Raw genomic sequence first — 72089 nt, forward strand, 5'->3', positions numbered from 1 at the left:
AGGAGAACGGGAAAACCGCTGGTTGACATGGAAACATACAAGATGAACTGGCACAGAGAGACAGGAAACACAGGGATAAATACACTGGGGAAAATCAGAGACACCTGTAGGGTGTGGAGACAATCACAAGGACAAGTGAAACAGATGTACTCTATGTACACACATACACAGACACTTTTTTCTCTCACTATTTATTTATTTATTTATTTAACACTTATTTTACCAGGTAAGTTCACTGAGAACACGTTCTCATTTACATCAACAACTTGGGGTATAGTTACAAGGGAGAGGAGTGGGGATGAATGAGCTATAAATAATTGTGTGGGGGCCATTTGAAAGGTTCTTTGTAAATACACTTAGTGCCAGCTCTATAGCATACATGTCAGTCAAGGAAAATCATGACAGGAAAATAGATCCTGTTTTCCAACGACAGGCGCCATAAAATGCACACACCCACGCACGCGCACACACACACACACACACACACACAGCTCGGAAATAACCATCAAACCTCTCCATTTGTGGTGTGTGTGCCCTGATAGAGCCATCAAACATCTCCCATCTCCCTTTCTCATTAACAGGCCTCTCCCTCCACTTGATGGAGTAATTGCTTGGCTGCTAACACGTTACTAAAAGGCTGGGGGCCTTAATCACTTTTGGATATAAATCAGCGTTTCATTCGGCTGCCATTTTGGTGTCATCTGTTCTTACGTTTGTTTTGCAAGCTCTCTGCTGCTTTTTGGGGGATTTGGACGTGGCTTTCAGACTCTCTGTCTGTTTCTCTCTCTCTCTACATCAGAGTCAAATGGTGCTGTTCCTGGGGCTTAAGAGTAGAGTGGACCTGATCAGTAGGGTGGTTATGGGGGGTATAAAGTGTAGCTACATTCTAAGTATGCAATCAAGTAGAACAGGTACTGAAGTCTTTGAATGAGAAGAATTTTTGTGTAAACAGGCAGAATTCTCATGAACCAACAACCTATACAGGTGTCTCTAGAAAAATATATTCAAACAAACGGTCAACTAATGTTCCCCATTCTACATTTATGTTTTAATGATTATTCTTTGAAATGTTCAATGTTCCATAACACAGCTACTGTATGGTTAATGCAATCAACATCACATGCAGCGCCAGTTATCCACGGCGGAAGGTAGCCTAGTGGTTAGAGCATTGGGCCAGTAACTGAAAGGTTGCTAGATTGAATCCCCGAGCTGACAAGCTAAATTTCTGTTGTTCTGCCCCTGAACAAGGCAGTTAACCCACTGTTCCTAGGCTGTCATTGTCACGCCCTGACCTTAGAGAGACGTTGTATTTGTCTATTTGGTTAGGTCAGGGTGTGATTTGGGTGGGCATTCTATGTTTTCTATTTCTTTGTTTTTGGCAGAGTGTTGTTCCCAATCAGAGGCAGCTGTCTATCGTTGTCTCTGATTGGGAATCATACTTAGGCAGCCTTTTTCCCACCTAATGTTGTGGGTAATTATTTTCTTTTCTGTGTGTTTGTGTGCGCCACGGTTGCGTCACGTTTGTTTCTGTTTACCTGTTCTTTTCGTGAAGGTTTCACTACGATTAAAAGAAATGTGGAATTACATGCACGCTGCGCCTTGGCTCATCTATGACAGGGAGTTTGACGACAGTGAACGTGACAGTCATTGCGAATAAGAATTTGTTCTTAACTGACTTGCCTAGTTAAATTAAAAAGTACACAGACATTCTGAGGTGTTATTTTATTAGCCATCCGTTTCCGCCACACTTCACTGATTCAACACTCCTGAGGGACTAGATATTCATTCAGTATTCACTATGGAAAAGCATGTTTAATTTAGTGTCCTTGTAACCGGGCCGCATAGCAATGACCCCGGCGATAGACACCAGCAATTGGAGAGATTAACTGTTTTCTCAAAGTCATTAGTGACCTATCATTAGCGCACCACAGAACTAAATCAGCATAAAAAATTGCGTTAGACACTTTGAATTGGTCTTTGTGGACATCGGACATTTAGTTATGCTCATAAAATATTTTCGCCACAGTTTAATTGTGAGTCAACAAGCTGACATTTACTTTACATTCATTGCGGGTCAATTGGGGTTTTTGAAGAGGGGAGAGTGTACTGGAAAAATGGCCGCCTCGTGTAACGTATTTGTTTACAGTTTGTGTCATCCATATTGCATTGAAATCATTGCCCTTTTGACTAAACAGGACCAACAACGATCGGCACTATGTAATCAAACTTGACAATATGTTACAAGGACGCCCCACATTTAATGCTTTTACCGTTTGTATATCGTTTGTGGTTGGGGGAGCAGGGCATTCTCGGAGACATGATTAAGATGTTCATGAGGGTGATACAAGCTGACAGGGCAAAAGTATTCTCTGGGATTTCAGCTGGTGCCCCAGTTATTGGATGTGAATTTTCAATTCATGCTGTTATGGAGGGGGACTGCTTCTTGTCTGGGTGGTGCCACCCCTTGGCAGAGGAGACCAAGCGTGTCTGACAACGTCAGACCCCTGCAGGAATCTTCACACACACACACACACACACACACACACACACACACACACACACACACACACACACACACACACTCTTAAGCAAGAACATGCAAGCGCACACACACACACGCACGCACACACCAATATTTTTTTTGTTGCATTTTACAAGCATGGCATGAATACAATTTTCTTCTTATATGCTATTCATCCTCTCTCTCTACATTGCCCTCTCGTAGTGCAGTCTTGCTGGGCCGAACCGTCTGCTCACAGTCTTAGGAAGAGGAGAGGGGCCCCGGGGTGGTGGCACCATCTATCAGAGAGAGAGAACCATCAATGGCTCCCCATTAGAGGTCCAGGCCAGTCCTTGGGGCTCTTAAGGGTCAGCCAGGCTAGTGAAGCCAAGCCTGGAGCCTGTACACATGAACCACGGAGGTCAAGTCTAACAACTGGTGTTGGCTTTATTCCTTTCTCCCTCCTGAGTTCCATTTTCCTGATGTACAGTGCCTTGCGCAAGTAGTCACCACCCCTTAGCATTTTGCCTAATTTTTTGCCTTACAACCTGGAATTAAATAGTTACAATTAAATTAAACTGCTTTGATTTATCTTGGCCAGGTCGCAGTTGTAAATGAGAACTTGTTCTTAACTAGCTTACCTGCTTAAGTAAAGGTGAAATAAAAAATAAATAAAAATAAAAATAGATTTTAGGGGATTTGTATTATTTGATTTACACAACATGCCTACCACTTTGAAGTTGAAAAATATTTGTTATTGTTAAACAAATAAGAAATAAGACAAAAAAACAGAACTTGAGCGTGCATAACTATTCACCCCCCCCATCTTGCAATCATCTTGCTGTGAAGTGACTCAAGTCAGGCTTGTCTGTTTGCTTTAAGGTAACATACGTTTGGTGCAAAAGGGAGACACTAACAAGAGACAAGTATGCAAACAAAAAAGCCAGATTCTATTTGGTTTGTAGCATTAGAAAACAAAGCGAATGCTGTGAAAATAGCATTTATCATATAAAACCTCTTCCCCGTGCGCACTTTCAAGTCATCTGTGTCGTGGCGAATGGTAAATAATTAAGGTTAGAGACAAGTCATTCTTTTCCATGTTTTTGTATTTAACAGATTCCAGTGTCAACCTCAGAATTAACGACACAACCCGGAGGTGGTAATGTCAATCGCTAATGGCGCCGTGACCCTCTGGCTGTTATGACATGTATACAAAGACAGTGTTGTCTTCCCAGTATGACTCTTTGTTTGTCTCCTCCACAGACACCATATGTGACCTGGTTAAATCAGAAGCCTACCAATCAGAGGAGAATACGCTGAATCCCATATCAATCCCTTGGCCCTTTCTACCCTCAAGCCTCTCCTGAAGATCCAAGATAACTGGAAGGTTTAAGCAGAATGGTAATAACTTTGTAACAATTTGCCTTCTAATAGGCTGGGAGGACATTTTGCAATACTGCGTGTACGTACAGATGTAGGATCTTAATTTGAGGCAGTTTGATACAGCAGGAAAATAATCCTGGAGCAACATTACAGTGCCTTACGAAAATATTCACTCCATTGGCATTTTTCCTATTTTGTTGTCTTACCACCTGAAATTATAATAGATTTTTGGGGGCGTTTGTATCATTTGAAGTCAATACTTTGTAGAGCCACCTTTTGCAGCAATTACAGCTGCAGGTCTCTTGGGATATGTCTCTATAAGCTTGGCACATCTACCCATTGGGATTTTTGCCCATTCATCAAGGCAAAACTGTTCCAGCTCTTTCAAGTTGGATGGGTTCCTGCTGGTGTACAGCAATCTTGAAGTCATACCACAGATTCTCAATTGGATTTAGGTCTGGGCTTTGACTAGGCCATTCAAAGACATTTCAATGTTTCCCTTAAACCACTTGAGTGTTGCTTTAGCAGTATGTGTCACGCCCTGGCCTTAGTATTCTTTGTTTTCTTTATTATTTTAGTTAGGTCAGGGTGTGACATGGGGTTAGGTTTGTGTTTTTGTATTGTCTTGGGTGGTTTGGAGTGTCTAGGGGGATTTGTTAGAGTGTATGGGTTTGTGTTGAGTGGATGTGTCTAGAATAGTCTATGGTTTAGTGTATGTGTCTATGTAGAACGTTTGTAGCCTGTATGTATGTGCACAACGTTTGTAGCTTCACGGTCGTTTTGTTAGTTTGTATAGAGTTTTGTGTCGTGTTCATCTTCGTGGTGTTAATAAAAGAAGATGGCTTATTTTCCAAATGCTGCGTTTTGGTCCGTCTCTCAACCACACGATCGTGACAGTATGTTTAGTGTCATTGTCCTGCTGGAAGGTGAACCTCCGTCCCAGTCTCAAATCTCTGGAAGACTGAAACAGCTTTCCCTCAAGAATTTCCCTGTATTTAGCGCCATCCATCATTCCTTCAATTCTGACCAGTTTCCCAGTCCCTGCTGATGAAAAACATCCCCACATCATGATGCTACCACCACCATACCACCACCATGGTGTTCTCGGGGTAATGAGAGGTGTTGGGTGTGTGCCAGACATAGCATTGTCCGTGATGTCCAAAAAGCTTAATTTTAGTCTCATCTGACCAGAGTACATTCTTCCATATGTTTGGGGAGCCTTTTGGCGAACACCAAACATGTTTTTTCTTTCTTTCTTTAAGCCATGTTTTTTTTTCTGGCCCCTCTTCCGTAAAGCCCAGCTCTGTGGAGTGTACGGCTTAAAGTGGTCCTATGGACAGATACTCCATTCTCCGCTGGTGAGCTTTGCAGCTCCTTCAGGGTTATCTCTCTTGGTCTGTGACTTTTGGTGGGCGGCCCTCTCTTGGCAGGTTTGTTGTGGTGCCATAGAAAGACTATTTTATAATAATGGATTTATTAGTGTTCCATGGGATGTTCAAAGTTTCTGATATTTTTCTATAACCCAACCCTGATCTGTACTTCTCCACAACTTTGTCCCTGACCTGTTTGGAGAGCTCCTTGGTGCCGCTTGCTTGGTGGTGTTGCAGACTCAGGGGCCTTTCAGAACAGGTGTATATATACTGAGATCATTTGACAGATCATGTGACACTTAGATTGCACACAGGTGGACTTTATTTAATTAATTATGTGGCTTCTGAAGGTAATTGGTTGCACCAGATGTTATTTAGGGGCTTCATAGCAAAGAGAGATAATAGGTATGCACCCATCAATTTTCCGTTTAAATTTTTTTTGAATTGTTTGAAACAAGTAATTTTTTTCATTTCACTTCAACAGTTTGGACTATTTTGTGTATGTCCATTACATGAAATCCAAATAAAAATCTATTTAAATTACAGGTTGTAATGTAACAAAATACCTTCGCAAGGCACTGTACATGTGAATTCTAATGTTTATAAAAAAAATTAAGGGACAATCACGTCTGACATTTCAAAGTGGAAATTAGAAACTTCATAAGCCTTTTTTGAACCTTAAATATACTACAATTTTAACATTTCCTACAGGGTGCCTAGAGAGGAGGTATACAGTGGGGAGAACAAGTATTTGATACACTGCCGATTTTGCAGGTTTTCCTACTTACAAAGCATGTAGAGGTCTGTAATTTTTATCATAGGTACACTTCAACTGTGAGAGACAGAATCTAAAACAAAAATCCAGAAAATCACATTGTATGATTTTTAAGTAATTAATTTGCATTTTATTGCATGACATAAGTATTTGATACATCAGAAAAGCAGAACTTAATATTTGGTACAGAATCCTTTGTTTGCAATTACAGAGATCATACGTTTCCTGTAGTTCTTGACCAGGTTTGCACACACTGCAGCAGGGATTTTGGCCCACTCCTCCATACAGACCTTCTCCAGATCCTTCAGGTTTCGGGGATGTCACTGGGCAATACGGACTTTCAGCTCCCTCCAAAGATGTTCTATTGGGTTCAGGTCTGGAGACTGGCTAGGCCACTCCAGGACCTTGAGATGCTTCTTACGGAGCCACTCCTTAGTTGCCCTGGCTGTGTGTTTCGGGTCGTTGTCATGCTGGAAGACCCAGCCACGACCCATCTTCAATGCTCTTACTGAGGGAAGGAGGTTGTTGGCCAAGATCTCGCGATACATGGCCCCATCCATCCTCCCCTCAATACGGTGCAGTCGTCCTGTCCCCTTTGCAGAAAAGCATCCCAAAAGAATGATGTTTCCACCTCCATGCTTCACGGTTGGGATGGTGTTCTTGGGGTTGTACTCCTCCTTCTTCTTCTTCCAAACACGGCGAGTGGAATTTAGACCAAAAAGCTCTATTTTTGTCTCATCAGACCACATGACCTTCTCCCATTCCTCCTCTGAATCATCCAGATGGTCATTGGCAAACTTCAGACGGGCCTGGACATGAGCTGGCTTGGGCAGGAGACCTTGCGTGCGCTGCAGGATTTTAATCCATGACGGCGTAGTGTGTTACTAATGGTTTTCTTTGAGACTGTGGTCCCAGCTCTCTTCAGGTCATTGACCAGGTCCTGCCGTGTAGTTCTGGGCTGATCCCTCACCTTCCTCATGATCATTGATGCCCCACGAGGTGAGATCTTGCATGGAGCCCCAGACCGAGGGTGATTGACCGTCATCTTGAACTTCTTCCATTTTCTAATAATTGCGCCAACAGTTGTTGCCTTCTCACCAAGCTGCTTGCCTATTGTCCTGTAGCCCATCCCAGCCTTGTGCAGGTCTACAATTCTATCCCTGATGTCCTTACACAGCTCTCTGGTCTTGGCCATTGTGGAGAGGTTGGAGTCTGTTTGATTGAGTGTGTGGACAGGTGTCTTTTATACAGGTAACGAGTTCAAACAGGTGCAGTTAATACAGGTAATGAGTGGAGAACAGGAGGGCTTCTTAAAGAAAAACTAACAGGTCTGTGAGAGCCGTAATTCTTACTGGTTGGTAGGTGATCAAATACTTATGTCATGCAATATAATGCAAATTAATTACTTAAAAATCATACAATGTGATTTTCTGGATTTTTGTTTTAGATTCCGTCTCTCACAGTTGAAGTGTACCTATGATAAAAATTACAGACCTCTACATGCTTTGTAAGTAGGGAAACCTGCAAAATCGGCAGTGTATCAAATACTTGTTCTCCCCACTGTAGGGGTTGATTTGGGATTCAGTGACAGATGTCACCTCAGGCTTCATCGAGTCAAAAAGCCACCGAGTTCTCTGGTCCTCTGTTTTGACCACTGGGTCTCTAGAATATGGTGAGCCATCTTGGTCTGTGATTCACCCGTCACCCTGTTCAGTGGGTTATCAAAGACCCCCTTCCCTCCTCTCTCTCTTTCCCGCTCTAAAAACCGCTCAGATCGAAGCTATCGGAACAGAGAAACTGACTTGTTTGTGGCCCCTCATTCATTATGACATGGCTTTGAAAAGTCTGGCAATGTTCCGTACAATCATCGTAAATGCTAAAGTGCACACGGAAAAAGGGACAAACCATTTATTTCCCTCACTTACTCTGAGTAACTCAATTTTTGTGTGATTTCTCAAATGTTTTGAAAGAGTGGCAGTCTTTAGAGAGGCGTAGAGATACTTTGGCAGAATCCAACTAAAGGGAGATGGATTATTGACTTACCCAAAATGCCAAGGGGCAGGTTAGAACAGATGATGTGTGAAGTCACACCTTTTCACATTACCCCCCAAGGCTTATAGTGAAGAGAAGTGGAACCTTGAATTCTTCCATCCACAAATGAAAGGCAGCAAAACTGGGAGCAGTAAAGATATCCTTTAAATTGTCACAAAAACAGTCTAAACAGACTGATGTTCAAATCAATCTTGATGAAAAAAGGAATTTAAAGAAGAAGTACAAGTAACTGCCAAAATAAAGGAAACACTAGCATAAAGTGTCTTAGCAGGGCATTTGTCCACCACAAGTCTCCAGAACAGCTTCAATGCACTTTGGCATAGATTCTACAAGTGCCTGGAACTCTATTGGAGTGATGCGACACCATTGTTCCACGAGACATGTTGTTGATGATGGTGTGAAAACTCTGTCTCAGGCGCCACTCCACAATCTCCCATAAGTGTTCAATTGAGTTGAGATCTGGTGACTGAGACACACAAACGTGTACGTTTGTTTTACTATCCTTGTGGGTACCAAACTATTGATTCCTATTCAAAATCCTCTTTTCCCTAACCCCTAACCCTAAACATAATCCTTAACCTAAAACTAACCATAGCCTTAACCCTAACCTTAGCCCCAAACCCCTCACCCGGAACCTAACTCCAAACCCCTAAACCTAAATCGAACCCTAATTCTAACCCTAACCTCAAACCTAACCCCTAAGCCTAAAACAGCCTTTTTCCTTGTGAGTAATGGCAAAATGTCCCAATTTGTCCAAATGTTAATTGTTTTACTATCCTTATGAGGACTTATGGTTCCTACAAGGATAGTAAAACCAAACACACACACACACACACACACATACACACTCTCTCTTTAAACCCCCTATGCTCCTTTGAGACCGCTCTTTCAATGTCACTGAGATCTCTTCTTCTAGCCATGATAGTCAAAATAATGGGAAACCGGGCATTTTTATACATGAACCTAGGCATGATGGGATGTTAATTGCTTAATGAACTCAGGAACCACAACTGTGTGGAAGCACCTGCTTTCAATATATTTTGTATCCCTCATTTACTGAAGTGTTTCCATTATTTTGGCAGTTACCTGTGCATTACATAGGAAAATGTAATTTAATCTACTGTATCGTCCATTGTTTTAACTCTGCAACTGATAATTATATCGAACTCTTTAATATACTGTCTACACCCCCAGGCCCAGACACTTTATGGTCAGGATCCTTCCTCACTAGAGAACTCACCTACTTCCTCATGTCTGCTTAAAGTCCACTCCTCTGACCCTTAGGTTTCACTTATCATCAGTAACAACACCCCTGAGCATGGTCTGTACCAGTTCACATTCATACCTTTCGTCCTCATTGCTATGCAGCCGGCAAATGCAATATCCTTAGCTACAGTATGTCATAGTCCAGCGTTAGCCCCCCCCCCCAAGTGCCTCGGCCTCAGCTTCCTCTAGCTCTAAATAATGAATGGGAATCAGTTGTGCTCGTGCCGTAAGCGCCCAGCCAAAGCAAAGATCCGACCTGAAGATTATACCCCAAAGCCTGCTGGTGTGCCCTGACCCGAGCGTGACTCCATCAATTCACACATGACAACCGTAATCCATTGTGAGGAAAGGGCAGAATGCATGTTAGGGTGTTGTCAGAAGAGGTTATGAGGTGACCACATGATGAGTCAACACCTTTGCATTTCAGGTCAGTGCTGATGCTTGGCGATGAGCGTAAAAAAAAAGGCAGATGTCGCTGACTCGTTCGTGGATTTGTCTCGGTGTGACCTAAAAAGCTCTCTTTGCCCTCTTCGAAAAATAATCACGCCTGGAGGGAGAATCTCAAACTTTTATATGTTTATTTAAAGATTTGTTCTGGAAAAGAGCTTTCTGGAATCTAGAGAACATGGGAGAACACGAGGTCAAGCTAAGACGCTTGAAGATGCACAGTCAGGAGTGAAAGAGGAACGTTGGACGTGACAGAGATATCAACGAGACAATATGTGAGGTCATTTAAAAACATCCTCCAAATATCAGCATTTCTTCCGCTATAGTTCTTCAAAGCACTTCAAGAGTGCATTTGTGACTGAAAGCAGTGACACGCATTCATACCATGAAGGCCATGCTTAAAGTACTATGAAAGAATGACTTAGGTCCATAGTGAGATTTAAACTTTCATGTTTCGTAGATGTTTTTCACCATGTTCAGTAGCTTGTCACAAATACCTTATCTAGTGTTCACTCTTGGTTGTGAAAGGAAGCATGGTTTGATGTAATGAAGGCCTTGCCTAAAGTGCCATGGAAGTACGAATTGTGAAATGTCTCATAGTTTCCCCCCTGTGTCCAGTAACTTATGACACATGCTGTATCGTGTGCTCACACTTGGTTGTTAAATGCATACATTTGCATGAAAGTTAAGGTTAGGTACATTGGGAGATTGAAACATTCCTGTCTCATAGGTTTTCTCCTCCGCACTGTGCTCAGTAACACTTAACAAATAATAATAATAATACATTTAGGGGGTGCTTATATTTGTCCTGTTACAAGTGTGTGTTGGAAATGTGTTTCTTGCGTATTCCAACTCCCCCTGAGACACCCGCAGGGAGTGGTGTTACGGGCAGGGTCCCTGTTGCCCCTGGAGCAATTTTGGGTTAGGTGCTTTGCTCAAGGGCCCAGTGACAGATTTTTCACCTTGTCGGCTCCAGGATTCAAACCAGAGACCTTACCCAAAGCTCTAAACCTCGAAGCGACCTGCAGTAGCTATGCAGTACCTACAGTGCTTACTCTTGGTTCTTATCTAACATCGTCATTTCACACAGTGGAAATATTTATTGACTTCCTAGTTTATTATCAAAAAGACTGAGAGCCTAGGTGGTGTAGTGAATCTGTTTGTGCATCAGACACATTTCCCTGTTCCTGCTGTTGTGGTTTTGTTTCATGCGTGGACTGTTTCATATTTGATTTTTCCTATCTCTGTTGCCTGTTTGTCATTTCTCAAGGACACTCCAAGTGTCGAGATAAGGAAGAAAAGCACATCTCCTCTCACCGACCCAGTCTGTAAATGTGAATGTTTTTCCCTCCATTATTCATTCACGCTTGAGTTTCCACCCTCCTACATGTCTCTCACCAATGATCTACTGTACTCTCCCTGCAAACACCTGCAAATATCTTTCCGTACCCTTATTGTGGCAATTCTCCAAAAGTAATTTTCAATTATGCTTCAATAGATTCCGTTATTCGAGGAGAGATTCTGCTGCAGCTAATGTGCCTTAAGGGTGAAAAGTGTGTCTGTGTCTGTGTGTGTGTGTGTGTGTGTGTGTGTGTGTGTGTGTGTGTGTGTGTCTGAATGCCTCTGCGTTGTGTATATGTTCCAACAGATAAACACTATGACAGCTTGTACAATGCTGGTCCCTTTCCTGAGGTAAGGTATGCTGATGGTAGCAGGGATTAAGGTTTCTTAATAACCTTTACTTAATACCCATCCCGGATCCGGGATCCTCCTCATCAATTAACAGCTTCTACCCCCAAGCCATAAGACTCCTGAACATCTAACCAAATGGCTACCCAGACTATTTGCATTGCCCCCCCCCCCCCCCTACACTTACCTAAGACCCAGCACATTGATTCTGTACCGGTACCCCATGTGTATAGCCTCTCTACTGTTATTTTACTGCTGCTCTTGAATTATTTGTTCATTTTATTTTTATTACATTTTTTACTTATCTATTTTTACTTAACACTTATTTTTGGTTAAGGGCTTGTAAGTAAGCATTTCACTGTAAGGTCTACACATGTTGTATTTGGCGCATGTGACAAATAACATTTGATTTGATTATTAAAAACTATATTTGCTGCCTTTGTTCTTTACACCTGCCTCTACTGATACATTCTCTTCATTCTTTTTTCTCCCTCTTCATTTTCTCCTCCCTTTCTTTCTCTCTCTCTGTTTCTCTTTGGCGTGTGAACGCTAGCAGAATGGACTTGCACAGTCATCATAAAACTTTCAGCTCAGCTAATGTCTCTGAACTCAAAATGACGGCAGTTTGCTAATGGGAGGCTCTTGTGATTTATCCCGGAGATGTGATTGTTAATGGTGTATATTAAGGGTTTAGATTAGCCTGAGACAATGTGCTATCACATTCCCTTTTACTGTAAGCCTTATTATCGGTTTACTGTTTCTTTATGGGCCCCCAACTCTATAGGACATTTTTTACCACATTCTCTGTGTTGATAGCATTTCTCTAAGTTGTTTTTCAAGAGGGTAGAGATGGTTTTCTTCGAAACACTTTTTGAAACACTTTTTATTCCAGCATCTCTCATGTGATCTGCTATAAGTCAGCTTTTTCCCCTCAATTATTCACCTATTTCCCTTTCAGTTGGTAATTGCATGACCTTTTCACATGAACTCTTTTCATCTGTCTCTTTTTAAGATCTCTGGCCCAACAGTCTCTCTGCTTTCCAGTACCATCTATCATAGCGATGATGGGGCATAACCCAATTCATGCTCATTGCGGTTTGCCTCTGCCAACCAAATCTCAGTCGCTAAGTTCTCATCTCTCATTGTCCTGTGTCGTCCAGAGGTCTCAGCATCGATTCAGACAGTCGATTCATCGGGTCTAGGATCTGGTGTTTGGACCCATATTGCATCCGTCATTCCCTTGAGGTCTGACTAAGAACAAAAATGACTAATATTAACGCAAACGATAGCTGTAGAAATGTTTCACAGTGGATTCAGACGTTGTGTTCAGACCCCTTTAAGACTGGATGCCTGGGCTTCATTCAGAATAATGTTTAAGCATATCAATCAGAGGAAAGATCATGTTTGAAGGCCTGAAGGCTTGATCTTGCCTCAGGGTCTTCAGCTAAGAACTTAACTGTTTTCTCTCATCTCTCTCTCACAGTTGCAATGTCAGGTAAAGTTGTTCCTTTTTGTTAATCCCACTTCTGTCACCAACAACCTGACCATGTTAAATTTTTGACAAGGTTTTCCCATTTTTCTCCCTGGCTAGTCTGTTAGGTGTCTTTGATATTCAATCGCGCAGCTAATATCTCTTTGGTGTGGTCCGCGGCCAGCCGAGTCAGCTTCAAGAGACAGAGAGAGACCTCCGTCTGTGAGCTAGCTATGTAAGATAGATCACCAACCTTTCATTTCGCTGCTGGAACAATACAGGAATAGGACCTCTGAGTCAGTTGCGCCCCAGGCTTTTTCTCTTCTGTTTTGTGTATTACGACAGACTGAGGTGATTTGGTTAGGAGTTTGGTCTCACTCTCGGCTTTGAAGCGCTGGGGTTTTTCCTCTCTCCCCAGAGCCTGGTCTCCACACAGTGCCTCTGTACACCAACCACTTATTTGTTTTGCTTTACAAGGAGCCATCTGGCAAAGCCTCACAACAATGCCTAATGCGATTTCTGGTCACTGACTTTTTTTTTTACTGTTAATTTGATGTTCATGGAGGAACATGCACATTGTTTCCCCCTCCCTGTCGCACCTCTCTGAAATTGATTTAGTTGTAAAAAAAAAGCTACTCGCTTTATGTCAGTGCAGATGGAACTTGGTCAAAACGCTGGGGGGGTTTGAATTCTGAGAAGAAAACATTATGTATTCTGGTATTTCCCTAGACTGCTACATATACACAACCGGTCAAAAGTTTTAGAACATCTACTCATTCAAGGGTTTTTCTTTATTTTTACTATTTTCTACATTGTATAATAATAATGAAGACATGAAAACTATGAAATAACACATATGGAATCATGTTGTAACCAAACAAGTGTTAAACAAATAAAAATATATTTTATAATTGAGATTCTTCAAATAGCCACCCTTTGCCTTGATGACAGCTTTGCACACGTTTGACATTCTCTCAACAAGCTTCATGAGGTAGTCACCTGGAATGCATTTCAATGAACAGGTGTGCCTTCTTAAAAGTTAATTTGTGGAATTTCTTTCCTTCTCAATGCATTTGAGCCAATCAGTTGTGTTGTGACAAGGTAGGGGGGTAAACAGAAGATAGCCCTATTTGGTAAAAGACCAAGTCCATTATTATGGCAAGAACAGCTCAAATAAACAAAGAGAATCGACAGTCCATCATTACTTTAAGACATGAAGGTCAGTCAAAATGGACAATTTCAAGAACTTTGAAAGTTTCTTCAAGTGCGGTCGCAACAACCATCAAGCACTATGATGAAACTGGCTCTCATGAGGACCGCCACAGGAATGGAGACCCAGAGTTACCTCTGCTGCAGAGGAGAAGTTCATTAGAGTTACCAGCCTCAGAAATTGCAGCCCAAATAAATGCTTCACAGAGTTCAAGAAACATACACATCTCAACATCAACTGTTCAGAGGAGACTGTGTGAATCAGGCCTTCATGGTCGAGTTGCTGCAAAGAAACCACTACTAAAGGACACCAATAAGAGAAGAGACTTTCTTGGCCCAAGAAAAGGAAATTAGACTGGTGGAAATTTGTCCTTTGGTCTGGAGTCCAAAATGGAAATTTTGTGGTTCCAACCGCCATGTCTTTGTGAGACGTGGTGTGGGTGAGCGGATGATCTCAGCATGTGTATTTCTCACCGTAAAGCATGGAGGAGGAGGTGTTACGGTGTGGGGTGCTTTGCTGATGACACTGTCTGTGATTTATTTGACTTCCCTATTTAAATACAGTTTCAATAAAAACTTTTAATATTTCATTATTTAGAATTCAAGGCGCACTTAACCAACATGGCTGCCACAGCATTCTGCAGCGATACACCCTCCCATCTGGTTTGGGCTTAGTGGGACTACCATTGGTTTTTCAACAGGACAATGAACCAGCACATCTCCAGGCTGTATAAGGGCTATTTTACCAAGAAGGAGAGTGATGTAGTGCTGCATCAGATGACCTGGCTTCCACAATCCCCCGACCTCAACCAAGTTGAGATGGTTTGACATGAGTCGGACCGCAGAGTGAAGGAAAAGCAGCCAACAAGTGCTCAGCATATGTGGGAACTCTTACAAGAATGCTGGAAAAGCATTCCAGGTAAAGCTGGTCGAGAGAATGCCAAGAGTGTGCAAAGCTGTCATTAAGTCAAAGGGTGGCTATTTGCAGAATCTCAAATATAAAATATGTTTTGATTTGATTAACACTTTTTGGTTGCTACATGATTCCATATGTTTTGAATAGTAAAAATAAAGAAAAACCATTGAATGAGTAGGTGTTCTAAAACTTTTGATCGGTAGTGTACATGTTACATATTAGGCAATCTGCAGTATGAGGTACATGGCTTTAGTGTTTATGAATAATCTCTACATGAATCTTCAAACAAGATTTGGCCTCACTCTGTCTTTCCTTTTTACTGTATATTACCCCTCAGTGTAAACTATAACACAACAATATTACTTAGTACTTAGATACTAATCTCTTTCACTGTAGGTGTATTGTATTCTGAAGTAACTGTCTTTCATTGCTTGGAAAATAAAGTTCTTGGATTGAAACTCCTAGTAAATGAGAGTTTAACTCTAGGATATGACGGTTTGCTCTTGCTCTTGCCTCAAACTGTGTACAATTGGAATGGTTGATTAAACGCCATCAAGCAGTCTTATTTACCTTGAAGAACTAACGTCTTTACTATGGTGAAAGCATTTCATCAATAATATCCACACTACCTCAGGGTTTCTTCCTCAATGCAGGCAGACACAACAACAGCAGACAGTGTACCTACTGCAGTACCTAACCCCCTCTGATAGTCAAGGAATATTTCACACTGCTGCCATCTTCCAACAGCAAGCCAAAACCCCATTAGTTTCAGGTGCCTGGGAAGCGTTGTTATATTTCATAAACTGCTTCTCCAACAACAAGAGTGAGTATTACCGCTCTACTGTGCTGCTGAAGAAACTTCAATTACGTTTTGTCTTTTTCTCCGACTCTCCGTTGACTTGCAACAGTGCCTCTGGCTCTCTCTGTCTCATAACCTCATAACATTTTCTCCAGACCAGAAGATAGACATAAACACCTAAAGACCAACCACCGGATAAACAACTATCTCGGTGGACAGGTGCTGATGAGGAAATTACTGAATAAAAAATAAGGAAGGAAGAGAAGCACCTATTGTATGGTGGTGTAGCCAGGTTTAAACACTGCAATTGCATGCTAATTATGAGTACAGCATCCTTCCCCGCAGACACTCATGAATATGTAGTCATTCTAGGTTTTGGAATAAAAAAAAAGGTGCCTCAGTAATCAGACTAACTGTAGGAGGTATATGCGTTATGGTTTGGAGTTTTGATTGTCTGTGACACTCTCACACCAGAGCTTTAGTACTTGAGGATAGAACTAACCGGTGAACAGTAAAATGGATACATAGCCTACATAAAATACCACACAGCAGCTAGCTATCTCTTCAATTTAAACTTGACAAGCCACTCAGGCAGGCAGCATTCTGTGTCTGGGCTGTAATGAGGACTGCCACAGGAATGGAAGACCCAGAGAAGACTTTAACAATATAACATGGCCCTTGGGATCTCCCTAGTGCTCGGAGGCCCGTTCCACATGATATTCTCCTCTCCAATCAGTCATCCCCCCGTTCAATTTCCCAACTCTCTTTTAATATCCTGTAGACGCTATCAGCACGCCCTCATGCAGTGTCTGTCTCTCTCGTTATTCTACTTTATATTCATCGTGACCGTCTCTCCCCGGCACTCAGGAAAGAACTGGAATGAAAAAAGATCTTATTGTAATTTCACCTGAATCTCTATTAGTGGCAGAGCGGCACTACTCTCTGCCGACTACGCCATCAGGAGAAAATAAACCTGAAGAGCCATGAAATAATAATCTGTACCCGTTTGTCTTTGCTCACTAATACTGTAAATTGCACCACACATCCGAAGGGAGTTACTGTCTTCAGCCAGAAATAATTTGGTAATCACAGGAACATGGCAGCTATTCTTCGGCTCACGTGAACATGCACACACAATCAGTGTGAAAATGTAGCCTGTAATTACAACCATAAAAGTGATACATTTTCAAAACCAAGAAATAAACTGTTTTACACCTGCATTTTGAGCTGAAAGTCATTCATGTTTGCAGCCAATATCACATATCATATCACTTCTCTGGAGTTCAGAACAAGCAAAATCATACGGCCTATTTTTTTTACGGAGGTTGCAGGATCGGATGGAAAGTATGTTCTGTCTGCACCGTGCAAGCCAACTTGACACATTGGAGTCAACATGGGCCAGTATTCCTGTGGAAAGCTTTCGAAACCTTTTAGAGTCCATACCCTGACGAATTGGGGCTAGTCTGAGGGCAAAAGAGGGTGGGGACTCAAAATTAGGAAGGTGTTCTTAATGTTTGCTACACTCTGTGTATAGCCAGTAGGCACCCAAACTAGGCCTTTCTGAAATATGAAAATGAGCAATCAAATCCCCAGGTAGATGAGTCAGTAGTAGATCGCTAAACTGTATTTTATTTGGATGATAAACATAGGCCTACTTTATTTTTATCAGGGAAAATTTGAAGAAATTATTAAAAAATATAAAAAAAAACTCAAATTTGGATATGCGTGCCCACCTTTGTGTTCCAATGCTGATGACTGGTCATTGGTCAAGAATCAAGATGCGCAACCTTTTGGTTTTGAAGCATATCATGAGAATTTTGAGATTACTTGCAGGCAGTGGGGTCAGAACAACAACAAAACATTTTTTTTAGGGGGGCGGGAAATTATACTACCACCGAAAAGGGCATGTCTTCTGAAGAGGTAGAGCCCTATCTGTGCACATGCCTGTTAGCTAACAGCTCATTCCCACTGCTAAATTATTCAAGCCTCCTGGTTTCCGGGCACATCCACATGTGTTTCCATTCGTCATATTTCCTGGTCGTATATTTAGTTTGCATGTTATAGGATCATAGGCTCTCGAGCACCCTGGATTCCTATAGTTACAAGGGTGAGCTAGCCAAGTGCTGTAAGATGTACAATAACAGGGCTATTTCACACGACGTGGTTCAAAGCCAAGATCTTTGAATTAGGTCATAAACCTACCGTAAGATGTGGTTGTGGTTGGAAGCAAGTGTTGGTACATAACCGCTGTCTATAAGTCTGTATGTCTGTCTGTCTATACATTGAACTGCCTGTCTGTCTGTATTTCCCTCAGTCTAAACACATTTTTTTTTCATTTACAGATCAACAGACTATGGCTCCCCCTATGAGAGGATGAATGACAATGTGGGATCTAAGACGGTGCTGAGTTACCTGTATGTCTGTCCATCCAACAAGAGAAATGTAAGACATGCTTCAAAAGAGTGATTTTCAATAACACAGTAATGACAAAGACTCAGAAGGACTTAATTACATTTAGTTGAGTTAAGTGGAACTGAATTGTTCATTGTCCATTCACTGCTGCCGCTATTTGTTCTTTCTGATCAAATCAAATGTTAACTCGAAGTGAAGGTTAGATGGTAGACAAACTATAAAATAAAATAAATAAATGGTTTGAATAAATATTTTATTTTGTTGGATTCGACATTTTGAACATTGAGCTATTAAATAAATGATAGAGAACAAGCATAGAATATTAGGAGTGAAAGAGAATGAGTTTTATGTCAGAAGTTAACTTCTTATGGGCGGTAGCGTCCCACCTGGCCAACATCCGGTGAAATTGCAGAGCGTGAAATTCAAAAATACCAAATTCAAATATTTAACATTCTTGAAAATATGTGTTATACATCAAAATAAAGCTTAACTTCTTGTTAATCCAGCCGCTGTGTGAGATTTCAAAAAGCCTTTACGGCGAAAGCAAACCATGCGATTATCTGAGGACAGCGCCCCGCATACAAACACATGAAAATCATATTTCAACCAGGCAGGTGCGACACAAAAGTCAGAAATAGCGATATAATTAATGCCTTACCTTTGAAGATCTTCTTCTGTTGGCACTCCAAAATGTCCCAGAAACATCACAAATGGTCCTTTTGTTCGATAATATCCTCCTTTATGTCCCAAAATGGTCCATTTATTTGCCGTGTTTGATTCAGAAATACACCGGTTTCAACTCGCCCAACATGCCTACAAAGTATCTAATAAGTTACCTGTAAACTTGGTCCAAACATTTCAATCAACGTTCCTAATCCAACCTCAGGTACCCTAAAAGGTAAATAATTGATCAAATTTAAGACGGAATAAAATGTTTCCAATACCGGATAAAAACAACGTGAAGTGCGCTCCAGTTCATGCGCACCCAAACAGTAGAGTCCACCTGGAGTGACACTTACAAAGAACAGCCCTACTTCTTCATTTCTCAAAAGAAAAACATCAAACAATTTCTAAAGACTGTTGACATCTAGTGGAAAACAAATGGAAAATCCTATGACCTAAATTTTTTCCCCCTGGATGGTGTGTCCTCGGGGTTTTGCCTGCCATATCAGTTCTGTTATACTCACAGACATTATGTTAACAGTTTTAGAAACTTTAGAGTGTTTTCTATCCAAATCTACCAATTATATGCATATCATAGCTTCTGGACCTGAGTAACAGGCAGTTTACTTGTGGCACACTTTTTTCATCCGGAGGTGAAAATACTGCCCCCTACCCAAGAGAGGTTAATGGTTCTCTGTAGAAAGCCAGATGGCGTTGGAATGTGTTGGGGGACGTGAGGAGAGCACCGTTTTGATACAGGAATGACAGATGGACATCTGTGGATTAGGTGAAGGAGTGGATTGAGGTCAGGAGTTGAGGTCAGATCCCCTGAAGGGAGTAATAAGGGTTTAGTATCCTGTAGAACCATAAGATGTAAGGATTGGAGAGAAGGAGGAGTCTTAAGTGGGATATATATATCTGTGATGTGAGAAATGTTGGGTTGTCTGAATTACAGCTGTACAGATCCTTTGGGAAGAATTAAACTTGGTTAAAGCTTCTCTAGTGTCCGTGAGTTACTTACTCTGAAAATTAAGAACCTAACACTTTCAAGCATTGAAATGTTTTTGTAATTTGTGAGATGCCCAAAGTTGAAGGACCTTATTTAGCTTACATTACCTTTTGCTGGAAGCTTGACTTAGAAATTGAATTCAAGATTGTTAACAAGCAAAACTTACTCATACTGTAGTTAAAGCCTTAGAACATTTACCATGACACAACATGGAGATCAGAAAGACCTGTTAGAAAGCCAAAACGTATTCAAGACAGAGTATTGTTGGTGCGTAGTTAAATGCTGAAGCAAAAAAAAAAAAAAAAAGAAGTAGAGGCATCTTCTCTGAACAAAGTTTATTTTTACTTTGGGAAGCAGACCATCTATTCCACATTATAACATAGTCTCTCCTGAACCTTTTTAAGGGTCATGTTAAGGTCCCTCACTAGCAAACCGTCCATGAATAAACTTTTCTCTGTTGGTAATGTGAAGGTAAAAGGGACCCAGCTGGCTTCCTGGGCCTCCTGAAGAGAGTCAAATCAGTCATAGATCTCTAGCGCTGACCCTGAAAATCCCTCCAGGAAAGAGAGGGTTTGTGGGATACCGAGCTGATGGACTTAACCCACGCCAGCCTTGGACTCAGTAATACCTCGGTCTGACCCTGTGACTATTTTCCCACTGCCCGGCTGGACTTAGCGATAGAACCTACAGTGTAGTTGAAGGTAGACTATGCACATTCAGCACATTTCCCAGGTACAGGGATATAGGCTAACTAAGCCAAAGACACACGATATACGTGGAAAGGCAACATATTTGCTGCAAGGGCCTTATCATCTCCCATTCATGGTGATAGACTGAGGATCTTGGAGGTTTCTTCACCCAAGTTAGGGAATTACATTGTAGTAGAAGCTAGTCACGAGATACCATGATGTCCTCACCTTGTCTTTTATCTCATTATGGATGGTTGAGCCCAACTCTCTACTGGATAACCTGGGACATTTTCCCCCCTTATTGTACTCGAGTGGCCAAGCATAACATCTGTGTGTCAAGTGTGAGAAAATCAGGAAGACAGTTATCTCTGTCTGTTGAGATGAGGCAGTAATGACCCTTAAATCCCCATCACAATATATTTGTGTATTTAATGCCTCAAGGGTGTTTTTTCTCCCACGTGAATATAGCATGACAATTGATTGTTTTCCTCACAACAAGATTCTGTCAACGTCATCAACTATATTCTCACGTGTTGTCTAAAGTAAAAAAGCCAGAGGCATGACTTTCTAAGAGCAGATAATAGATTTGAATGATGGTGCTGATATTAAACGTCAAGCTTTTAAAGAAGACACCCTTATGCATGTGCAGCCTCTTCTGCATGGGTTGACTCACAACCACTGCTACTAATGAAGAGTCTAGCCTTCTAGATGTATAAGTATAATTAATAGACATAGACATAGAATGAATAGACATTCTATTTCTATGGTTGTAACTACAGTAGATTGATGTCCCAATTCACCGGAAATGAGCCTATTTATATGTTTCCTATAGAGTGCTCACTCACAGACAGACCGCAATTGATCTGGGTTTGACATGATTTATCTGCTGTGAGGTATCATCTCCTCCTCTCCTCCCTTTGTTTGCGGTCATCAGATGGCCCAAGCACCGTCAAAGAGCAGGCTTCAGCCCCTCAGACAACACAGCAATGACCATCGCACTCCTCGCATGATGATTAGCTCGGTCGCTGGACACCGACTAGCTGAACATCAGCAGTTAACATCAGTTAACATGCAGAGGTTATCCCTCCAACCTGTATTGATCTGGAGACTGTTACCAACCTCGTTCCTCTTTGTTCCCGGGAGAAGCATTGGTGATCAGTTGCCAAGTGGATGCGGAGCAAAATCTTAATTACCTGCCGATGGTATATTTGATCATGTGAACGTTATTGACGATGATGTGAGCTGTTACGTAAGCTCCCCTCGTGGAACTTAGTGCCTGTTAAAACTGATTCAGGAACAGATGGACATGCCCATATCCATATGAGCCACATAAACAATCTCAGAAGGAAATGTATTCAATCTACTGAGAGATGGGTTATGAGAAGGCTTTTAGTCCAGTTATGGTGTTTGTCAAATTTGTCTACATTTTGTAAGAGAAAGTATGTGTGAATAGGGTTTATTCTTGAATATGTCACATGGCAAATAATATTTAGCATGCAGGACGTTAAGTCAGGTTGGTTTATGAATCATCTTTGGCAGTTAATTACGTCTTCCAATAAATGCAACAGCGATATAGGGGATATACAGAGTACAGCTATACAATAAGTCCTCAATAGAGATAGGTTTTAATATGACGTGTATTACAGTAAATATAAAGGAAGCCTGGTTGAAAAGGACTTGCCTAAATTATGATTGGAGAGTTGAGAAATGTTCAGTGTCTCCCTGTTCAGTGGTGAAGAAACACTGATCCACCCAGACCCTTCAAGGACTTCTAGCCTTTGTACTTTCCCCTCTAAGTGGTGAGACAGAGAGAAAGGGCCTGACAGAAGAATAAAAAATGCAAGGTGAAATGCAATTTCCACTCATAATAAATGCTGTTGCTTAATACGACATTATGGAAAATGATTAGACCTGACCTTACAAACTATAAATGACATGTGATAGGGCCTTAGAACTTGGGAGGGATAGAGGGGCCCCTTCGCCGTCCCTCGTCCCTCAGTGAGGGTAATGAATGGCAAGGTCAGGCCAACAACAAAAAAGAGAGAAAAACTGGCAGTATCCGCAGTTTGTTTGTTGACTCCTAATGAAAACCAATGTATCTAAATCACCACCTGGGAGGATTCCTAGTTAAAGCTTTGGAAACAGGGGTGGGGAAGATTCCTAGTTAAAACTGGGGAAAGAGGGGTGGGGAAGATTCCTAGTTAAAACTGGGGAAAGAGGGTGTTATTTTTGTCAGTGACAAATGCACTGCTGTTTTTTCCAATTCAAATCTATTGCAGGGAAAGAAAACACAGCAGTTTGGGCTGTGACACTATCCAAGTCATGCTTTTCCCTTCTACTTTTTCTGTCTGGGTTTAGTAGTTAATTATCATTAAAGACAGGTGTCAGGTTAATGTCTTATTGCTTTACATCACAAAGAGAAAGCATATTTGAGCTATGTATGTCTCATTAATCAATACATCTATGGATTACTTTGAGAAAATAGGCCCTGGTTCTATATAGTGGAAATGCTTTTTAGGGATATTTCTGTTTTGAGAGTAATGAACTGTGATGTAAATGTCTGCTTTACTTCCCCCTCACAAATAAATCATATTATACCAAGATATAGATAGTACACCAATAAGGTCAGATTTTGTTACAATGTACTACAGTATTTCATATTATATATCATACAGGCTTCCAAACAAAGGGCTTTATCTTAACTAAGTTGTATCAACATTGGGTACTTTCTGTTATGCTGGTGAATGAGGACCCAAAAGCGACGTAATAGTAACAGAGTCTTTATTCCAGTATTAAACAAATAATGATTCTCCTGGATAATCAATAGTAAATCCAAAACAGGAAACTGAAATCCTCTCGTCAATAGAGAGGAACGACTGGAGACGCGACCACAGACTGCAGGTCGCTTCGGGAACGCACTGGCCGTAGCTGACATAGACACCTGCTCACACGCAGCATCTGAAGAAGGCAAAGAACACGACAGGGCGAAACAAGGACACAGGAACAGCAAACATCAAACAAGAATCCGACAAAGACAGGAGCGGAAAACAGAGGAAGAAATAGGGACTCTAATCAGAGGGCAAAATAGGGGACAGGTGTGAAAGAGTAAATGAGGTCGTTAGGAGAATGAGAAACAGCTGGGAGCAGGAACGGAACGATAGAGAGAGAGAAAGAGAAAGAACCTAATAAGACCAGCAGAGGGAAGCACAGGGACAAGACATGATCAAAGACAAAACATGACAGTACCCCCCCACTCACCGAGCGCCTCCTGGCGCACTCGAGGAGGAACCCTGGCGGCAACGAAGGAAATCATCAATCAACGAACGGTCCAGCACGTCCCGAGATGGAACCCAACTCCTCTCCTCAGGACCGTAACCCTCCCAATCCACTAAGTACTGGTGACCACGTCCCCGAGAACGCATGTCCATGATCTTTCGTACCTTGTAAATAGGAGCGCCCTCGACAAGGACGGGGGGGGGGGGGGGAAGACGAACGGGGGCGCGAAGAAAAGGCTTGACACAAGAGACATGGAAGACAGGGTGGACGCGACGAAGATGTCGCGGAAGAAGCAGTCGCACAGCGACAGGATTGACGACCTGAGAGACACGGAACGGACCAATGAACCGCGGAGTCAACTTGCGAGAAGCTGTCGTAAGGGGAAGGTTACGAGTGGAAAGCCACACTCTCTGACCGCGACAATACCTAGGACTCCTAATCCTACGTTTATTGGCGGCTCTCACAGTCTGCGCCCTGTAACGGCAAAGTGCAGACCTGACCCTCCTCCAGGTGCGCTCACAACGTTGGACAAAAGCCTGAGCGGAGGGAACGCTGGACTCGGCGAGCTGGGACGAAAACAGAGGAGGCTGGTAGCCAAGACTACTCTGAAACGGGGACAGCCCGGTAGCAGACGAAGGAAGTGAGTTGTGAGCGTACTCAGCCCAGGGGAGCTGTTCTGCCCAAGACGCAGGGTTTCGAAACGAAAGGCTGCGTAATATGCGACCAATCGACTGATTGGCCCTTTCTGCTTGACCGTTAGACTGGGGATGAAACCCGGAAGAGAGACTGACGGAAGCACCAATCAAACGACAGAACTCCCTCCAAAACTGTGACGTGAATTGCGGACCTCTGTCTGAAACGGCGTCTAACGGGAGGCCATGAATTCTGAACACATTCTCAATGATGATTTGTGCCGTCTCCTTAGCGGAAGGAAGCTTAGCGAGGGGAATGAAATGTGCCGCCTTAGAGAACCTATCGATAACCGTAAGAATCACAGTCTTCCCCGCAGACGAAGGCAGACCGGTAATAAAGTCTAAGGCGATGTGAGACCATGGTCGAGAAGGAATGGGAAGCGGTCTGAGACGACCGGCAGGAGGAGAGTTACCTGACTTAGTCTGCGCGCAGTCCGAACAAGCAGCCACGAAACGACGCGTGTCCCGCTCCTGAGTAGGCCACCAAAACCGCTGGCGAATAGAAGCAAGCGTACCCCGAACGCCGGGGTGGCCAGCTAACTTGGCAGAGTGAGCCCACTGAAGAACAGCCAGACGAGTAGAGACAGGAACGAACAGAAGGTTACTAGGACAAGCGCGCGGCGACGCAGTGTGAGTGAGTGCTTGCTTTACCTGTCTCTCAATTCCCCAGACAGTCAACCCGACAACACGCCCTTCAGGGAGAATCCCCTCGGGGTCGGTAGAAGCCACAGAAGAACTAAAGAGACGGGATAAGGCATCAGGCTTGGTGTTCTTATTTCCCGGACGATAGGAAATCACGAACTCGAAACGAGCGAAAAACAACGCCCAACGAGCTTGACGTGCATTAAGTCGTTTGGCCGAACGGATGTACTCAAGGTTCTTATGGTCAGTCCAAACGACAAAAGGGACGGTCGCCCCCTCCAACCACTGTCGCCATTCGCCTATGGCTAAGCGGATGGCGAGCAGTTCGCGGTTACCCACATCATAGTTGCGTTCCGATGGCGACAGGCGATGAGAAAAGTAAGCGCAAGGATGGACCTTATCGTCAGACTGGAAGCGCTGAGACAGAATGGCTCCCACGCCCACCTCTGAAGCGTCAACCTCGACAATGAATTGTTTAGTGACGTCAGGAGTAACAAGGATAGGGGCGGATGTAAAACGCTTCTTGAGGAGATCAAAAGCTCCCTGGGCGGAACCGGACCACTTAAAGCAAGTCTTGACAGAAGTCAGAGCTGTGAGAGGGGCAGCCACTTGACCGAAATTACGAATGAAACGCCGATAGAAATTAGCGAAACCGAGAAAACGCTGCAACTCGACACGTGACTTAGGGACGGGCCAATCGCTGACAGCCTGGACCTTAGCGGGATCCATCTGAATGCCTTCAGCGGAAATAACAGAACCGAGAAAAGTGACAGAGGAGACATGAAAGGCGCACTTCTCAGCCTTCACGTAGAGACAATTCTCTAAAAGGCGCTGGAGTACACGTCGAACGTGCTGAACATGAATCTCGAGTGACGGTGAAAAAATCAGGATATCGTCAAGGTAAACGAAAACAAAAATGTTCAGCATGTCTCTCAGTACATCATTAACTAATGCCTGAAAGACAGCTGGAGCATTAGCGAGACCGAACGGCAGAACCCGGTATTCAAAATGCCCTAACGGAGTGTTAAACGCCGTTTTCCACTCGTCCCCCTCTCTGATGCGTACGAGATGGTAAGCGTTACGAAGGTCCAACTTAGTAAAGCACCTGGCTCCCTGCAAAATCTCGAAGGCTGACGACATAAGGGGAAGCGGATAACGATTCTTAACCGTTATGTCATTCAGCCCTCGATAATCCACGCAGGGGCGCAGAGTACCGTCCTTCTTCTTAACAAAGAAAAATCCCGCTCCGGCGGGAGAGGAAGAAGGCACCACGGTACCGGCGTCGAGAGAAACAGACAGATAATCCTCGAGAGCCTTACGTTCGGGAGCCGACAGAGAGTATAGTCTACCCCGAGGGGGAGTGGTCCCCGGAAGGAGATCAATACAACAATCATACGACCGGTGAGGAGGAAGGGAGCTGGCTCTGGACCGACTGAAGACCGTGCGCAGATCATGATATTCCTCCGGCACTCCTGTCAAATCACCAGGTTCCTCCTGAGTAGAGGGGACAGAAGACACAGGAGGGATAGCAGACATTAAACACTTCACATGACAAGAAACGTTCCAAGATAGGATAGAATTACTAGACCAATTAATAGAAGGATTATGACATACTAGCCAGGGATGACCCAAAACAACAGGAGTAAAAGGTGAATGAAAAATCAAAAAGGAAATGGTCTCACTGTGGTTACCAGATACTGTGAGGGTTAAAGGTAGTGTCTCACATCTGATACTGGGGAGAGGACTACCATCTAAGGCGAACATGGGCGTGGGCTTCCCTAACTGTCTGAGAGGAATGTCATGTTTCCGAGCCCAAGCTTCGTCCATAAAACAACCCTCAGCCCCTGAGTCTATCAAGGCACTGCAGGAAGCAGCCGAACCGGTCCAGCGTAGATGGACCGACAAGGTAGTACAGGATCTTGATGGAGAGACCTGAGTAGTAGCGCTCACCAGTAGCCCTCCGCTTACTGATGAGCTCTGGCTTTTACTGGACATGACATGACAAAATGTCCAGCAGAACCGCAATAGAGGCAAAGGCGGTTGGTGATTCTCCGTTCCCTCTCCTTAGTCGAGATGCGAATACCTCCCAGCTGCATGGGCTCAGTCTCTGAGCCGGTGGAAGGAGATGGTTGAGATGCGGAGAGGGGAAACACCGTTAACGCGAGCTCTCCTCCACGAGCTCGGTGACGAAGATCTACCCGTCGTTCTATGCGGATGGCGAGTGCAATCAAAGAGTCCACGCTGGAAGGAACCTCCCGGGAGAGAATCTCATCCTTAACCTCAGCGTGGAGTCCCTCCAGAAAACGAGCGAGCAACGCCGGCTCGTTCCAGTCACTGGATGCAGCAAGAGTGCGAAACTCTATAGAGTAATCCGTTATGGATCGATCACCTTGACATAGGGAAGCCAGGGCCCAGGAAGCCTCCTTCCCAAAAACTGAACGATCAAAAACCCGGATCATCTCCTCTTTAAAGTTCTGAATATCGTTAGAACACTCAGCCCTTGCCTCCCAGATAGCTGTGCCCCACTCCCGAGCCCGACCAGTAAGGAGTGATATGACGTAAGCGATCCGAGCTCTCTCACTAGAGTACGTGTTGGGCTGGAGAGAGAACACAATATCACACTGGGTGAGAAAAGAGCGACACTCAGTGGGCTGCCCAGAGTAACATGGTGGGTTATTAACCCTAGGTTCCGGAGACTCGGAAGACCAGGAAGTAGCTGGTGGCACGAGACGAAGACTCTGAAACTGTCCAGAGAGATCGGAGACCTGAGCGGCCAGGGTCTCAACGGCATGACGAGCAGCAAACAATTCCTGCTCGTGTCTGCCGAGCATTGCTCCCTGGAACTCGACGGCAGTGTTGAGAGAATCCATAGTCGCTGGGTCCGTCTTGGTCGGATTCTTCTGTTATGCTGGTGAATGAGGACCCAAAAGCGACGTAATAGTAACAGAGTCTTTATTCCAGTATTAAACAAATAATGATTCTCCTGGATAATCAATAGTAAATCCAAAACAGGAAACTGAAATCCTCTCGTCAATAGAGAGGAACGACTGGAGACGCGACCACAGACTGCAGGTCGCTTCGGGAACGCACTGGCCGTAGCTGACATAGACACCTGCTCACACGCAGCATCTGAAGAAGGCAAAGAACACGACAGGGCGAAACAAGGACACAGGAACAGCAAACATCAAACAAGAATCCGACAAAGACAGGAGCGGAAAACAGAGGAAGAAATAGGGACTCTAATCAGAGGGCAAAATAGGGGACAGGTGTGAAAGAGTAAATGAGGTCGTTAGGAGAATGAGAAACAGCTGGGAGCAGGAACGGAACGATAGAGAGAGAGAAAGAGAAAGAACCTAATAAGACCAGCAGAGGGAAGCACAGGGACAAGACATGATCAAAGACAAAACATGACAGTACCCCCCCACTCACCGAGCGCCTCCTGGCGCACTCGAGGAGGAACCCTGGCGGCAACGAAGGAAATCATCAATCAACGAACGGTCCAGCACGTCCCGAGATGGAACCCAACTCCTCTCCTCAGGACCGTAACCCTCCCAATCCACTAAGTACTGGTGACCACGTCCCCGAGAACGCATGTCCATGATCTTTCGTACCTTGTAAATAGGAGCGCCCTCGACAAGGACGGGGGGGGGGGGGGGGGAAGACGAACGGGGGCGCGAAGAAAAGGCTTGACACAAGAGACATGGAAGACAGGGTGGACGCGACGAAGATGTCGCGGAAGAAGCAGTCGCACAGCGACAGGATTGACGACCTGAGAGACACGGAACGGACCAATGAACCGCGGAGTCAACTTGCGAGAAGCTGTCGTAAGGGGAAGGTTACGAGTGGAAAGCCACACTCTCTGACCGCGACAATACCTAGGACTCCTAATCCTACGTTTATTGGCGGCTCTCACAGTCTGCGCCCTGTAACGGCAAAGTGCAGACCTGACCCTCCTCCAGGTGCGCTCACAACGTTGGACAAAAGCCTGAGCGGAGGGAACGCTGGACTCGGCGAGCTGGGACGAAAACAGAGGAGGCTGGTAGCCAAGACTACTCTGAAACGGGGACAGCCCGGTAGCAGACGAAGGAAGCGAGTTGTGAGCGTACTCAGCCCAGGGGAGCTGTTCTGCCCAAGACGCAGGGTTTCGAAACGAAAGGCTGCGTAATATGCGACCAATCGACTGATTGGCCCTTTCTGCTTGACCGTTAGACTGGGGATGAAACCCGGAAGAGAGACTGACGGAAGCACCAATCAAACGACAGAACTCCCTCCAAAACTGTGACGTGAATTGCGGACCTCTGTCTGAAACGGCGTCTAACGGGAGGCCATGAATTCTGAACACATTCTCAATGATGATTTGTGCCGTCTCCTTAGCGGAAGGAAGCTTAGCGAGGGGAATGAAATGTGCCGCCTTAGAGAACCTATCGATAACCGTAAGAATCACAGTCTTCCCCGCAGACGAAGGCAGACCGGTAATAAAGTCTAAGGCGATGTGAGACCATGGTCGAGAAGGAATGGGAAGCGGTCTGAGACGACCGGCAGGAGGAGAGTTACCTGACTTAGTCTGCGCGCAGTCCGAACAAGCAGCCACGAAACGACGCGTGTCCCGCTCCTGAGTAGGCCACCAAAACCGCTGGCGAATAGAAGCAAGCGTACCCCGAACGCCGGGGTGGCCAGCTAACTTGGCAGAGTGAGCCCACTGAAGAACAGCCAGACGAGTAGAGACAGGAACGAACAGAAGGTTACTAGGACAAGCGCGCGGCGACGCAGTGTGAGTGAGTGCTTGCTTTACCTGTCTCTCAATTCCCCAGACAGTCAACCCGACAACACGCCCTTCAGGGAGAATCCCCTCGGGGTCGGTAGAAGCCACAGAAGAACTAAAGAGACGGGATAAGGCATCAGGCTTGGTGTTCTTATTTCCCGGACGATAGGAAATCACGAACTCGAAACGAGCGAAAAACAACGCCCAACGAGCTTGACGTGCATTAAGTCGTTTGGCCGAACGGATGTACTCAAGGTTCTTATGGTCAGTCCAAACGACAAAAGGGACGGTCGCCCCCTCCAACCACTGTCGCCATTCGCCTATGGCTAAGCGGATGGCGAGCAGTTCGCGGTTACCCACATCATAGTTGCGTTCCGATGGCGACAGGCGATGAGAAAAGTAAGCGCAAGGATGGACCTTATCGTCAGACTGGAAGCGCTGAGACAGAATGGCTCCCACGCCCACCTCTGAAGCGTCAACCTCGACAATGAATTGTTTAGTGACGTCAGGAGTAACAAGGATAGGGGCGGATGTAAAACGCTTCTTGAGGAGATCAAAAGCTCCCTGGGCGGAACCGGACCACTTAAAGCAAGTCTTGACAGAAGTCAGAGCTGTGAGAGGGGCAGCCACTTGACCGAAATTACGAATGAAACGCCGATAGAAATTAGCGAAACCGAGAAAACGCTGCAACTCGACACGTGACTTAGGGACGGGCCAATCGCTGACAGCCTGGACCTTAGCGGGATCCATCTGAATGCCTTCAGCGGAAATAACAGAACCGAGAAAAGTGACAGAGGAGACATGAAAGGCGCACTTCTCAGCCTTCACGTAGAGACAATTCTCTAAAAGGCGCTGGAGTACACGTCGAACGTGCTGAACATGAATCTCGAGTGACGGTGAAAAAATCAGGATATCGTCAAGGTAAACGAAAACAAAAATGTTCAGCATGTCTCTCAGTACATCATTAACTAATGCCTGAAAGACAGCTGGAGCATTAGCGAGACCGAACGGCAGAACCCGGTATTCAAAATGCCCTAACGGAGTGTTAAACGCCGTTTTCCACTCGTCCCCCTCTCTGATGCGTACGAGATGGTAAGCGTTACGAAGGTCCAACTTAGTAAAGCACCTGGCTCCCTGCAAAATCTCGAAGGCTGACGACATAAGGGGAAGCGGATAACGATTCTTAACCGTTATGTCATTCAGCCCTCGATAATCCACGCAGGGGCGCAGAGTACCGTCCTTCTTCTTAACAAAGAAAAATCCCGCTCCGGCGGGAGAGGAAGAAGGCACCACGGTACCGGCGTCGAGAGAAACAGACAGATAATCCTCGAGAGCCTTACGTTCGGGAGCCGACAGAGAGTATAGTCTACCCCGAGGGGGAGTGGTCCCCGGAAGGAGATCAATACAACAATCATACGACCGGTGAGGAGGAAGGGAGCTGGCTCTGGACCGACTGAAGACCGTGCGCAGATCATGATATTCCTCCGGCACTCCTGTCAAATCACCAGGTTCCTCCTGAGTAGAGGGGACAGAAGACACAGGAGGGATAGCAGACATTAAACACTTCACATGACAAGAAACGTTCCAAGATAGGATAGAATTACTAGACCAATTAATAGAAGGATTATGACATACTAGCCAGGGATGACCCAAAACAACAGGAGTAAAAGGTGAATGAAAAATCAAAAAGGAAATGGTCTCACTGTGGTTACCAGATACTGTGAGGGTTAAAGGTAGTGTCTCACATCTGATACTGGGGAGAGGACTACCATCTAAGGCGAACATGGGCGTGGGCTTCCCTAACTGTCTGAGAGGAATGTCATGTTTCCGAGCCCAAGCTTCGTCCATAAAACAACCCTCAGCCCCTGAGTCTATCAAGGCACTGCAGGAAGCAGCCGAACCGGTCCAGCGTAGATGGACCGACAAGGTAGTACAGGATCTTGATGGAGAGACCTGAGTAGTAGCGCTCACCAGTAGCCCTCCGCTTACTGATGAGCTCTGGCTTTTACTGGACATGACATGACAAAATGTCCAGCAGAACCGCAATAGAGGCAAAGGCGGTTGGTGATTCTCCGTTCCCTCTCCTTAGTCGAGATGCGAATACCTCCCAGCTGCATGGGCTCAGTCTCTGAGCCGGTGGAAGGAGATGGTTGAGATGCGGAGAGGGGAAACACCGTTAACGCGAGCTCTCCTCCACGAGCTCGGTGACGAAGATCTACCCGTCGTTCTATGCGGATGGCGAGTGCAATCAAAGAGTCCACGCTGGAAGGAACCTCCCGGGAGAGAATCTCATCCTTAACCTCAGCGTGGAGTCCCTCCAGAAAACGAGCGAGCAACGCCGGCTCGTTCCAGTCACTGGATGCAGCAAGAGTGCGAAACTCTATAGAGTAATCCGTTATGGATCGATCACCTTGACATAGGGAAGCCAGGGCCCAGGAAGCCTCCTTCCCAAAAACTGAACGATCAAAAACCCGGATCATCTCCTCTTTAAAGTTCTGAATATCGTTAGAACACTCAGCCCTTGCCTCCCAGATAGCTGTGCCCCACTCCCGAGCCCGACCAGTAAGGAGTGATATGACGTAAGCGATCCGAGCTCTCTCACTAGAGTACGTGTTGGGCTGGAGAGAGAACACAATATCACACTGGGTGAGAAAAGAGCGACACTCAGTGGGCTGCCCAGAGTAACATGGTGGGTTATTAACCCTAGGTTCCGGAGACTCGGAAGACCAGGAAGTAGCTGGTGGCACGAGACGAAGACTCTGAAACTGTCCAGAGAGATCGGAGACCTGAGCGGCCAGGGTCTCAACGGCATGACGAGCAGCAAACAATTCCTGCTCGTGTCTGCCGAGCATTGCTCCCTGGAACTCGACGGCAGTGTTGAGAGAATCCATAGTCGCTGGGTCCGTCTTGGTCGGATTCTTCTGTTATGCTGGTGAATGAGGACCCAAAAGCGACGTAATAGTAACAGAGTCTTTATTCCAGTATTAAACAAATAATGATTCTCCTGGATAATCAATAGTAAATCCAAAACAGGAAACTGAAATCCTCTCGTCAATAGAGAGGAACGACTGGAGACGCGACCACAGACTGCAGGTCGCTTCGGGAACGCACTGGCCGTAGCTGACATAGACACCTGCTCACACGCAGCATCTGAAGAAGGCAAAGAACACGACAGGGCGAAACAAGGACACAGGAACAGCAAACATCAAACAAGAATCCGACAAAGACAGGAGCGGAAAACAGAGGAAGAAATAGGGACTCTAATCAGAGGGCAAAATAGGGGACAGGTGTGAAAGAGTAAATGAGGTCGTTAGGAGAATGAGAAACAGCTGGGAGCAGGAACGGAACGATAGAGAGAGAGAAAGAGAAAGAACCTAATAAGACCAGCAGAGGGAAGCACAGGGACAAGACATGATCAAAGACAAAACATGACACTTTCACAGTATCTTTCGTATAATACTATGAACTTGTACTCTAATTTACATAATTGTACTTAATACCTATATTTGTGTTCCTAATATGATTGAGTTACAGATCTTGCTCTGTTATTGCTTTCTTGAGAGTCACATTTCTAATCAAATGTGCAGCAAAACATTAACATTTTCACTGAAAGTATTGACTGTGTTATTCCTAGCATGGAATTAGGATTCCTCCCACTGTGGTAACTAAGATCATTCCACAAAGACATGATTCTTAATTGCACAAATATTTGTTCTTGCATCTGGGAAATAACTCCAGAGGCAGATGACCACAGGATGAACCCAAGGTGGCTTATTGGAGATCCTATGTAAGATCTGTTTTTTCATTATCAGTTAGGCTGCTCGGCCCAACAATCAAGAATTTTGGGTGGACCAGTCTCATTATTGCAATAATTAATGTTCATATCAATTAGGTTTGTGTATGTCAAGCGGAGAACCCCAGGTTCTGACATAACTTTGTTTTTCCCAAATAATGTTCCTGTCAGCCCCCTGTAGTCTCCCAGTCAGACGCATAATGTCAGATGAAGAACGTCAGTCTACCGCATTCTGTACAACAACCAAATCATGCTGCTCTTAGATAGTTGACATGTTGGAGATGTATTTCTTCACACTTCATTTCAATCTTTGAAAAAAGTGAGCAAAAAACTTCCCACTTCAGATGTATCAACAGAAACAAGTTAACGTTTCTTTGCATAGTCAAACAAGCTCACAGTTACCAACACCCCCCCCTCAAAAAAATTAAAAATAAAATAAAATCACAACAATGAGTTTGAAGTCAATCACCTGCATACACTATTTGCAGCCTAGTCACCCAGCACCACAATTACATTTCAGGCAACCCAACATACCGCCTAAGCCCCATTTAAAACGAATGTCAAACAACTCATTATGTGGTTATTTGTAATTCCTGCCACTGGGGGAAACAATCAGTATAGCCAGACAGCGCCGCTAGAATAAAGCGTTAGTTTATCTCAGGTTTATTTGTGACTCCAGTCTCTGACTCACTTGCCCTACATTGCCTATGGGGATTTGATTGGCCCCTTGTCTGCATTAGGTTTGTTGCCTGTTATAGATAGCAGGATTAGTGTCATTAGTCAAGTGGGGGAAGGATGGCTCAAAGCCCAATAGATTATAATACAATAGACTATAACTAAAGGGTGTTGTGGAGTGGGTACTTCCTGGTGAGGATAAAGCTGGAGAAGGTGTTTTTTTGGAGGATGTATATGTAGCTTTAGGGATGCAATCACACAAACACATGTGTGCACACACACACGCACACAAACACACACAACTGTTCAAAAACATGCATAGCTGAAGTACAGGCCTGGTTTGCATGCATACACACAAATACCAAACTCAGGCAGACAAGACTCAACTAAAAAGCACAGGCCTGAGTGAACTCAAACTCAATAGGATGCATTGCGATGCAGTTTTGGCAGCGCTGGCACAATGAAGCGGATAGAACAGTGGACTGAAATCAAAGGGAAATTATGGATACAGAGAAGTGAAGGCAGCTTCATGGCGAGGAGAGATAGAGAGCGTAAACTGATAGAAGTTTCTCTTTTAATGGAATAGCAGATATACATTATCACAACAGCAGATGTATGGAGGTGTGCTGTTAAATAGAGAGAGGAGTGAGCAGCCAATGTGCCATCAACAAGGAAACAGATTGTAGCGTGTGTAAGAAACGCAACTTTCTGTCGTTGTTAGGCCTCTCTTGCCATACACCTGTGTTTCTTTGGTGATATGGTGGAGGTGTGCCATCCTTTTGGTTTCTCAGCATGTTGGCCTCTTTATATTGAGTTTAAAGCCCCAGTTGAGGCACTGCCGCTTCAATTCAAATCACAATGGGGTTCAAGTCTGGAGACTGAGATGGCTATTGCAATTAACAATTTCTTTGAGGATTTTCATGTGTGGCTATTGTCTTGCTGGAAGATCCTTGTGGCAAAGTTTCAGCCTCCTAGCAGAGGCAGCCATGTTTTTGGCTAAAATGTCCTGGTACTGGGTAAAGTTCATGATGCAGTTGTTATTAACAAGTGTTCCAGGACCAGTGGAAGCCAAATATCACCATAGCATCAAAGATCCACCACCATATTTTACAGGTATGGGGTTCTTCTCTTCATATGCATCTTTCTTTAGACACCAAACCCACTACTTGTGTACATGGCCAAAGACCTTCTTTTCATCTTATCCAACAAATGTAAATGCCTAGAGATTGCTAAATGGTACTGGCACCTGAATTGGAACCTGTGCTACGGTCAGATGACATGAAAATAGAGCTCTTTGGCCATGCACACCATATCACTGCCCTTTTTGTTGTTGTTGCATAGCGTAGTATTTGTATCATTTATTTCATACAGTCTTTTTTGCTCATCTTCATCAAGGGTGTCAAATATTTTGAAACTGACTGTATGTCTGCATGATATCCTTTGGGTTATGTCTTATGAGTAGCCCTCCTTGCCCTTGGTGAAGACCACACGTCCACAGGGTGTATTTAGAATTCCTATCCACTCACCTGAAGGCTTTGATATTTCAGCGGCGTCATCACCTTTATGTGGGGGAGCTGTCAGTTTATTGGTATTCAGCTGTCAAGTCATGTGGGTGGGATACAGTGTGTGTAGAAGAGGTCTGTGTCTTGTGTGTGCGTGTGGGAAGGAAGGATGGTATGCATACACACAAACTATCTCGGTCAAATAGGGGAGAGGCCTTGTGCCGTGAGGTGTTGCTTTATCTGTTTTTTGAAACCAGGTTTGCTGTTTATTTGAGCAATATGAGATGTAAAGAAGTTCCATGCAATAAGGGCTCTATGTAATACTGTACGCTTTCTTGAATTTGTTCTTTGGGGACTGTGAAAAGACTCTTGGTGGAATGTCTGGTGGGATAAGTGTGTGTGTGTCTGAGCTGTGTGTAAATTGACCATGCAAACAATTTGGGATTTTCAACACATTAATGTTTGTTATAAAAAGAAGAAGTGAAGCAGTCAGTCTCTCCTCAACTCTTAGCCAAGAGAGACTGGCATGAATAGTATTTATATCAGCCCTCTGATTACAATTAAGATCAAAATGTGCCGCTCTATTCTGGGCCAGCTGCAGCTTAACTAGGTCTTTCCTTGCAGCACTGGATCACACGACTGGACAATAATCAAGATTAGACAAAACTAGAGCCTGCAGAACTTGCTTTTTGGAGTGTGGTGTCAAAAAAGCAGAGCATCTCTTTATAGACCTCTCCCCATCTTTACAACCATTGAATCTATATGTTTTGACCATGACAGTTTAGAATCTAAGGTAACACCAAGCAATTTAGTCTCCTCAACTTGTTCAACAGCCACACCATTCGTTGCCAGATTCAGCTCTAGGTCTAGAAGTTAAGGAATTATTTGTACAAAATACATTGCTCTTAGTTTTAGAGATGTTCAGGACCAGTTTATTACTGGCCACCCTTTTCAAAACAGACTGCAACTATTTGTTAATTGTTTCAGTGACTTCATTAGCTGTGGTTGCTGATGTGTATATGGTTGACTCATCAGCATACATGGACACACATGCTTTGTTTAATGCCAGAGGCAGGTCATTTGTAAAAATAGAAAAGAGTAGAGGGCCTAGAGAGCTGCCCTGTGGTACACCACACTTTACATGTTTGACATTAGAGAAGCTTCCAAAACTTTTCAGGGCTAGGCATCCCGTCAGCGGGACACCTGTCGACAACATCTGATGAAATTGGAGGGCGCGCAATTCAAATAAATAATCGTAATATTAAACATTTATGAACATACAAGTATCTTATATCGGTTAAAAGCTTACTCTTGTTCATTTAACTGCATTGTCCGATTTACAATAAGCTTTACAGTGAAAGCATACCATGCAATTGTTTGAGGACTGCGCCCCAGATCAACATATTTTTCAACCAGCACAGGCTTCATAAAATCACAAATATCGATTAAATGATCACTTACTTTTTGAAAATCTTCCTCTGTTTGCAATCCCAAGGGTCCCAGCTACAACATGCATGGTTGTTTTGTTAGATAAAATCATTCTTTATATCCCAAAAAGTCTGTTTAGTTGGCGCCATCAATTTCAGTAATCCACTCGTTCAACATGCAGACAAAGGAATCCAAAAAGCTACCGCTAAACTTTGTTAAAACAAGTCAAACTACGTTTCTAAATAATCCTCAGGTACCCTAAAATGTAAATAAACTATAATATTTCATACGGAAAGAAGTATGTTCAATAGAAAAGTAAAATGAGTAAGTGCACTCTTTGTCGCACACCCACAGACTGATTTCCAACTGTGACTCCCGGTACCAAAACTCAAAATTCTTCCTTGTTTTGGAAGAAACAAGCCTGAAACCTTGAAAAAGACTGTTGACATCTAGTGGAAGCCATAGGAATTGCAATCTGGGAGCTGGAAATGCATAGGACCCATAGCTTTCCATTGAAAGAGCATAGGATCTAAAAAAATACTAAAACATGTCTTTGGTTTTTCTTTGGATTTTCGGCTACCATATCAATTGTGTTATAGTCTCATACATTATTTTAACATTTCTACAAACTTCAAAGTGTTTTCTATCCAATGATACCAATTATATGCATATCCTGGCTTCTGGGCCTGAGTAACAGGCAGTTTACTTTGGGCACGTCAGTCAGGCGGAAAGTCTGAAAAAAGTACCCTAGCCCTTTAACTTTGAGTTCTATTAGATCGATAGCTCTGAATCCACGATATGGCAGAGGTTGAAAAGCCATAGCACAAAGGTTTTTTCAACAACAGGTTATGGTCAATAATATCAAAGGCTGCACTGAAATCTAACAGTACAGCTCCCACAATCTTCTTATTATCAATTTCTTTCAAATCAATCATAGGTCATTTGTGTCAGTGCAGTACATGTTGAGTGCCCTTCTCTATAAGCATGCTGAAAGTCTGTTGTTAATTTGTTTACAGAGAGATAACATTGTATTTGGTCAAACACCATTTTTTTCCAACAGTTTGCTAAGAGCTGGCAGCAAGCGTATAGGTCTGCTCTTAGAACCAGTAAAAGCCACTTAACCACTCTTGGATAGCGGAATTACTTTGGCTTCCTTACAGGCCTGAGGACAAAGACTTTCTTCTAGGCTCAGATTAAAAATATGACAGATAGGGGTGGCTATAGAATCAGGTAACATCCTCAGTAGCTTTCCATCTAAGTTGTCAATGGCAGGAGGTTTGTCATTATTGATCGATAACAATACTTTTTCCACCTCTTCCACACTAACTTTACAAAATTCAAACTTGCAATCCATTTCTTTCATTATTAGTTTTTTATGCATGAATATTGCATAAAATTGCTCACTGTTCTTGTTGGTATTTCCTGCCTAAGTTTGCCCACTTTGCCAACGAAATAATCATTAAAATAATTGGCAACATCAAATGGTTTTGTGATGAATAAGCCATCTGATTTGATGAAAGATGGAGTTTGTCTTTCTGCCCATAATTCCATTTAAAGTACACCAAAGTTTTTTTCCATCATTCTTTATATCATTAATCTTGGCTTCATAATAAAGTTTATTCTTCTTTTTGTTGAGTTTAGTCACACAATTTCTCAACTTGCAGTAAGTAAGCCAGTCAGATGTGCAGCAGACTTATTAGCCACTCCTTTTGCCCCATCTCTTTCAACCGTATAGTTTTTCAATTCCTCATCAATCCATGGAGCCTTATCAGTTCTAACAGTCAGTTTCTTAACCTCTAACGAGTCTCCCTCCCGGATCCGGGATCCTCCTCATCAAAAAAGCTGACTAGCATAGCCTAGCCTAACGCGACAGGGATATCATATAATATAATTTCATGAAATCACAAATCTTGTGAATCCAGCCATCATTTCCGATTTTTAAAATGTTTTACAGCGAAAACACAATATATATTTATATTAGCTCACCACAATAGCCAAACACACAACGCCATGTTTTCACCGTAAAGATAGCGTTCACATAAGGCTTATGTTATAGCGAGAGAGTGGCCAAAACCTGGGCGCAAAACTACTAGTACACAGTTCGACAGATATATGAAATAGCATCACAAAATGGGTCCTACTTTTGGTGATCTTCCATCAGAATGTTGTACAAGGGGTCCTTTGTCCAGAACAGTCGTTGTTTGGATTTAGAACATCGTTTTTCCCTCTTGAATTAGCAAGCACACTGGCCAAGTGGCGCGAAGCTCTCCATCGTCAACAAACACAGACAACGCAACACGCCTAACGTCCCGAAAAAATTTCAATAATCTAATAAAACTATATTGAAAAAACATATTTTACGATGATATTGTGACATGTATCAAATAAAATCAAAGCCGGAGATAGTATTCGCCTATAACGACAGCTTTCCAGAAGGCAATTCCAGGTTCATCTTCGCGCTTTCCAGAAAACAGGAAATGGCGTACACGTCATTCCAAGAGGATTTATTCCACCTCAGACCAAGATAATCACTTAATTTCTTCTCTCACTTCCTCTTGACATCTAGGGGAAGGTGTATGACGTTCATGTATACTCATACGTATCATGCCCATTTATAGGCAGGCCCTTGAACAGAGCATCATTTTCAGACTTTCCACTTCCTGTTCAGAAAGTGTGCTGCCAAATTTACATTTACATTTACATTTTAGTCATTTAGCATACGCTCTTATCCAGAGCGACTTACAGTTGAGTGCATACATTTTTATTACATTTTTACATACTGAGACAAGGATATCCCTACCGGCCAAGAGCAGACGCTCTTATCCAGAGCGACTTACAGTAGAGTGCATACATTTTATTAAAATTTTATTTTATTTTATTAAATAATTTTATTTTCTATTTATTTTATTCATTATTTTTTCTTATTTTTTATTATTTTTTAATTTTTTATTTTTTTACATACTGAGACAAGGATATCCCTACCGGCCAAACCCTCCCTAACCCGGACGACGCTATGCCAATTGTGCGTCGCCCCACGGATCTCCCGGTTGCGGCCGGCTGCGACAGAGCCTGGGCGCGAACCCAGCCCAGCCTGGGTTCTGTTTTACTCACAGACAAAATTCAAACGGTTTTAGAAACTAGAGAGTGTTTTCTATCCAATAGTAATAATAATATGCATATTGTACGAGCAAGAATTGAGTACGAGGCCGTTTAAATTGTGCACGATTTTCCCCCAAAGTGAAAACAGCGCCCTCTGTCCTCATCAGGTTACATTTTTCACTAACCTTCTCAAAACTTCATCAGATGACAGTCCTATAACATCATATTACACAATACATATATTGTTTGCTCGAAAATGTGCATATTTAGCGGCACAAATCGTGGTTATACAATGAGAATAGTAGCCAAGCTGCCAACAAAATGTCGGGAGAAATCTTGGGAGAGGCACCTAATCTAATCAATAACTAATCATAAACTTGACAAAAAAATACAGGTTGGACAGCAAATGAAAGATACATTACTTCTTAATGCAACCGCTGTGTTAGATATTTAAAATTAACGTTACTACGACATACAGCGTGCGTTAAAGCGAGACCGCACCGAAATTAATGGCGGAATAGTAGTTTTACATTTTTCAACAGAACAACGAATTAACATCATAAATAGTTCTTACTTTTTGATGAGCTTCCATCAGAATCTTGTGCAAGTTGTCCTTTGTCCAGAATCATCGTTGCTCGGTTGTAGATTGTCGTCTTCAACTTAGGAATTAGCAGCAAACATTAGCTATGTGGCCCAGACGTGTCCAACTCTTCATAACGCATCGCAAAGAAAATTCCGAAAATCGCAATATACTGATATAAACTGATATAACTCGGTTTAAAATAACTACATTATGATGTTTTTAACACCTATATCGAATAAAATCAGAGCCGGATATATCTTAGGCCTATAACGAGAGCTTTTCAGAATGCCATCCTGAGGTCTGTCTTGCGCCATGACGAACGTTGAAAAGAGTGCACCCGCAGTTCCAAGAGCCTTTATACGGCCTCAGATCTACCTAGCAACACCATTCCAATTCTCACTGCTTACTGACATCTAGGGGAAATCGTATGCAGTGCATGTCGACTCATAGATTACATGCAAATTAATAAACTCACCCTGGAACAGAGTGCCCGATTTCAGATTTCTCACTTCCTGACAGGAAGTTAGCTGCAACTTGAGTTCTGTTTTACTCACAGATATTTCAAACGGTTTTAGAAACTAGAGAGTGTTTTCTATCCAATAGTAATAATAATATGCATATTGTACGAGCAAGAATTGAGTACGAGGCAGTTTAATTTGGGAACGAATTTTTACAAAGTGAAAACAGCGCCCCCATATTGACAAGAAGTTAATCAGTTTGTTTATCTGTTTTGAAACTGGGCCTCCAGAATATTCTCACTTCTTTCTCTCAGTTTACCCTCCAAACCCCCAACTATCTAAGATCTCTTTGACACTGGGTCAAAATCACTTATCTTTAATGAAGCATATTGGCCCATATTACAGTGACAGTGAGGGAGAAAACACGGTTTGCATACATCCCTTCCATGAACTTGCACTGATGGTGATCTGACACTTTATTACACTTTTCCCACTCCCTCTCTTGTTTCTCCGTCCCTGCCTTTTGATTCCCCCTCTTCTCCTGCGTCACAGACAGAAGTCAGAGTGTGTATCTCAGTATCTTGGCCAAGGACAAGGCTGACATTTACCTTTGCAAATAGGATCAGCTGGGTATCAGCGCCAGAGCTGTCATCCGTCCAAAATGGTCGACGTGATGGATTCTGCCTCTTGCTGAACCTCACCTCTTAGCCTCATTCTATGGCCGGCTCCACTTTCATATGTCACTAACATGACCCGCTCTGCATTTTTTTCTTGTTTATCAGTATGATAAAGTCTCCATCTGAGGGAGAGCGATAGCGAAAGGGGAAGCCATTTTGAAATCATTAATGTTTATGGTCATTTGAAGCTGCCAGCCGCAGTATTGGTTTCCTCCTCATCTGTTAGAAATAGGGGATTATCAAAGCAGCTTCCTCTTTCAGTGGACTGCCGATCTGGACTGGAGTTGGTCTATACTGGAGTTGGTCTACACTGGAGTTGGACTACACTGGAGTTGGACTGTACTGGAGTTGGACTACACTGGAGTTGGACTATACTGGGTTGGACTATACTGGGTTGGACTATACTTTGTTGATACAGGAGATAATAATAATACTATACATTGTCGCAGTAGTGCAGCGTGGGTCTGTGATAAAACTTCCTATCAGATACTAAGCCTGGGCGATTCTGCCTCATGTACTGTAGATTTGGACAGCAAGACAAATTGCACATGATTGATATTACTTTTCCAGAGCGTCAATTCCAGTATATCTAACCTGTAGTGTTATGATACACACCTGGGAGTAATTATCTACCTTTCCCATGACATTAACAACCAAACACAATCAACACGCTCAGAGAATGCTTTTTCATTAGCATTTTCATTTGCTCTCCGCTGCAATTCCTTTCCCACATATATTCCACTTAGACATACATTCAGTGCCAGTTTTCTTTGGATGGGAAACCTTTGATGCCCTTGAGGTTTAGAACAATCAGTATTTGTTTAATGTGGCCCGGAGATTGGCTCTTTAGGACAACATTAGTCATGTACTAATTGGAGTGTGAAATTATATGGAGTCGTCATAGCACAAAATGCCATTGCACAAATAGTGCGGAGGGAGGATCAAAGATCTATAGTTCAAAAGTGCTGCTATCACCAGAAAAAACCTTGATGTAATTTCCCATCCACCCCTCCACAGCTCTAGTCGTACCCCCCGTCCACTCCCCCACATATTCCCCAAATGATCATAACTTGCCCAGGAGCCTATAAATTGGGAACAGTAGTGAAACTAAGTGTCTCATCATTATGCGGTCTCCACCTATCCTCTCTCAGAAAAAATCTACCATATGTCCAGAGGAGCAGGGCCACAATCTCATTTCCGTAAGTTTATTATTTAAAAAAATATATACATTTCGTCCTCGTGCCATTTTGTTGTCTTTGGCGTAATGTGGTAATTTAATTACTCAACCGGTTGACTAATGGTAATGGGTGACTGAAGTTGACAGGGTCCATTTTGGGTTGTGGTATAATGCTGTTGCTGTTAGTTCATTCCCTATGTGTTAGGAAATCCCATTGGAGGTCCATGGCAAGATGGTTGTCACGTTAACAACTGCATGTGCATTCATAACATGCATGTTGGGGTTTTAATATGTTCATCGTGCCACCATGGAGATATAAACCAGAACGTCTATATATACAAATATATAGTCCCAAGCTTATTGTAAATCTGAACTCACCATAAGGTGAAACAGTGTCACAGTTCACCCAGCACATTTGTTATTGCTTTTGTTTAGTTGAAGTAACAGAGGAGAGGAACATCCAGCATCGCAGTAAAAAGAAATCACAGTACATACTCTGCTGTTTATCGCGCGTGCATGATGTCAGAGAAAAACAGCAGTGTTTGTAGCTTGAAGTAACTTCTTGGTTGTTGTAATATTGCAAACGGACGTTGCAGTTTCAACATTAAGGATTCCTGCTTTAAACACAAACCTATTGTTTAGTAGACTGCCGTACAAAATACTATATAGCAACATCACAATTCCACTATGGCATGTTCCATGTACTCTTGTGTTTAGTATTGGATTGAGTATGAAACAGACATTGTAGATAATGTTGCCAATATGTCATATTATAGCCTACTTTGTAGTATACTATGTTGCGTGATTCAGGTCATTGTGGGAAGGAAATATCCTCTGAAACCCAACAGGATACGAGCAAGGTGACCTGGAAGTATAAGAAAAGTGATTTTAAGAATCAACAGGGTGCATTTTGGATGAAGAGCAAATTAAAGTCAAGGGGGCTGAATAATGAAAGAGGGAACACCCCGAAATATACTGTGTACCTTTTGTGTCTCATCCTGAGTAGAGTGATAGATGGACTCCTACCCCCCCCCCCCCCCTCCTATCATCCTCTCTCTGTTATTCAGATAAAGTCATGAACAGGAGTTGAGTGCGGCCCAGAGCAAACCATACACTTCAAGGGCATGTGAAAATGTCTGGAGGATAGTTTGGCTTCTCTGGTTTCACAGAGATCGTACTGAACAGGAGTGGCCCACATCTGGACAAACCTGCCGTCAGTCTGTCAGGGTCTTAGGATTTGGAGGTATTATCAGTCTGGAGAGAGAGGCAGGCTGGGAAATTTGAAAAAAAGACTCTGATTGTTGAGGAAAGTGGGCACATAACTTTTATGGCAGAACTAAGTTGTGTAAATGGAGAAGGCTCAGGGAGAGGTAAAATGTTGCTGATCGCTAAGGTGTTATATCATCAACACAACATATGTGGTCGTTCTCTTGACACTTTCTACCTCAGTAACCTTGTCGATTAGGTTTCTCCAACATTTGTTGCTTGCCATTGTTTTTGCTTTTCCAAACACTCAGGCCACAAGTAAATGTGTCCGAATGTTGGCTGTTGGCGCTTAGCTTTCCAGCAGAATGGATCGTTTTTCTCCGATCTCCTCTCCCAGGCGGGCAGCTACCAAAAAACAAATTAGGACATGGTAGGAATCGTATTGCCGCTAAACGGTAGCCCAAATGCAACGGGGGACATCCGTCTCAATAAAGTACGCAGAGCGAGAAAAGAAGTAGAAAAATACATTATTCAGGATATATTTATTTTGGTCTTCATTTGCATTAAATTGACTCTATAAAAAATGTATTAGCATTTTCAATTCTGTGGTAATAGTAATATTTGGGACATTGCCTTTCTGTGGATGGGTTTCAGCTCTTGTCGTTGGAGGAGTCTCCTTCAGATAAGCTGGTTTAAATCAAGCCTTGTCTGATAGGAGTCAGTGAATTTATAAATCCCAGAGCTCTTTTGCTTACAGGATAATCTATTGTCATTGTAATCCAAGGCTGACACCTTTCTGCTGCTCAATACTGATTCTTCATTCTAAAACCTCCCGTTTCGGACATCGACAAGACTTAAATAGAGGCACTATAGTACAGACAGAGAGAGCAGTAAACCATATTTCTGATTAAGGAGATTGTGTTGTGTTAGCAGAAGCAACATCTGCCCCTTATGTGCGTTCCCAGACCTGTAGCCAGGTAGTAGCACTAAAGATACCTGCCATCTGGAGGGGCATTGAGCTGAGGAATGCACCACAGTGGAGGAGAAGGAGGAGCCATTTTTTCTCTGGCTCAGCAACTCTTTCAAAGGTCGCATCCAGATCTAAGGTGGGTGGGGGTGTGGATGCACTGTGGTGGTGGTGGTGGAGGCCATTTTGGATTTAGATCAGCACACACTGTTAGTAAATTAATGGACACGAGTGTGTTTATATTGTGGAGGAACTATTTTGGGGTCTGACTCCACAGCACCTTGCTGGTGGGCCTATGCACTGCAGTGGTGGAGACTGGGGAGGCCATTTTGGCTCAAGATCAACATCACCTTTGAGGATCAGTTTATGAGGAGTGAAACTGCTGACATAAGGAAGCCATTTTGTCATAAAAGTTGTACCATTGCAGGGTTTGCACCACATAAAATAATGCAACCACAGGTGTATACTAAACTTTTACTTTTCACTCCTCCGCATAAACTGATCATCGAAGGTGATGTTGATCTTGAGCCAAAATGGCCTCCCCAGCCTCCACCACTGCAGTGCATAAGCCCACTATGTCATGACGCAACCAGCAAGGTGCTGTGGAGTCAGACCCCAAATTGGTTCCTCCACAATATAAACACACTCGTGTCCATTAATTTACTAACAGTGCTGATCTAAATCCAAAATGGCCTCCACCACCACCGCAGTGCCTCCCCTCCCCCACCCACCTTAGATCTGGATGCGACCCTTCAAAGCGTTGCTGAGCCAGAGATAAAATGGCTGCTCCTCGTCCTCCTCCACTGTGGTGCATTTCTCAGCTCAATACCCTCCAGATGGCAGGTATCTTTAGTGCTCAGCCCATTTGTCAGCTGAAGCTGCAACAGGTCGGCTCCCGTTACGGTTCACTGGAACTAGCAGGTTCTCTCAGGACACCTTTAATGGACTTTAATTTGAAACACACTGTCATGACAATGACAATGCAGACCACCATATTGCCTTTAGCAGTGGACTAATAGTGTCATTTTCTCTGCGTTTACCTCATAGCACTTCACAGAGCAATTATGCCTAATTGGATAACAATGCAGACATCCCAACGTAAGTACTTAGTTGGTATGAATAATTTGCATTGTTAATCACCACATGTTTTTTCACAGTCTAGACATGTAGAAGCAATATACTTTCTTACACATCCACACACATTATTCAAACACAACATTAACCTTTTTAAAATCTCTACACACCACTAAACTACACCTATAAAAGGTGGATGGGTTTCTAGGAGGAGGTTGTTGTTGACGAGTTTGCAGAGCGAATCCAACCAAGCGGAATAGATGACTGAGCTCAACAGCCGTCATTCCTCTCCACCAGAGATTACACATTTGGTGACATTGTGAACCAAAGCAGTTGCAGCGCCGTTTGAACGGCTGCTATCATTTGTTATTTAACTGCGGTAGTGCAGATGTGTGCCCCATTAAGCTCCATTGAGGGACGGTGGTGGGTAATACGTCACCACAATGCGAGAGGGAATTGGTATTGGTTTTACAGTAAAGTGGGCTCCATTAGAGTTTAAAGGTCATCTCATGAGATAATTGTTTTATTTGGCAAGTGTATACTACTAGAAACTTTAGATTTTCACCTTACATGTTTAGCGATACGGTATGCTATATGAGAATACATGCTGTTGCCATTGCAGTGTATTTCATTTTTGTATGTGTCATCAAACTCTGAAGATTATTAAGTTGTAGATTCATTGTTGGGTGATGATGTAACTGTTAAAGTAATTTAAATGTTGAAAGATAATGATGAAATAATTCACATTGCATTCTCCTGGCTTCATAAATTCCAGAAGAAATTGTCCCATCACCTCCTCTTCCGCTCTAGTCAGAGCCAAGGCACTGTCAACCGGTGCGGTTTGATTTACTGAGTACTGAGTACTGTAAATAAATGCTTAAGGAATTCATAGGAGGCTTAATTAGGTGTTGTAAAAGTAAACTATAGTAATTGTTCAGGACACGGGGTCTATAATATGCCATTACCATTTCCATAACTCCACATGTCCTATTTCAGTTGGGAGGAGATTCTGCTGTTTGGGTGTTAAAGGTTGTGTTTTATATATACAGTTTGCCCACAATATTTGGTTGGAATAATACTGATAATGATTATAATGCCCTTTTAATGTAAGATCTGTTTCAATAGACTTCCTGAAACGTAAGCCTGCTGTGGTGGAATGGAGTTTTGGCCTTCCTGGTGACCTGGGAAAATAAAAACGACTATATTGGAACCTTTAATGAATGAGGATGTTTGGTGGCGAAAGAGAGGTCAGTTGTGATATCTAGCTTCCAGGGATCAGATGAAAGAAGGAAGCAGGATAAGATGAAGAACCTTAGATAACCTTTCTGTGACTGCAGGCTTGTTTTTCCTACATATCTTTGACCACAGTGGCAAGAACATTCGTGAAAAAAAGATTAAAGTTGAGTAACTCTGAATGAAACCCAGAAACAACTCAAGTATTTAGCCTGAAGTACGGCACTAACAAACTTGACAATCTCTGATACTATTGGCTTGAAATCCCATTTTAGTTCCTTCTATACTTGATCTGCTACTGTATGAAGTTAATAAAATAAGTAGAGTTGATTGCTGCCCTGTAGCACACTGTAAATGAAGCCTCCTGTTATTAATTGGAAGCATAAGTCTAACACATTCTGCCATCTGCCTTGCAAATGACACAGTATCCCCGGGCTCATACAGAGCTCACAGTAGGCTAAAAGTCCACAAGACCCAGACTGTTGTCAAATTATGCCACCCTCTTTCCTCTATATCAATCAGGATCCAGACATGATGGACAGAATAACAGTCATCCTAGTCATCACCTCATATCCTCTACCATAATGAATAGGTAGTGATAGTACAGTGTGCACAAGCATGTGTTGGTGATAACATGTACTGTATCTATGTACAGCTACTAAAAGAGACCATGTTGAAAGGATGGATGTCAAGATTGACCACATACTGTATAGTGCAGCTTCTATACAGGTTCCCTCTGGCCAAGACACTGTCAGTCAAGACACTGTCAGACTGGTCAAGACACTGTCAGACTGGTCAAGACACTGTCAGACTGGCCACGACACTGTCAGGCTGGTCAAGACACTGTCAGACTGGTCAAGACACTGGCAGACTGGCCACGACACTGTCAGGCTGGTCAAGACACTGTCAGGCTGGTCAGGATACTGTCAGACTGGTCAAGACACTGTCAGACTGGTCAAGACACTGTCAGACTGGTCAAGACACTGTCAGACCCTCTGTGCTAAGGAGTGTAATGGACTTTGCCTTGTGGAGACATGACTGACAGCTTGCGATGTATCAGTCACAGTAATATGCTCACATTCACTCATAAAAAAGCAACCTACAGATATGAAATCCAATAGTCCCATCTAACTGACATCAGTCATATGGCCAATGTTAAAATAAAGCACATTTATTCTCTCTCTGAAAGTCCAAGGCATAGCTGTAAACGTTCTGACTGGCTGGCTGCAGACAATATAAAAGCTGTTGTTGTCTGGTAAAAGAGGCCTGTGTGAGATCTTGGAGCCTTGACTGTGATTCAGACTGCAGGATGCCCACTCTTTGGGGCCGCAACGCACCATATGCGTAAGCGATAATGTTTGTGCTCGTATAATGTTCTGCGTTTTCCCTGAAACCACATTAGAATAAATTATTCTTAAATGAAGTCGCGAAGCCCTCCGTGCCCTCATGCGCCGTGATGTTTCTGTTCTTGTACATAATCAGATGTTTTCGTTAGTCCGCTTGACATGTTCTCAAATGCTTACATGGTTTACCAACCTAGCTCAGGCACAACAATCATGACTCTCTTTTTCCGTCTCTCTTTCCTGGTAAACCACATGTTCTACTTTTAAAATTCTGCAGTTGAGGTCAGCGTTTTGCATTCTAAAGTACACAGCTAAACAAGCCTCAGAACACAATGACGTACATACCACCATATAGATTTCTATTGAAATCCTCCATCAACATGAATAGATGAGTGGAACCAACAACTGTTATCCTCAATCCTTCAACCACCATTTAGACACGTGTCCCTGGCAGCTCTCGCTCTCTCAGTCTCTTGGCTGTCGCCGGGCAGGCCTCATCAGTGGCTCTGGACCTGGCTCGTGTTTTGATTTATCGACGCGAGTGTGAAACTATGAAGCTCCCTTGAGCACATGAGCTTTAGACTTTAAAATGTCACTGGCCTGATGATTGAGTGCAGCTTCAGCTCACACAGTGGCATTATGTCACTGTCCAGAGTGATGAGAGACTAGCCTGGCCTAACTACCTGCTCCACCTGGCTGCCACCATAGACTCCTATTGGGAGGAACATGGCTCCGTCTGCCTGCCACATGCAGGATCCCATGAGGTGGAAGATGGCTTGGGACTGCTATTTAATTACTGAGGTTTTAGCTATAGGATCAGATCTGGTACCAAGCCAGTGATAAATAACAGTATGATTATGATGATGACAGTTTAGTTACTAATGTGTGTCTGAATAACAATTTGTTTGCATATGGCAAGGTGCATCTGGTGTTTGATGATTGTTGACCTTTGTGATAGTTAGACCTTCTGTGTGTCTATTACCAATATGTTTGTAGCACATATATTAAGGTGCATCTGGTATTTCATGATTGTTAGCCTATGAGCCAACACTGATAAAATACACTGCCAACAACAAATACTATGGATCTAGTTCAGCTAAACATGATAATACAGTAGCTAGTAACTCTGCTCTGAGTTACTGTATGTTTTCCATCTATCAAACAATGTTGCAAATGTTGCACCTGTTTACTTTAATTAAACTTCTCTGTGAAGTTGACAAATACATTTGCTTCCGTCGAGAAATGCCACAGGAGGTTGGTAGCACCTTAATTGAGGAGGACGGGCTAGTGTTGATGGCTGGAGCGGAATCAGTGGAATGGTATCAAATAGGTCATGGTTTCCATGTGTTTAATGCCATCCCATTTACTCCGGGACACCCATTATCATGAGCTGTCCTGCCCTCAGCAGCCTCCACTGAGAAAGGCGTGTCCTTTTTATCGTAGTTGAATGGTAGAACATTATCATGGAGTCTGACTGGGGCCACTGACTCTGTCTGTAGGACTAAAATAGCAATACAGACAGCCAGCAGGAAGCCACATCAGTAACATCAATCAGTGTAATGGAACAAAATGCACCCTGTCATTATTCACCCAGGAAGTGGGAAATATAATTAGACCAATGAAATTAGGCCATGGGCGCTACTACACCTGATCGTCAACTGGGCAATACATTTATTTTTGGATGCTAATATCCATAATTTACAGTAGCATTCTTGATTTGTGTTATTCCTCTGATATATAGGGTTGGTTTCCATTTCTTAGATACATAATTTGATATATAAGCACTCCACTTCATTTGGTCACCATGAACCCACCAAAGGTTTTGCTGTTCCAGGAAAAGCAAACGATAATGTTAAACCTATTTTTCACCGAACATACTGGACTTGAAGCGCTTCATTTATACCTCGTGCCAATTTACATTTGGAAAAGAAAACTGGGTAACACCTGTTAGGTTCTGAACAAACTGAGTAAAAACTCACGGACTACTAGAAAAAGCTCACACCAAGTATATTCACCCGCTGGGTCATACAGCTGCCAAGACAAAGACATGTTTACACAAGCACATATATTTATAACATTCTAATAGGTGTGCTCAACTCCTTACACATATAGACAACCATGCATCTCTGTTGCTAGGCAGGAATTGAGTTGGTTCCTTTCACTGTGGTAGTCACAGCCATGCCTGTTACGAAAACCTTTGTGGGCGTGAAAGTGTGTGCGTGTGAGATAGAACTGCAAAAGGGGAGACGTTGTGGTGGGCCTTTCTGGCCCCCCTCCCAGAGGTTTCCTCTCACCTCATCTGCCTTATCAGAGACTAACAATTGCCTTTCGCCTCCCTCCTCAGAAACTTGGAACAGAATGTGAAGTTTCTACTCTCAGTAACTTTCCATATTCCTACCCTTCATTGACCCCAACATATACATTCCTTACACATGCAAAGTAATTCATGAGTTCTAGTCTGGTAACATGAATCAGTACATTTCAAGCTACAATCTAACACACTTGACACCCGGTGTCATGACAGGTTATGACACGGTCATAACCATGTCATAATGTGTCATGGCATTGTTATGACCGTGTCATAACGTGTTATGAGGCTCAGTGTCAAGTAAACTGTTAATGGAAACGGGATAGGGACTACATGTAATTTAGGAGCCTATATGTTAACATGAATGGTCTGAGTTATAATGATGATGGCGGTTTACTGCTATGTCAGCCTATCTAGAGTGTCACACTTTATTGCCCTGGGTACGCTCTTCCCTACCATTATCCTGCCATGACTCAAGCCCACTGTCACTTTACTTCCTGTCTTGTGATAAGTAGACTAATATGTTCTCTATCTGTTCTTCTTCACAGTTGTACGCCTGCCTGGACTTTGGGAGAAAATGGCAGCTGGTTTATGAGCATGTGAACAGGTTCTACTTGTGAGTCATACGCTTGTCTTCTTTCTTTCTTCTCGTCATCCTTCACTTCCTCTCGTCCTCTCTGTTGTCCTGATCTTTTCCTTTGTTTACTCAGACTCTCCTCACAAACTGTTTTGGAGCATCACTAGCAGTGTGGAGCATCACTAGCAATCATTACTTTTTAATTGGTATCCATGCATACTGTCTATACATAAATAGGAAGATACAGTATAACAAGTATTGCCCGGTGGCATGAGTAATAGATCACCCAGGAAGTCCCTGTTGTCTCTCATCTAATCACATCAGCCCACATCCCCACAACAGCCAACCGCAGTGGCCCTCCCCTTTCTGAGGATGTGCACACTCATCACAAATGTAGCTCTGAATTTATTCTGCCTAACTGCTTTCCTTCCTAGAGATAGAGGGGATACTGTGTGTGTGTGTGTGTGTGTGTGTGTGTGTGTGTGTCCCGAGCTGCTGCCAGCTATGTCCTTTGTATGTAATTTGCATAAATTCGGTGTCTACTTTTCATCACATATCCTAAATAATTTGCTCGATCCATCCTTGATCCAACCCCTTCAAGAACTTTAAACTCTGGCCCTCAATATTAGTACCCCTGGCCCCTCAAGCCATGCTCACAGACAGGTAGGTTTTCAGTCTCACTCCACCAAGAATGACATACATCACACTATAGGAATGCCAAATCTGTCCCAGGTAATCCACTATACCCAATCAAATGAAATAATACAGTGATATACAGTACAGTGACTTGAATTATGTGGCACAGCCTTGCCGGTGTAAAGTGCCAGACAAAAGAAATACCATATTTAGGTTGATGCAATTGTACACTTTTGTGACAGATACCACTTTTTTGATAGAATAACAAACCCACGGTGTCTGGCTGTTGCTGTGGGGGTTGCTAAGGGTAATGTGACATTTTGTGACACATCTCTTGGGAGAACGTCCTGACATGGAAAGGCATTGCTATTTTATTGCCATCATTGTTGAGACAACGCTGAAATGAGACGTCTATATCTGGAGTGGAATACCCATGCTGAGACTCATCTCCCTCTGTTAATTGTCTTCTTCCCTCCTCTTCCCTCCTCCTCTCCTTCTCTCCTCTTCTTCCCTCCTCTCATCTTCTTCACTCCTTCTCTCCTCTTCTTCCCTCTTCCCCTCCTTCTCTCCTCTTCTTCTCTCCTTCTCTTCCCTCCTCCTCTCCTCCTCTCCTTTCCTCCTCCTCTCCTCTTCTTCCCTCCTTCTTTCCCTCCTCCTCTCCTCCTCTCCTCTTCTTCCCTCCTCCTCTCCTCTTCTTCTTTCCTCTTCACTTCACCCAATCTTCTCCCATCCTGTTCTTCCCTCCTTCTCTCCTCCTCTTCTTCTCTGTCTCCCCTACTCCTCTTCCCTTCTTCTCATTACTTTACCCCTCCTTCCCCCTCCTCCTCTTCATCCTTCCTTCTCTCCTCCTCTTCTTAATCTAGGTCTGTAACAGGTCTAGACAATGAGCCAGATCTGGTTGATATGGAGGCACACACCCCTAAAGAACGTAAGTAGCACTACGCACACACACGCACACGCACACACACCTCTCTTTTTCTTTCTCTCTCTCTGTCACACACACAGCAGAGAAACGCCCCCACATTTGCTGTCCAATTATCAGCTCTCTAAGGATAGAAGAGTGTGAAAGTCTGTCAAGGAATAAATTCCACCCTGGGTTTAGAGCGTCGTGTCCCAGGGGAGAGACAGTGGATTTACCCCACTGATAAATGCAGTGCATGACACTTGATTAATATGGCCTTTCCCTCTCATCCCTCTCACTCTGGGAGTGTCAGCTCTATAACTCGCCACGGCAACACCACCCAACGTCCTCCATAGGTGAAATTGTGAGATTGTTTATTCTAGCTATCTGCTGCTGCTGTTGTCAGAGCCCCGGAATCAGAGACAGTTTAGTTTTCTGTACACAGAGAATGATCATATTTGATCATGTTGAATAGTGACTAATCTACAACTTTACATATTGTATGAATGAACCAGTCACTGAATGAAAATCACAATCAACTTGTCAAATGACAAAGTTTATATATATATACACAGTCAGTATACTGTCACAAACCATTCAAAAGTTCCCTCAAGATCAACGGACATATAGCCTCGGTTTCCAGGCATCCTCACCTTCCCAGGAATAGGGGGAATGATCCACAGCTGTATTAATCCAGATCTCCAGTAATCTCTATTTCCTCATCTTGCAGGTATTCAGTAATTAACATGCCAGGCTCTAACGTGCTCAGAGCCCAACAGAAATTACCCCTTCCCTGGATACATCGACATCAGCTCACTGGTGGTCCAAGATGACTATATGTTTATTCAGGTAAGGCTCTGTCTGAATAAAATATATTGTACCATATTGTATATGCACCATGATGCATTGCATAGGATGTGCATCGTTAGCCTTGAACGATATGTGCATGTGTTATGTATTACGCACAACTTGGTTTGTCTAGGACTGGGAGGAGATTTGCATATTTTACAACACCACATGCAGCAACTAGTTGATTCTCAGGTGTGAGGAAATGGTATGATAGAGCTACCCAACTGTTGTTAATAAAATAATAATTTTGATGATTTATTGTTATGTTGACACATTGTATTTAAAGGCAGTATGTTCTTGATTAGAATAGACAAGGGGAACACTGATAGACGCAAAGTTTTTTAATTGTTTATTTTCTAATGTGAATACGGACAGTGTATGTGGTATTTATGTCATTCTCGCCTCCGAAACCTTGTTGTTATGCTGCATGGTATTTTATTTCTAGCTATTTCCATCATTTCTACTGTCCAAATAACAATAGAGACACATTCTGTATGAAGAAAATGCACCTCGCATGACATTTGTAAAATATGCAATGCAATATTGTTTGAACCCTCATTCGAGAGTCTGCATTTGCACTCTATTCTGATTCAGATTTGAAACCTAGGGAGTTTTATATTCCTCCACACCAGTCCCCAATATGTCATATTAATCACCATTTGTGCGAGAAAGAGACATCTGAAATGGTAATGTGCTGAATTCTAAGTAATGCTGGTGCAATTTTGTGGTCATGTTTAAAACTTGTTCAGGATTGGTGGGTCCCCTGCGGGACGTTTGAGCTAACGTAGGCTAATGCGATAGCATGAGGTTGTAAGTAACAAGAACATTTCCCAGGACATAGACATATCTGATATTGGCAGAATCTTAAATTCTTGTTAATCTAACTTCACTGTCCAATTAAAAGTAGCTATTGAGAGTGCTCAGTTTTGATGAGAGTGCACAGTTTTGAACCTAAAACGTTATTCATAAACCAATTAGGCACATTTGGGCAGTCTTGATACAACACTTTGAACAGAAATACAATGGTTCCTTAGATTAGTCTAAAACTTTGCACATTCATTGCTGCCATCTATTGGCCAAAATCTAAATTGCAGCTGGGCTGGAATAAAACATGATGGCCTTTCTCTTGCATTTCAAAGGTGATGGTACAAAAAAAAGGTTTTTTTCTTTCTTTGTATTATCTTTTACCAGATATAATGTGTTATATTCTCCTACATTACTTTAACATTTCCACAAACTTCAAAGTGTTTCCTTTCAAATGGTACCAAGAATATGCATATCCTTTTTTCAGGGCCTGAGCTACAGGCCGTTAGATTTGGGCATGTCATTTTAGGCAAAAATTGAAAAAAAAGGGGCAATCCTTTTAAGTTCCCTCCCGCCACCTGAATATTATTTACTTTGACATTGTGCACATGAGGACGCATGAATTTAAAAGTAAACAGGAAAATAGGAATATTTATGCCACCAATCCAGTCCAATATTAACTCCAAAGTTCTATTTGAAGGGGAGAGGTATGGATGTATTTATATTAGAACATGAATTAGGTCCATGAGTTTTTCCAAGTCAGGTCAGAAGTAAAGCTCATGGTCCTAACTATTTCAATTAGAGCCAGGAGTTTTCTCTTGAGCAAGTGGCTTCACCAGGAAAACTCTAGCCTCCAGTAGCCTATATCAGGGGTTCAGGAAGAACTCCTAGCCCTACACGTGATGCCTTGAAAAAACTCTGGCATGTAGTTATAGTCTACTCAGGGCCAAGACTTCTTCATAGTCAGGTCACATTTTCAGGAAACTCCAGGCCCTACACATGATTGGCTTCATTCTGCCAGAATAATGGTCTGACAATATAGATCTGTGGTCTACCAGATCCCTCAACCATGTTTGACCACACTCATACATCTCCCTAGCTAAACCCACAACCACTCAACCTAAACCTCCGACCGCATCTTCAATTCAGGAAACCTAAAATGTTTTCTTGCGTCGCGTCACAGCCGAACGGATTCTGTGAAAGATGGTAATGAAAAATCAATCATTCCAATTTCTCTTTCAGTTCAAAACCGCCCCTGGTTACTCTCCATCGACTTTGACCTTCTTAACTCAGTTGCATGTGGGACTGTTTCTGGCGAGCAATCACTGTGCCCACTGATCTTCCCTCAACAAATCTTTATTTTTCTTTCTTTCATTCTCTCTCACTTTCTCTCTCTCGCTCTCTCTCTCCCTCGTGCCCTCCTTCTCTCTCTCTCTCCCTCTCACCTCCCTCCCTCCAATTGACCATCACACTTAGAAGCACACTAAGAAGCCTAATTGGTTCTGTCATATAATAATGAGCCTATTACACCTCTCCATTTTCCTACCCAGAAAGCCAGCAGCTTGTTTTGTGGATGAATTCTCGATTCATGTAATTCCAAAAGATGAAGTGGATGAAAAAAATTGCTACCCATGTGCTGACGCTAGGACAATCACACTTTTGTTGCTGAAAATTGTTCTCCTATCCTGAGAGTCCCCGAATCCTGTGCTCTAATTACAGGTTTCTAGCACTTTCTTCCCTGCTTGCGGTGTTTGTACTGCATAGGCTAACAGCAGCTAACAGCTCGAGTGTTTGCTTGCCGAGGCGCTGGTATCATTAAGATTGACTTTCCTTAGACAGGCCACTGAGCATTGCTTGGGAGAGTTAAAGATTTCTCTTGACAGAGAATAATGAGGCTATTGATTGTCCCTACGAGATATTTACCCAAGTCTACCTCCATAACCACAAAGGGCATCGACAACAGGAAAGGACTGAGAGGAGCAGTTTCCGCTGTATGCTAGCCAGGAGATTTTATTGCTATTTTCTCAATAGTAAAGTCTGGAAATAGCCATTTACATTTCTCATGCATCAATGTTCCTTCTCAGATAATGAAGTATATATATTTACATCATAAACAATGTCATCCATGTTCACTTGGGTGAATGTTACAAGATAGGTAATGATTGACACATTTATGAAGGTTTTAGATTAATCCAAGTAGTTAATTAATGTTGACAATAATGAGTCGCAGATGTGCAGCATGGACAAATGATACAAGTGAACACAAAAGGAATACTCAGTGTTTTGGCTAAATGTGTTCCAGGTTACAACAGCAGTACAGGCCAGCTACTATGTGTCCTACCAGAGGGATCCATTCCTCAATATCAAATTGCCGAAATATTCTCTGCCTAAGGTAAGCAACATTCATTTTACAGTGATACACACATGGCTCCGGTGATGCATACAAGAGATCAATTATTCTGATAGAAGTTTTGTATTTTATTTAGCAAATTTGTCTTACTTTTTAACTCTGCATTGTTTGGAAAGGGCTCGTAAGTAAGCATTTCAAGGTAAGCATTTCAAGTCTACACCTGTTGTATACGGCTTATGTGCCAAATAAAATGTATTTGATTTGAGGTAAGCAACAATGTCCCCCCTTGTTTTCTCCATTCAACAAAAGGATTTAGCTACAGAAATATCTGTAGCATTACTACATTTTTTGTCATTTAGCAGATGCTCTTATCCAGAGCGACTTACAGTTGGTGCATTCATCTAAAGATAACTAGGTGAGACAACCACATATCACAGACATAGAAAGATATGTTTTCCTCAATAACGTAGCTGTCAGTAGAGTCAGAGCGAGACGGGGGTGTGGGGTGGGGGTGGACAAGTGCCAGTGCTGGTTAAGTGTTTTTTTTTTTTTAAAGGTGAGGAGGAGGAATATTCATGATACTGTTTGAAGAGATAGAGTTTCAGATGTTTTCAGAAGATGGGGACCCTGCTGTCCTAGCTTCAAGAGGAAGCTGGTTTCCACCATTGGGGTGCCAGAACAGAGAAGAGCTTGGACTGGGATGAGCGGGACCTGCCCTCCCATAGGGGTGGGAGTGCCAAGACACCTGAGGTGGCAGAACGGAGTGCTCAGGTTGGCGTGTAGGGTTTGAGAATAGCCTGAAGGTAGGGAGGGACAGTTCCTCTTGCTGTTCCATAGGTAAGCACCATGGTCTTGTAGTGGATGCGAGCTTCAACTGGAAGCCAGTGGAGTGTGCGGAGGAGCGGGGTGACATGAGAGAACTTGGGAAGGTTGAAAACCAGGCAGGCTGCTGCATTCTGGAAAAATTGCAGGGGTTTGATGGCAGAAGCAGGGAGCACAGCCAATAGTGAGTTGCAGTAGTCCAGACAGGAGGTAAGGTCGTACTCTAAGGATGTTGTAGAGCCTGAACCTGCAGTAGCGGGTCACTGCTTTGATGTTTGCGGTGAATGACAGGGTATTGTCCAGGGTCATGCCAAGGTTCTTTGCACTCTGGGAGGGGTCTTTGAGCAGGCAGGCCTTCCCGGTTAGGAAGAACAGGACCGTCTTGTCAAGGTTGAGCTTGAGGAGGTGGGCCAACTTCCAAGTTGAGGTATCTGCCAGGCACGCAGAGATGCATGTCGCCACCTGGACGTCAGAGGAGAAAGTAGGTGAGTGTTGTCTGCATAGCAATCATAGGAGAGACCATGTGAAAATAGTTTCCTTGTGAAATTTAGAGTGATAGAAAGTGGCTTTAGCAGCAGATTCAGAGGAAGAGAAGGTAGAGGGAGTGAAAGGATGATAGGTCCTCCGGAAGTTTAGTTTCCTCCATTTTCACTCAGCTACCCGCAGCCCTGTTCTGTAAGCTCGCACTGAGTCACTCAGCTACAGAGCAGTAGGGGAGGGCCGAGCCAGCCAGCAGGAAAGGGGACAGTGTGAGTCATAGGATGTGGAAAGGGAGGAGAGGAGGGTTGAAGAGGCAGAATCAGGAGACAGAAGGGAGAAGGATTTAGCGGAAGGGAGAGATGATAGGATATAAGAGGAGAGAGTAGTGGGAGAGAGAGAGCGTGACCATCTGGGTAAGGGCTGAGTGGTTAGGTTTGGAGGAAAGTTAGACAGAAAAGAAAACAAAGTAGTGATCAGAGACCTGGAAGTGGGTTGCAGTAAGATTAGTAGGCGAGCAGCCTCTAGTAACAATGATGTCAAGCATATTGCGCTTGGAGGGGATTGGGAAAGGGTGAGGTCAAAAGAGGCAAAGAGGGGAAAGAGCGAGTTGGAAAGAAATTAATCGATGGTAGACGTCGGGACATTGAAGTCGCCAAGTACGAAGAGCGGAGAGCCATCGTCAGGAAATTAGCTTATCAATGTGTCAAGCTCATTGAGGAACTCTCCGAGGGCACCTGGTGGGCGATTAGATGACAATAATGTTAAGCTTGAGTGGACAAGTGACAGTGACAGCATGAAATTCAAATGAGGAGATGGACAGGTAGAAAAGGGAGAATGAATAGACCTGTGCCACCACCGCAACAACCAGATGCTCTCTGACTATTAGAGAGACATAGTCAGATGAAGAAAGAGCAGCTGAGGTAGCAGTGTTCTCTGGGGTGATTCATGTCTCCGTCAGGGCCAAAAAGTCAAGGGACAGAGGGGTAGCATAGGCTGAGATGAACTCAGCGTTCTTGACAGCAGATAGGCATTTCCAAATGCTGCCAGAGACCCAGGTACACTAAATTAGAAGGGTTGCGGCCAAGGGGTGGGGAGCGTCTGTAAAGCCTACAGGGAACAGGTGATAACAGGTATAGAAAACACATAATTGCTAGGTAAGATAATCAAGTGAGAGAGAAGCCCTCCTCTCTTTCCCTGAATTACTCCGGAAAACAACTCGGCAGAACTGTCTTACAGCTGCCGCTGAGAAACCAAGGGAAACTGAAGACCTAACAATAATTGCTAATTGCCTTGCAGAGGTGGAGAGCACACCTCCCTGTACTACACATTGGTGTGTAGTCTCATACTGTGTAGTTTCACTCATGTATTCTCACTCTTCTATTGCAGTTGTTAACACTATAGCTGCCGATGCACTCTACACACCATATAGTGTATTTTAAGAATCGGACCCTTTTTTTCAATTTTCGCCTAAAACGACATACCCAAATCTAACTGCCTGTAGCTCAGGACCTGAAGCAAGGATATGCATATTCTTGATACCATTGGAAAGGAAACTCTTTGACGTTTGTGGAAATGTGAAATTAACATAGGAGAATATAACACATTTGATCTGGTAAAAGATAATACAAAGAAAACACATGACATTATTTTCAATTTTCTTTTGTTCCATCATCTTTGAAATGCAAGAGAAAGGACATTATATCAGTTAGGAGTCTAGGCGCAATTTAGATGTTGGCCACTAGCAGTGTATGTGAAAAGTTTTAAACTGATCCAATGAAACATTGCATTGCTGTTCAAAATGTTGTATCAAGTCTGGCCAAATGTGCCGAATTGGTCAATTGCTATTTTCAAGTACATAACTATAGAGAACATAGAAAAATATGGTAATAAAAATAAATCAGTTTACACACTCCCAGAAATGTCATAAATGATGGATAATTAGCTTCCATACCAAAAAGACACTAACCTTCACACATCTAGATGGGGGGGAAAGACACAGCAGGGGTTCAAACTGTAGAACCCAGTTCCTACATTTGAATATAAAATTTAATTTATCAAACAAAACTATGCTACATTTTATCTCTGGGACCCTCAGGATGACAAATCAGAGCAAGATTACTGAATGTAAGTACCTTATTTACCTTCAGAGGTGAATGTATCAAACCTGTTGCCGTGATAAAAGTTTTTTGTTGTTGTGCACTCTCCTCAAAAAATGGCATTGTATTTTTTTCACTGTAAAAGCTACTGTAAATTGGACAGTGCAGTTAGATTAACACGAATTTAAGCTTTCTGCCCATATAAGATGTCCTGGGAAATTTTCTTGTTACTTACAATGTCTTGCTAATCACATTAGCGCACATCAGCTCATCCGTCCCACGGAATGGACACCGATCCCGTAGAGGTTTTCTTTGTGCTAGGGGGCAGTATTTTCATGTCCGGATGAAAAGCGTGCCCAAAGTAAACTGCCTGTTACTCAGGCCCAGAAGCTAGGATATGCATGTGCATGGCATTATTGGATAGAAAACACTCTAAAGTTTCTAAAACTGTCAAACTGTTAGTCTGTGAGTATAACAGAACTGATTTGGCAGGTGAAACCCCGAGCACAATCAATCCAGGGAAAAAATGTTTTGAGGTCATTGTGTTTTCCAATACTCTTCTATGGTAAACCTGATTTATTAGAGCCCAGATTGCTGTTCCTATGGCTTCCACTAGATGTCAAAAGTCTTTAGAAATTGTTCAATGTTTTTCTTTTGAGAAATGAAGAAGTAGTCCTATTCTTTCCATGTGTCACTCAGATAGACTCAAGTCTTTTGGTGAGCGTGAACAGGAGCCCGCTCCTCGTTATTTTTCTCCGGTTTTGGAAACTGTTTATCCCGTCTTAAATTTGAGCAATTATTTACATTTTAGGGTACCTGAGGTTTGATCAGAAACGTTGTTTGAAATGTTTGGACAAGGTTTACAGGTAACTTATTAGATACTTTGTAGTCATGTTGGGCGAGTTGGAACCGGTGTATTTCTGAATCAAATGCGCCAAATAAATGGACATTTTGGGGATATAATGAAGGAATGTATTGAACAAAACGACCATTCATTGTGTCACTGAGACATTTGGGATTGCAAAAAGATGAAGATCTTCAAAGGTAAGGCTTTTATTATATTGCTATTTCTGACTTTCGTGTCGCACCTGCCTGGTTGCAAAATGGTTTTCATGTTTTTGTATGCGGGGCGCTGTCCTCAGATAATCACATGGTGTGCTTTCGCCGTAAAGCCTTTTTGAAATCTGACACAGCGGCTGGATTAACAAGAAGTTAAGCTTTATTTTGATTCGAGCTTAACCTTTCTAGGACACACGTTCCGCTAGCGGAACCCCTCAACAACATTCCGCTGAAAAGGCAGCGCGGGAAATTAAAAAAGAACTTTCACATATTAACAAGTCCAATACAGCAAATGAAAGATAAACATCTTGTTAATCTACCCATCGTGTCCGATTTAAAAAATGCTTTAAAGCGAAAACACAACATATGATTATGTTAGATCATCGCCAAGTCCAAAAAACACAGCCATTTTCCCAGCCAAAGATAGGAGTCACAAAAAGCAGAAATTGAGATAAAATTAATCACTAACCTTTGATGATCTTCATCAGATGACACTCATAGGACATCATGTTACACAATACATGTATGTTTTGTTCGATAATGTGCATATTTATATCCAAAAATCTCAGTTTACTTTGGCGCCATGTTCAGAAATGCCTCCAAAATATCCTGAGAAATTGCAGAGATCCACATCAAATAACAGAAATACTCATCATGAACTTTGATGAAAGATACACGTTTTACATAGAATTAAAGATACACTTGTTCTTAATGCAACCGCTGTGTCAGATTTCAAAAAAACTTTACGGAAAAAGCAAACCATGTAATAATCTGAGACGGCGCTCAGATATAAACAACATTTCTCCTCCAAGTTGGAGTCAACAGAAATACGAAATTACATCATAAATATTCCCTTATCTTTGATGATCTTCATCAGAATGCACTCCCAGGAATCCTAGTTCCACAATAAATTGTTGTTTTGTTCTAAATATCAAACCAGGTTTACACAACGCCACCCCTGCTTGAAATTAAATAAAAAACATAATTGGTGGTAATTTTTACCTGCATCTCAACAGTTAAACTCTGTGTAACAGACAACACTTGCCATAAACATCATGGGATTATTTCCAATGTTTTCCCTTTGAATGTAACGAGAAAAGTGGAATCAACCATTTATGGTCCGTGGATAATCTGTGTCAAATCAAATCAAATCAAATCAAATTTTATTAGTCACATACACATGGTTAGCAGATGTTAATGCGAGTGTAGCGAAATGCTTGTGCTTCTAGTTCCGACAATGCAGTAATAACCAACAAGTAATCTAACCTAACAATTCCACAACTACTACCTTATACACACACACAAGTGTAAAGGGATAAAGAATATGTACATAAAGATATATGAATGAGTGGTGGTACAGAACGGCATGGCAAGATGCAGTAGATGGTATAGAGTACGGTATATACATATGAGATGAGTACTGTAGGGTATGTAAACATAAAGTGGCATAGTTTAAAGTGGCTAGTGGTACATGTATTACATAAAGATGGCAAGATGCAGTAGATGATATAGAGTACAGTATATACATATGAGATGGGTAATGTAGGGTATGTAAACATTATATTAAGTGGCATTGTTTAAAGTGGCTAGTGGTACATTTTTACATAATTTCCATCAATTCCCATTTTTAAAGTGGCTGGAGTTGAGTCAGTATGTTGGCAGCGGCCGCTAAATGTTAGTGGTGGCTGTTTAACAGTCTGATGGCCTTGAGATAGAAGCTGTTTTTCAGTCTCTCGGTCCCTGCTTTGATGCACCTGTACTGACCTCGCCTTCTGGATGATAGCGGGGTGAACAGGCAGTGGCTTGGGTGGTTGTTGTCCTTGATGATCTTTATTGCCTTCCTGTGACATCGGGTGGTGTAGGTGTCCTGGAGGGCAGGAAGTTTGCCCCCGGTGATGCGTTCTGCAGACCTCACTACCCTCTGGAGAGCCTTACGGTTGTGGGCGGAGCAGTTGCCGTACCAGGCGGTGATACAGCCCGACAGGATGCTCTCGATTGTGCATCTGTAGAAGTTTGTGAGTGCTTTTGGTGACAAGCCGAATTTCTTCAGCCTCCTGAGGTTGAAGAGGCGCTGCTGCGCCTTCTTCACAACGCTGTCTGTGTGGGTGGACCAATTCAGTTTGTCCGTGATGTGTACACCGAGGAACTTAAAACTTTCCACCTTCTCCACTACTGACCCGTCGATGTGGATAGGGGGGTGCTCCCTCTGCTGTTTCCTGAAGTCCACAATCATCTCCTTTGTTTTGTTGACGTTGAGTGTGAGGTTATTTTCCTGACACCACACTCCGAGGGCCCTCACCTCCTCCCTGTAGGCCGTCTCGTCGTTGTTGGTAATCATGCCTACCACTGTAGTGTCATCCGCAAACTTGATGATTGAGTTGGAGGCGTGCATGGCCACGCAGTCGTGGGTGAACAGGGAGTACAGGAGAGGGCTCAGAACGCACCCTTGTGGGGCCCCAGTGTTGAGGATCAGCGGGGTGGAGATGTTGTTACCTACCCTCACCACCTGGGGGCGGCCCGTCAGGAAGTCCAGGACCCAGTTGCACAGGGCGGGGTCGAGACCCAGGGTCTCGAGCTTGATGACGAGTTTGGAGGGTACTATGGTGTTAAATGCTGAGCTGTAATCGATGAACAGCATTCTCACATAGGTATTCCTCTTGTCCAGATGGGTTAGGGCAGTGTGCAGTGTGGTTGCGATTGCGTCGTCTGTGGACCTATTGGGTCGGTAAGCAAATTGGAGTGGGTCTAGGGTGTCCGGTAGGGTGGAGGTGATATGGTCCTTGACTAGTCTCTCAAAGCACTTCATGATGACGGAAGTGAGTGCTACGGGGCGGTAGTCGTTTAGCTCAGTTACCTTAGCTTTCTTGGGAACAGGAACAATGGTGGCCCTCTTGAAGCATGTGGGAACAGCAGACTGGGATAAGGATTGATTGAATATGTCCGTAAACACACCAGCCAGCTGGTCTGCGCATGCTCTGAGGACGCGGCTGGGAATGCCGTCTGGACCTGCAGCCTTGCGAGGGTTAACACGTTTAAATGTTTTACTCACCTCGGCTGCAGTGAAGGAGAGCCCGCAGGTTTTGGTAGGGGGCCGTGTCAGTGGCACTGTATTGTCCTCAAAGCGGGCAAAAAAGTTGTTTAGCCTGTCTGGGAGCAAGACATCCTGGTCCGCGACGGGGCTGGTTTTCTTTTTGTAATCCGTGATTGACTGTAGACCCTGCCACATACCTCTTGTGTCTGAGCTGTTGAATTGCGACTCGATTTTGTCTCTGTACTGGGACTTAGCCTGTTTGATTGCCTTGCGGAGAGAATAGCTACACTGTTTGTATTCGGTCATGCTTCCGGTCACCTTGCCCTGGTTAAAAGCAGTGGTTCGCGCTTTCAGTTTCACGCGAATGCTGCCGTCAATCCACGGTTTCTGGTTTGGGAATGTTTTAATCGTTGCTGTGGGTACGACATCGTCAATGCACTTCCTAATGAACTCGCTCACCGAATCAGCATATTCGTCAATATTGTTGTTGTTCGCAATGCGGAACATATTCCAATCCGCGTGATCGAAGCAGTCTTGAAGCGTGGATTCAGATTGGTCGGACCAGCGTTGAACAGACCTGAGCGCGGGAGCTTGTTGTTTGAGTTTCTGTTTGTAGGCTGGAATCAACAAAATGGAGTCGTGGTCAGCTTTTCCGAAAGGGGGGCGGGGGAGGGCCTTATATGCGTCGCGGAAATTAGTATAACAATGATCTAGGGTTTTTCCAGCCCTGGTAGCACAATCGATATGCTGATAGAATTTAGGGAGTTTTGTTTTTAGATTAGCCTTGTTAAAATCCCCAGCTACGATGAATGCAGCCTCAGGGTGTGTGGTTTCCAGTTTACAAAGAGTCAGATAAAGTTCGTTCAGGGCCATCGATGTGTCTGCTTGGTGGGGAATATATACGGCTGTGATTATGATTGAAGAGAATTCCCTTGGTAGATAATGCGGTCGACATTTGATTGTGAGGAGTTCTAGATCAGGTGAACAGAATGACTTGAGTTCCTGTGTGTTGTTATGATGATCACACCACGTCTCGTTAATCATAAGGCATACCCCCCCGCCCCTCTTCTTACCGGAAAGATGTTTGTTTCTGTCGGCGCGATGCATGAAGAAACCAGCTGGCTGCACCGACTCCGTTAGCGTCTCTTGAGTTAGCCATGTTTCCGTGAAGCAGAGCACGTTGCAATCCCTGATGTCTCTCTGGAATGCTACCCGTGCTCGGATTTCGTCAACCTTATTGTCAAGAGACTGGACATTGGCGAGTAGTATGCTAGGGAGTGGAGCGCGATGTGCCCGTCTCCGAAGCCTGACCACGAGACCGCCTCGTTTGCCCCTTTTTCGGCGTCGCACAGGGTCGCCGGCTGGGATCAGATCCATTGTATTGGGTGGAAGGCAAAACACTGGATCCGTTTCGGGAAAGTCATATTCCTGGTAGGAACGATGATGAGTTGACGTTAATCGTATATTCAGTAGTTCCTCCCGACTGTATGTAATGAAACCTAAGATTACCTGGGGTACCGATGTAAGAAATAACACATGAAAAAACAAAATACTGCATATTTTCCAAGGAACGCGAAGCGAGGCGGCCATCTCTTTTCGGCGCCGGAAGTTGGAAGTCTGACTCATCAAGATGATCCCACATTGCTGTACATGTCAATTGTCGTTACTGATGAGTATATTGTATAAGGCCATCAGCATGACAAGGACAAGTAGTTTGGGGGTATTTTGCAGTGATATAGTTAATCATGTCCTTTGCTGCAATCTATTCATAGAGTGTTCTAGAGTAAAAACTACACAAGACAATGATTTTAAACCACCATCTCATCCATATGAGTCTTGTCAAATCATCCCACTATCAACACATTTCCTCAGCTTCATTTAGAAGTTAGAAACCAACTGTTGAGTCAAGTTCCACCACTTGAATTCCCTTACGTGCTGAAATACACACAATAGTGTGCATGCTATCTAGTAGCTAGTTTCCTCCACTACACTGCTGTGCAATGCAATCCTCCGAAAGCTATCATCAGCAAGAGTACGAGCAGGAGCTCCAGTCAGCCAGTGGCTTGAAGGCACTCACAGGTCCCTGGCAGCAGGTGTAGACCAGAAGGGTGGGTGTCTCCTAAGCTCTTCACTCACTCTACATGGGCTTGCAGTCCAGAGTGTCCAGAGTTGAAATGCAGCCTGGACACAGAGGAGCGCGAGCCCTTGTAGAAAGACTGGAAATCAAATTTCTCGAGCAGCACATACACAATTTTGAAGGACACTAGCCACTGGAAAGCTTAGATTATTCACTTCAATGTATGTTCAAAGCAAAAAAAAAATTTAAATGTGTTCCGGCTGGTCAAATAATAAATGGGTCAATGTCAGAGGAGGCTGATGGGAGGAGCTATAGGAGGACAGGCTCATTGTAATGGCTGGAATGGAATAGGTGGAACAGTATCAAACCACACATTTGACTCTGATCCATATATTCCATTCCAGCCATTACAATGAGCCCGTCCTTCTGTAGCGCCTCCCACCAACCTCCACTGGTCAATGTCAGCCCGGCCTGGAAGTGAACATGCCTAGAACCTATGAGACTAGCTAACTAGTCTACCTACATACCAGCTCAAGATGATAATTAGAATCACTGTACATTTACATATTCAAACATTTCTTACAGTACAGTACTCCTCATTTCAAACTTTCCCAAAGTTATCTAGGCTATCAATACCAGTTGTAACATTAACTTACCAAATGTATCCATCTTTGCACTTATACCGGATAATTTTCTGCTTGTGACCACAGATAGGACACCTCAGATTTCTTGAGCAGGTCCCCGTTTTTGACTTGATGGGAGATCTGTGTCCTTGAGCAGGGCGTTGACGCTGGTTGCTTCTGTGGGTCGCTCAGGATGGGAGTCTGTTAGATGACTTTTAAATATTCAATAAAAATAAAATCTCCTAAGTTATATCTCTTTGTAATTTCAAATAAAACAGCTCTCAAGGGCTCACTTTGATACCATTTGTTTTCTTTCTTTCTTTAACTACCCTAAATACCACAACTTCCCCAACTACTCCAACTACTAATGAATGGCATTATATGGTAATAAAATCAGCACATGGTCATTGTTTAAGCTGGAGACTTCATTTATCTTTCCAGAACCATTAACAGAATCGTTGAAGGATCGTTAAGTATAGGATACCATATCAATACCAAACCGTAGAGTATGTGTGTGCCAGTGAGTGGGAAATGGAGGGATTCAATTCAATGCTTTGATAGCCCTATTGTTTAATTACCTTCACACAAATCATGTGGGGAAAAAAATACTTATTTAACAGGTTGTGGCGGGTCGTCGGCGGGCTGCAAACACCACATAGCAATCATTATCTTCATGCGTAAGGTTTGTTCTGTAACATATGACTTTATGACTAACTCTCCCTTTATGTTTCAGGGGACAACAGCTCATATTTTTCAAGCTCAGACAGCTCGTCATCCACTGACAGTGAAATGAGAAGAAGAAGACGAAGAAGAGGGGACAAAAAAAGGAAACGGCTAAATACAGAGGTATGTGTCATGAGACTACAACAATTCATTGAAATCAACGAACATTAGACACTTTAACCCTTGTGTAGTCTTAACATTCTGTATACTCCCCTTGTCCCAAGGGTAAAACAATTATGTGCCTTCACTAAACCCCTAAAATAAAGCAGCTTAATTTAATTTTAAACCCCAAATCTATTTTGCATGAAGAAACAGCTTGTCATTCATCACAAACTTTGTGAATAGCTGGGTTTACCCTCTTCACAATGCATAAAGACTGCATTTAATCAGTGGACACCACTCGTTTTTATTACAACACACCTGTCATACTTGTTTTCTTTACTAAAGTAGAGGTTTATTATTATTATTATTGCTGAAGGTACTGCATAGGTGTAAACATAAATTTTTTAGCAAGAGATAGCACTTGTATAGCCTAAGAAAGTAGCAGAAATTAACAGAAAGTAGTTTTGAATGCATTTTATTGGAGGAAAACAATCTTGAACTTCTTTCACAACATAGTGATATATTCTTATATACTGTACAAGGAGGAATTCAACTACAAAATACTACCCACCCACAAGGTGTATAAACAACAACAATAAATAAGAATAAAATATGATAATAGATACAAAACAAAAACATGAAGAACATAAATCAATCAACTCTAATTAGCACATGTAGGACAGTATGCAAGTGTGTGTGCAAGGACTTGGCAGATCTATTTCTCACATGTGCAGCACATAGTATCTGTTTTACAGTCCTTCTTTGGGGGGCAGAATTGGCATCTCCTCCTCTTGCCTGCCACAGCTGCAGCCTCAGATGGATCAGGACAAGATTCAGCCCCCTGAACAGCTTTCACAAGCGCTGCAGATGCTGCTGTGCGGGGGAGGCTCTCCCTTCTTTGAATGTCTGGGGTTACAAGTGCCTTTCCCAGCTGCTCCAGGAACTCCCTCCTCTTGTTCCGCTTATCAGGCATCCAGGTAGGGTTGATCTTGTTCCATATCACGAAGGCATTGTATGAGGATACATCAATGGTTTTATGGAAGATGACCAGGGGCCAGCGGGCAGTCATCCACCTGCAGCTGTAAGTTCCAATCACCTTGTCCAGGTTGTCCATGCCTACTTTGTTGTGGTTGTAGTCCAGGATGATGGCTGTCTTCCTGTCCTCACGATCACTGATCTCAGCCGTTTTGTGCAGTGTGCTCAGTAGGACCACATTCTTGTTCCTGTTTTGGAGGTAAGAAACTAGAGTGGTGGGGGTGAAGATAAACTTTGATGAGAAGGCCGCTCTCCCCCTTGTTGCGAGGAGTGCAGGGGGAAGCTCAGGCTTGTTCTTTCTAACTGTGCCAACCATGGTGATCTTCCTTTTCAGGAGCTGCTGGCTGAGTTCAATCAGTAGCACACATAATCTCAATTTCTCATTATGTGAGTGTGTGTGGTGTGTGTGTGTGTGTGTGTGTGTGTGTGTGTGTGTGTGTGTGTGTGTGTGTGTGTGTGTGTGTGTGTGTGTGTGTGTGTGTGTGTGTGTGTGTGTGTGTGTGTGTGTGTGTGTGTGTGTGTGTGTGTGTGTGTGTGTGTGTGCTTGCCTTTGTGGTGTGTAAATTATTTTATATCTGTCAGGTCAAAAATTACCCTTAGACAATCTTTGTACCCTGGCGGTGTACAGCGTTCATAGAAATATGAACAAAGGCGATGTTTCACTTTTTCTAATGTTGGGGTCACTCTAGGAAAAGTCATAACATTTCAAGTTGAAAAAAGATCATTTAGGGGGGTTTCTCTGCTGTTAAACATAGTGGTGGGTCATTTTTGACCCTTAAGACAACACAAGGGTTAAGTGTTTAAAGGCAAGCTAGCACAGTCAAGCTGTCATATGGCATGTATATTAATCGAACACATAAAAACAAGTTTCAATTTAAAGTTCTCTTAATACTACCACAGAGTAGAAATTCAACAATATTAGCCCACACCTACGGAAAATCCCAAGGTCTTGTCGGAAAGGCCCGGAGATTGTAAGGGAAACAAAAGTGACCAGCTCCCTCTCTCTCCCAGAAAAATGACTACGTTTTACAACTAAGGTCATACGTCTTTGAATTGCTGTCAGCTATTTCAACTAAAGCATATTATAGTCTGCATACATGTCAATACATACCTACCTACTATTTATGTCAACACATATTCCTGTAAATTGACTAAAATCTGTTTGAAGTGCAGCTAGCCTGCACAGGCTAGCCGGCAAAGGAAAGTTAGATAGTAAACTTGGAGCTAGCATGAGTTAGACTTGTTCTTTCATCTTTTGGGTCTTTAATTGCTTGTCATAAAATAGTTTATTATAGGTAGAGTTCTGAAACAAGGCCCAGATGCAGTAGAAGAATATGAGGGACATTTTAAATTGTACCTTTAAAATTGTCACGAACCGGCTCGAAGCACGTAACAAAAAGGGAGACAACGTGGAGATAAGGAATAACAAAAATATATTTGTTAACTGAGGTAAGCTATATACAAATGAACAATGGTGTGTGTGTAGTCAGTAATGGTGTGTGTAGTCAGTAATCAATAGTGTAAGTGAGTGGTTGCGTGTATAGATGTGATAATGAAGAGTGTTGAAAGATGCCAAAGCAAGCACGCCGGCTACAAAATGCCACAACCAAAATCAAACAGCGTGTCTGCATGGAGAGAGTCTCCTCAATGAATGAGGAAAAGGCGTATTTATCCCGGAACACAACCGGGCCCAGGTGTGTCCCATTTCGCTGACGACTCTCCCAGCTCTGCCCACCGACCTATTAAGGAAAACAAGAGCAAAGAGAAAGAATTCGGCAGACAGAGTAGGAGGGTCGTCACAAAAGACTCAAAATAAATCTGTAAGTGACCTACGTTGTTACTCTTGTAGATATTTTAGAGTTGAACTTTGTATTTAAGGGCAAGTTTAAGGCATAATGAACATGGGCAGTTGTCACTTTAAGGCTAAAACGCACCAAACGGATGGGTAGCTGACTCCTCCTCACCCCGCTTAGGATAGAGAAGACTGTGTTCACACAGCACTGCGCACGAGTGGCGCCAGCTGGCATTTTATGTGACTTCTACAACTCAGTATTCCAACACCTTAATTAAGGTTACTATCTGATACTTATGGGCACAAAAGCTACATAGCTTAATAAAGTATAAAATTAACAAATTAGTAAAAGTAACTACTTAGTATTAGTTACTAGATAGTAATTGTGTTATTAACAACATTTTAGTTTTATTGGAATTGCAACTATGTCATTACATGGTAATATTGTTTGGAGCCATAGGTTATTACACAGGTGGAACTTTGTATGGGGGAGGGAGGAATCAGGGGGAGGTGTGCTGTTATAACATCTGTCACCAAACTGTAATTACATTGCAATTACGATCTGCCTACATTGTTGTTACTAAGAG

Source organism: Salvelinus alpinus, chromosome 2 (genome assembly GCF_045679555.1).
Source record: "Salvelinus alpinus chromosome 2, SLU_Salpinus.1, whole genome shotgun sequence".
In the NCBI taxonomy this organism is placed as follows: domain Eukaryota; kingdom Metazoa; phylum Chordata; class Actinopteri; order Salmoniformes; family Salmonidae; genus Salvelinus; species Salvelinus alpinus.